This window comes from Orycteropus afer, unplaced genomic scaffold, assembly GCF_000298275.1.
Source record: "Orycteropus afer afer isolate SDZICR_OR568_19922 unplaced genomic scaffold, OryAfe1.0 scaffold00456, whole genome shotgun sequence".
Lineage (NCBI taxonomy): Eukaryota > Metazoa > Chordata > Mammalia > Tubulidentata > Orycteropodidae > Orycteropus > Orycteropus afer.
In genome coordinates, this window is record NW_006922043.1 from 1957228 (window position 1) to 2026386 (window position 69159).

Consider the following 69159-nt stretch of genomic DNA (forward strand, 5'->3'; position numbering starts at 1 on the left):
AGCACCCCTCGCCTTGGGTTGGGCCTGCCCCTGGCTTCCACTGCATGCTGGGGGCTCTGGAGGGCTCCAGGCATACCCATTTTGTTGGCCTTGCCCACCTAGTGCCAGGTACAGGACCTGACACACACCAGCTCTCCAGAAAGGTCTGCTGGAGCCTGCTCTGCATGCAGACCTACCTAGGGTGCTCCAGTGAGTGCTGGAAGCCCATGCTCTCTGCAAAGGGTCTCCCAGCACATTGGGCTGCCCTGTCCCTTGCATTGGGCCTGGTGTAAAGTGATGGGTGGGATGCTCTGAGAGGATCTTCCTGTGGGAGGTGCCACTCATGGGCCCTGGCCCCATGAGGGCCACCTATGTCCCCAGCATCCATCATGTTTGCTGCCAACCTGACGCTGGGACTATACATCCACTTGGGCCCGAGGCCGCTGACCCCTAATGGCACCATGGGCCTTGAAAGCATGCCCCTGGCGGGTACCGAGCAGCCCCTGGCTTCCACCACCAACTACCTCACCCTGGTGCCACTACTAGCCACCATGTTCTTCATCATGGGTAGGTGTGGCAGCGACTCCCCTGGATGGGGGCAGGTCAGTGAGGGGGCTGGTCTGTGTCCTGCTGGGGAGTGGAGGTGCACACAGAATCTGTATAGGCCTGGTGGGTGGGGTATGGTCCCCCTGGGGTATATCCATTGTTAAGGCTGAGGGTCTCTTCAGAGCTCAGCTGTGCCAGAGGCACCACCTCTGAAGGCCCCAGCCTCACTGTCCCTCTCTGCAGGATATGCCATGGGCTGGGGGCCCATCACTTGGCTCCTCATGTCAGAGATCCTGCCTCTGCGTGCACGTGGCGTGGCCTCGGGACTATGTGTGCTGGCTAGCTGGCTCACAGCTTTCGCCCTCACCAAGTCCTTCCTGCCTGTGGTGGTGAGTGCTCACCATGATCCTCCATCTCATTTGGTCCCCACACTGTCTATGACACATCAGCCCCACCCCTACCTAAGGCTGAGCAGTTAAGATAGCCAGCCTAGCACGGGTGCCTCGTTACAAGAATTGACCAGAACAACTGTCCCCAGAAGTCACATCACTGCCCAGGGCTGGGAGGGAGGGGTGACCCAGAGGACCCCAACAGCCACCACCCTTTCCCTGGCAATGAGTGGGGTCTGCAGTGGGACCCTGTATCAGTGTCCACTGCTATACCAGCCCACAGTATGCTGGCATGAGTTCCTACGCACACACAGACACACATACACATACCTCCCTGTGGCTTAACTCCACTTCCAGGTTCAAACCCCTAATAGAAATCCTGAAATTGATTACAATCTTGGGAGTACCAATTCCAAATCCCCTAAGAATCCAGAGTGGCTTGGGTCCAGTCCCCACCACCAGTCAGTGTGTTGTGGCAGGAGAGCAGACATTCCATAAAGTGGGTAGGTCAGCTAGGAAGCAGGGAATGGGGTGGGTCAGCGGGTGGCCTCACATGAGTGAGCACCTAGCCAGGCTATGGCAGCTGGACCCCTGCAGGCAAGGTACTGGGTGGATGAGCATTGGGGCAAGGGGGGGGGGGGCTGAACTTGGAGCCCTTTGGCAGAAAGGAGACCCCAGCCCTTCACTGAGCAAGCTCTTGGATATGCTCCAGGAGACTGTGGGGAGCTCTAGGAGGTCTCTGACCTGGGGAGTGACCAGGCAAAGGCCCCATAAGGCTGGCCACTGTGAGCCAAGTCCACAGAACTTGACTGGGGCAGGGGCACCCCCAGGTTCACTGGGTGACCTGGCTTGTCCCCTGCCCCCAGAACGCCTTCGGCCTGCAGGTGCCTTTCTTCTTCTTTGCCGCCATCTGCCTGGTGAACCTGGTGTTCACAGGCTGCTGTGTGCCGGAGACAAAGGGCCGGTCGCTGGAACAGATCGAGTCCTTCTTCCACACCCGGAGGTGGTCCTTCCTTCGATAGATCAAGTGCCCACCTGGGAGGGGCAACAGTGGCCAGCCTCAGCATCGGCTGCAACCTGCACCCAGGACCAGGAAGCTGCAGCAGCACCTGCTACAGCTAGAACAAAGGAGGACCAGCAGGAATACCCAGGGTCCCCTCCGAACTACTTTCTGGCCAGGCAGGCAGAACCACTGTCCAGCCTCAGATCCCAGCATAGGTGGCCATGACAGACACCAGGCAAGACTGTGGAGAGGCAGCAGCCATGGACACAGATCACCTGCTGGTGCCCAGGGACAAGGCCCTCTGGTTGACTCTGGGCCTCTTCCTTCCTCCTCATGGAGACCACTCCCTCTCCCAGCCTCAAGTCCAGGCCGCTGAGGACTGAGGGAGCACAGGACTGGAGGAAATGTGGCTACAGTATCACATTGCCCTAGTTCTTGGCAGTTGCCACCACCAAGTATCTCAGCTGTGGGGAGGATAGCAAGGGTATATACCCATGAAGGGACACCACAGTAGTGCTCCGGTCTACCAAAGGCCAGCCTATATTCGACCCAGGCATAGCCACTTCCTCCTGCACCAGCCTGGCCTCTGGGCCCAAGGGCTCCTGTTTGCAAACTGTGTTCACCCCATTTGTACAAATAAAGAAGCTGAGCTCAAGGATAGCCCTCAGGAGGAAGGAGGGGTGTATCTTCCAGGTGACGGTGCTGCTGCAGCCTTGACAGCTGGGCTAGGTCCAGACACTCCCACCATGGTCACTAGGGCCTATGGCCCTTCCAGCAAGGCCCCTTTATGGGCTCAGTAAAGCAGAGAGGGAGGCTGCCTATGTTGGAAATATAGGGGGTCATACACAGGGTCAGAACCACCCTGGACTCTGGCTCTAGCTCACTCACTGTGTGGCCACTTTGTACCCAAGCCTGCTTCCTACAAGAGATGCCCAGAGCACACTGGGTTGGCATCTGCAGCATCACTACCATGTCCACTCAGAGGCAGGGCGTGGGGATCACATATGCTTGGAGGCAGGGGATGGTGTGTGTGTGCCAGGTGACAGCCCAAGCCAGCCATCAGCAGCATGGGGCAGCCCCTAGCCCTCTTTCTCACTCTGGGCACACAGGCAGCAGCAGTGCAGCAAGTGGACAGACTAGAGCCTCCTTTATTGCTCAGAACACGACCAGACACAGAGAGCATGGGAAGTAGACGAGTTCAGGGCGGAGTGCAGACACAGGCAGGCCTCATGGTGTTAAAGGCTGGGTGCTGCTGTGGAGGCCACCCGTGCTGAGAAGTAGGGGCTGTGGGCTCAGGGGTCCAGCTGCCCTGCATTAAACCTGGGGAAAGGGGCTGAACCATCTGGCCTGTGTCTTTGGCCTATGGGTCGTAGTGCTGAGGGCTCTTCCCCCTCAGTGCCCTACTCTGTGGTTTGCCTAGCACCCACCCACCTGCCCCACAGTGGAGAAGTACAATCTTCCTGATCTACCCTTTGGGCAAAGATGGGGGGCTGGAGAAGAGAGGGCAGACAGAAGGGTGGGCAGGGCCTGAGCACCTTCAGGAGGTAGACAGGTCTTATTCACTGCACACATGGGAGCAGACACACCACACACCACACCACACCACACCACACCACACACACACACACACACACACACACACACGGCCGAGAGCCCATAGCCCTTGAAGCCAGCACTGGCCTGAGGAAGGTGGACCCAGAGGACCCCAGAAGGCACGTGTCCTGCTAGGCCAATTGAATCTGCCCCCACCACCCTGGGGCTCAGCCTAGTTGGGCAGAGGGGGAGGGTGGTGAAGATGCTGACCCAGACACCCACTGGTGCTTCCCCAGCCCAACCATGCTGGGCAAGCCCCCAGTGAGGCACCACTTCCAACTGGACCTCAAATGCCAGCTTCCCCTCACCCCTTCTTGGAAACACAGCCTGGGGCACAGTCGGGCTTAGAGCCAGAGGACACGAGGGAGCTGGGCCCACTCTGTCTACTTGCCTGTGCTCCTCCAGGCTCCACAGACAGGCCCCTAACCGCAGACCAGTCTAGAACCTGAGCAGCCTGGGTCTGAGGTCAGGGTGGAGAGAGGAGACTGTGGCTGTGGAGGAAGGCAGGGATGCTGAGGTGCTGCTGGTGTCAGCCTGCCCAGCCTGCAGCACAGGCCCTGCTCCTGGTAGCTGGCACCAGGCAGTGAGCTCATCTCAGTGGGAGGCAGCTTAGTCTCTGCCTGGTTCCCAAGGCAAAGCCTCAAGAGAGGGCAGGGCTGACAGCAGGCTAAGACGGGTACCTGAGTAGGTCAGCCTGGCCCCGGCTGAGGGCTTGGATAGGTCATGCTGATGTGGGCATTCCAATGGGGGAGAGAGCCTACTCTCCCTGTGCCAAGCACCAAGGCCTGAGGTGGGGGGCAGAGCTAGGTCCAAGGTTCCAGGAACCCTGCTGTCAGGTCACTCTCCAGGCTGCTCATTGGTAGGGATGCATTTGTGGCCCCACAGATGGCTGGCAACCCAAGGCAGCAGGGAAGGGCAGCTGCAGAACCATACCTCCTGCCCATAAGATAGATGCCATTATCAGATGCCCAACAGGGCTGCTCCCGCTATGGGGGGTCTATAAGTCCACCCAGTGCCCACTCCAGGCTGAGCCAGACTGGCTGGGAAGAGGGCCCACCAGCTTTCCATGGCTGTGTGGCTTTCGCATCTTCCAGTCCTGTGGCCTGGGCCGCCCAAAGTCCATTCCACATGCTGCTGCCACCATGGTACCCTGGCTGCTCAGAGCCCTGCCTGGCTCCTTGACCTTTGGCAGAGTCATCACCAGAAGACATCCAGCTGGAGAAAGGGGCCACTGGAGGAGGACTCCAGGTGTGAGGGACGAGCACAGAGGGCTGTAGGGGGCACGGGAAGGCTCCTCTTTTAGGCTGTCCCCAGAGTCACCACTCCAGGCCCGTCCCTCTGGGATGTCACACAGAACCAGGGGGTAGCTGCAAGGGAGAAAGGTATCTGACTACATCATAGCTCCCCCTCCAGGGTCTCCGTGAGCTTCTCTTCATCTGCCTGCTGCTTCTGCTGCTGGATCCTGGCATAGGAGATGGCATCGCCCCTAGGAGAGAGCAAGGTGCCATCACACCAGGGTCAGGCTCCAGGCTCCAGCCCCCACCCAATTCCTGACAGTGACCCAAATGTGGCCTGCACTCAGGGCATATGAGGCCTCTGAGTCTCCCAGAGCTATATCACTCTGAAGGAGGGGCACTGGCTGCCTGGGTTGCTGTAGAAAGATTCAGAGTCACAGCTTGGGCTCTGCAGGAGAGAAGTGTGGCAGATGACTGTGACCTGGGGTGGGCCCTAAATGAGAGGCTCTCTAGTCCCAGCTATAGGATGTGATGGGGCAAGGCTGGGCCACCCAGGAAGCCTCGCGGAGCCTCCTGCTCTCGCTCCCCAGAGCTGGACCCCCTGGAGAGACTCCTGAGGGTCACTGACAGCCTTGGTGCCTCGGTTTCCGCATCTGTACAACAGCACCACTCTCAAACCCCCTTTGCCGAGAGCCTCGAGGTAGTGGGAAGCCAAGACCCCTTCTGAGGGCCGGGCCCACTGGACGCACTTTTTGCCCAGAGCAGAGAGTCCGTACAGCACTCCAGTGGCGAAGGCGACAGCGTTCCCCAGCAGGGTGGTCAGTGTCAGACTGATGATGATGGGAACAACAGCCATCCTGTGGAGAAAGGCAGGCCCCACTCTCACCCACAGCTGGCCCCTATGCCCAGTGCCCAGGCACCCCAGCCCCCATTCAGGTAGCCAAGGACAGGATGGATCCATCAAAATTAAAAGACACAAGTTCATAGCCAGGCTCAGAGAGCCCTTAAACACCCTGCACTGGTCTACAAGAGTCTGCATCTTCTGGGGAGGATGCAGAGCTTTCCTCTGGTTTCTGAAAGGGTCTGGGATCCAAAAAGGGAAACAGCACTGAGGCGGTCTAATGCCTGTCCCGTTCAAACAGGCTAAGCACCACCCAAAGAGAGGCTGTGACCAGAGAACCGAAGGTCTAATTGAACTTCTGGCTAGCTTTGTATTACTTCCCTGAGGTTCAGTGTCTCACTATAAAATGGAGATCAGACTTCATGGAGAGGTTGGGAGATTAAATGAGGGGAAGCATGTTAACGCTTCATACAATGCCTGCAACGTTACATGCGCTAAATAAATGTCAGCTCTTGTTAGGAGCCCTGGTGATACAATGGTTAAGCACTTGGCTGATAACCGAAAGGTCGGTGGTTTGAACCCACCAGATGCTCCACAGGAAAAAGATGAAGTCACCTGCTTCTAGAAGGATTATAGCCTGGAAACCCTATGGGGCATTTCTACTCTGCCCTATAGAGTGACTATGAGTCAGAATTGGACTCGACAGCAGTGGTTTTTGCTTTTGTTTTGTTAGGGACAGTAAAGCCAGTCGTACCTCAACAAGTAAACTCCCTAGAATTAAAGTACATAAAACATGGGGTCTTGTTACTGCAAGGTCATCTGTCTGGTCCTAATTACAGTTTGGTGCCACGTGGTGGCAGTGCCCATTCTGGCTTATATATCCATGGGGATGACTCTTGATCCCATAGCTGGCTGGGACTTCCAGGCCAGCAACAGCAATTCCTGGAGTTACTGAGTCAGAAAAATACTGGAGACTTGAGGACCAACAACAGTCTGTCTTGCTCTTCTCTAGAAGAGGTTGCCTGTGCTTTCCCTGCCAGGCCTCAGCAGAGCTGTGCACCCTCCTAACATCTGCATTTGTTAGCTAAGAGCTTAGCACACTAGGCAAGTGCTCTAGAACTGACCACACATCTTTGTGTTCTTACTGTCAGAACTGCTGGACCTCCATGAAGGGAAGGGACCCTTTGGTCTGTATTTACTTCTAAAGGTAATCTAGATAATAATGACTATAGCCTCTGCTGCTACCACCAGACAGCTGCCGAGGACCCCATGCACCAGGGACAGTTCTGAGGACTTTCATGCATTAAATCTGTCCTGAAATAGTTCAGTCTTCATGATGTGAAGCCTCTATATGGAATTCATTGTCAGGAATGTGAAAATGGAAAAAAAAGAGCCATTTGGAGGCAACAAGTTTCTGTTCTACAACCTGCTTTTGCCCTTTCATGAAGACACCTGTATTCACCAAGCTCTTCTGAACAACTGCACAGAAACACATCATATAGTTTGACTAAAGTCTGGCAAACCAGGCCACAGCTGACGGACCAACATTCCAGGTGTTTCCATTGTTCTCCATCACACCCTATGCTGCAGGGCACACATACCTCATGCGTCTTGAACTTGGGCATAACCATAGCAATAGGCTACGTTCTTGATGCCAAGCCGCTGCATCACGTTTGTAACAGCTATTCTCAGGTTGTTTGTGCCTGGTTTAAACCTCTCCCAGGAGGGTGTGAACATGCTTGTTCCCCACTCCTACCCACCCTCGCCAATACTATCTTTGCCCTTTGGGTCATTTCATAAGCAGAGTTTTGGGGAACTATGCCATGAGGCCCTGAAGGTTGAATACCCTAGGTATCCAAGGCCCTGCTCAGTGGCCACTCACCCACAGTAGAAGACAGCTTTCTGCCAGGAGCGCAGCCGGTCCATCTTCTCTGCCACCATGTTTGCAAACTCGACAAACTGGCAGCAGAAGGGTGCTTCACACAGCAACAGGATGAAGGCATTCATGCTGGAGGGGCAGGTGACAAAGCATGAGCGACTGAGGGAGTGAGAGGCACCTAGAAGGCCACCCACACTGAGGCCACAGTCCTTGGCCTCTGAAGTGTGTTGACTAGTGTACTCCCACAATGCATGTCTGCCTAGAGCCTGTGAACATGACCTCATTTGGAAATAGGGTCTTTGTAGATGTCACTAGTTAAGGATATCCAGATGATCACCCTGGATTTAGGGTGGCACTAAACAGTGACTAGTGTCCTTCTAAGAAGAGAGGACACAGAGCCAGACAAGAAGGTGATATGAAAGTGGAGGTAGAGCTTGGAGTGATGTGTCTAAAAGCCAGGGAACAGCAATGAATGCCAGCAAACACCAAAAGTTAGGACAGAGACTGGGGACAGCCTCTCCCTCAGAGCCACAAGAATGAATCTGCCGACACCTTGATTACAGTCATCCCAAGCCTGTACCCCTGCCTTCCAATGGGTCAGGGCTGCTGTGGCAGGAGGTGGCAAGGAGCCCACCTGCTGGTTCCTTGCTAGACTATGATGTGCCCCTCTGCAGCCTTCTCATCCTCTGGCTACAGCTCCCCTCCCTGTACAATTCATCCACCCCAACTCCAACCACCAGAAGGTCCCTCCCTCCACTCAGTCCTCAGTCAGGCTGACCTAGCACTGTCTACACTGTGGCCCTTGGACGCCCCAGAGGGCAAGGATCCACTTTAGAATCCAACTCAGAGGAAATACCCGAGAGCAGCTGGGGTGGGGTCCCCCAGCCCTGACCTCACTAGGAAAACCAGACACAGGGGTGTGAAGGAGGTGAGGACCCACACCACCAGGCACACCCCAGACCCCACCATGGCAGGATGGCCCCACAAGCTACTCACATCATCCACACTCCAGCTGCGATATTGAGGGGGTGGATGGTGATACAGTTGAAGAGACCAGAGATGACGCACGCTTGAAAGCAAGAGAGATGGGCAGGAATCAGCAGGGAGAGGGAGACCACAGCATGGCCACTGGGGGAGAGAGCCTCCCAGGAGATGCTGCCCAGGGAGCTACCACCCAGGGATACACCTGCCTGGGAAGCTGCCCACCCAGGGGCATGGCCTGGGGAGGGAGGGGAATCCACTTGAGTTGTCTCATGGCACCTAGCCTCCTCCCACTCTGGGCCACAAGCTCCCAGGCTGTGAGGGTATCTACCTGGCCCCGAGTCCCAGCTGTACCAAGGCTGCCCCACAAGGAGGTCAGCCTAAAAGCATGAAACAATGGCTCCAGGCAAGGGTTTGGTGTCCCCACCCCCAGGGCAGGTCATATCAGGATCCTCAAAATGCGGGTTTGGGTCGAGATGGGGCTGCTTCTCTTGGAACAGAAATCTGGTCCGGGTAAGACCTGGCCATCATTCCAGCTCTAACTTACATACAGTCCCATCATCCTTCTCTCCTACTTACAAGGCAGGTCCCCACAGCCAGCAGCCTACTGCTGAAACTCAGGGCAGGGAGGGGCAGGGAAGGCCAGGTTACCACCCTGGGAGTGATGTGTCCTTTTTTATCCTGAAAATGCCCCAAACATGGATGCTCCCGCTATGTCCACTCCCAACAGGCAGGGTCTGAAGTGCAGCCTCCACTCCCACCCACAGCCTGCAGCTGCTTCACCAAGAATGCAAAAGCAAAAGCAGACCAGAGCCCAGGAGCCCAGTGACAGTTCTCAGGAACAGGAAGCTGAATGCCAGGCAGGAACCAGCCTTGCCACACTGGAGCAGGCAGGGCAGGAAGCCGGGCCACCCAAGACTGCAATCAGCAAACTCATTAAACTTGCAGCAGGACTTCTGCACCTGATCCCACAGACACAGCCCTGGAATTCTCAGCCATTCTCCCATGTAACCCTATCTAGGGAGCAGGCAACAGTGGAGGAAACTGATGAAGAACCCTCAACTGCAAGGAGGCATGCCATCATGGGCCCCAGGTCTATTTCTAAAATGACTATACTTTCAGTCTTCCTGAAGGCAGCTTGCCCTTGGCACCTTTGAGTAACACGTACCTTCAGGCAGACAGCCACACAGTGTACAGGACTGTCTGCCCACCCAACGACAAGTGCCCCAGACAATAATACTCCTGCCTGGTTGTGGCCGTGCTGGGTCTAACCTGAGAGCCTGGCCAACAGGTCCTGCTGCCTCAGCATCTCCACCACCAGTTTCAATTCTCAAACAAGCAGGCTCCGGCGGGGAGCTCCCTGAACAAAGGGCTGAGAATGTCTATATAGTCTCTTCCATGTGAGAAAGAGGTCACTGTGCATTCCTCTCTCCTCCCAACGCTGCTACCTCCAGCTATGCTGCAGGACCAGGGTTGGTCAGCTTGACATCTCCCCAGGTCCTCCCCCAGACCCACTGCAGATGACAGAACCCTACCGCAAAGGGTAGGGTGGCCAGAAGCAAGTCTGTATTTCATCGCTAAACTCCTTCCCCTTGATTTGCATTCTCCTCTATTAGACATCCTGTGGTATTCACACCCGTAAGTCCATTTCTGCAAGTGAAACTGACAATGCCACTACTGTCTCCTGATGCTTTATCCATAGCCCCCAGCACTGTGAATTCCTGGGGCAGGCTCAGGCATCCCTGTCTGAGATGCATGAGATGCACAGAGCTGGGTGGGATCCAGGGTCAGCCTGGGAGCCAGCAGGGTCACCAGCGCCTAGATGGAAGGGCCTTTTCTTTCTCTATCACTGACCATTGTCACCATGGTCACCTCCCCCAGCCCCAGCTTGCCTACACTACTACAGCTTGCCACCACCATTCTAACCTACTGGGGAAACAGTGAACATGTTTACAGCCTAACCACAAGCTACCAGTCTCTCCACAAGTTCAAAAGTGCACTAGTTCTTAACAGCAGTGATAGGGACTCAGGCTTCTTTATGATTTAGGGGAAGACCTGCCCTTCACCATCTTTAGGGAGGTACTGGCATGATATCACCTGCCAGGGTAGCACTCCCCTAACTCTGTATCCCCTCACCTGGGTGTCCTTCCACCCTCTACTCCACCAGGCAGGACTGAGGACCCAGGAAGGGGACCCTGACGATGCGCCTTCTTGCAGACTCAGTCAGTGTCCGCCAGCCCAGGCCCCAGCCCTCTGTGCTGAGCAATCAGAGCAAGTTCTATGGACTCCTCCCAGACAGCCCCCTTCTAAGACTGGCCTGCTGTGTCCTCCCACTGCTAACCCATGGCAGGCAGAAGGACAGAACAGACATTCAGATCCATATTTGCTTCTGGAAGGCCTGCTAAACCAAAACCAAAAACACCAAATCCACTGCCGTCAAGTAGATTCTGACTCATAATGACCCGATAGGACAGAATAGAACTGCCCTATAGGATTTCACAGACGCAGATTACCACATCTTTCTCCCACAGAATGCAAAAACCAAAAAAAAAAAAAAAACCAAACAAACCAAATTCACTGCCATCAAGTCATTTCCAACTCATCCAACTCATGGTGACCCCCATTAGGTTTCCGAGGCTATTAATCTTTATGGAAGTAGATCCCCCTGTCTTCCTTCCACGAAGCAGCTGGTGGGTTTGAACTGCTGACTTTTTGGTTAGCAGTCAGGTGCCTTACCCACTACACCACCAGAGCTCCTTACAGAGTGCAAAGGTGGGTTCAAATCATTGACCTTTCAGTTAGCAACCAAGTGTTTAACCAATGCACCATCAGGGCTCCAGAAGGCCTGCAACACGGTCTTATTTTTACTTCTGTACCTATCTGCCTTATGTTCTTTTGGGGCTTCTGCTAAAAGAGCGTCACTGCTCAGGAACAGCTGGGCTGTGTGTCCATGATAAGGCCATAGGGACCAGGCAGGAATGGAGAAGTGGTGGGCAGCGGGAAGGGGAAAGCTAACAGGGAGAGTGCACCAGCCTCCAGAAGAGCAGAGAGGCCGCCACCCTCAGCTCGCTGCCCCGCCTCCCTAGAGTCACCTATTCCCTGGCACAGCCTGACCTCAGTCAAGTTCCCAGTCAGGACCTGCACTACCCCATTTGTAAACAATCTTGCCCCAGGGTTGGGAGCGCTGCTGCCACCACCCATCCCAAGTCCACAGATGACGTTTGCTAGATAGGATAGGGCCAGGCTGAGCTGGATGCGTTACCTGCACAGCGCAGGAAGAGCTCACAAAGCCGCTTCTGGAAGGCGCTGCCACCGTCCTTATGGACCACAGAGGCGAGGACAGGGGGCGTGCCTTAGCCAAGGGAACGGCACCCAGATCCAAATCCAGGTTCCCGTGGGAGTCGAAGTCCCCTGCTGCAGCGACCCAGAATCACCACCCTATCCCTGGGGGCCGAGGAGCTAAGGCCAGAATGGTAACCATGGGAAACCCAAGGGCACCCGATCCCGGCTGTCCCGCCATGCCTCCACCCCGGGAGGCACGCACAGCACAGCCCGGAAGGAGCAGCCCGCAAAGGCTGCGCCACCAGCCTGGGACCCCCCCCCACCGGCCCGCCCTTCTCAGGCCGAAGCCCCTTGGTGACGCGGGAGCCGCACAGATAGGGTGATGAGGAGCTGTCCAAAGCCCCAAGGGCCCTGCGCGCCCCCGGGTTACAAGCGCCCGGAGCCCTCACAGGACCCAGAACAAGCACTCGAGCCCGGGGCGGGGCCTGGCGCGCGCATGCGTGGCAGCGACAGGCGGCCCCTCCCCCGAACAGGGTACTTACAGATGGCCCCCAGCACCCCAGACAAGCGACATAGCCAGCGGTACCACCACGTCATGCCCTCCTCCTGCGCAGGCAACGCGGAGCCGGCGGATGCCGCCGCCGCCCCGCCTGCGCCGCTCATGGCACCGCTGTGCCGCGAATCCCGCGGCCAGCACAAAGGCTCGGAGCCGACCCGCCTCGCTGCGGCGCGTGGCCTTGTGGGAGAGGGGCCTCGTTAGCATAAGGGGCAGGGCTCTTCCGAGGGTATTGGCTTTAATTAGCATAAGAGGCGGGGCCCGCATGACAGCAAGGCGTGCCGAGTGGGCCGTGGTTATTAGCATAAGGGTCAGGGCTTTGCGGCGAACGGATACACCCACCCCTGGAAGTCTGAGCATCCAGCCCAGGAATAGCTTAGGGGCCGGCCTTGCCAGACTGAGAGGGGCACTTATTAGCATAAGGGATAGGGCTCTCAGGACATTAAACTGAAACGCTGAGTGGACCCTGCCTCATTAGTGTAGGGAACTGGACTGGAAGGCATAGGGATTCGTGCACCCCTAGAGTAGTCTGAGCATCCAGCCAAGTAATAGCATAGGGGCGGAGCTACGCGGAGAATTAACTGGTGCGCCAGCCTCTGGCCCAATCCTAACTCCACGTGTCCTTATCTTTTCTTCTCCCTGGATAGGAAGAACAGTGTGAGGAATGGCGAGGGCTTGCCCGGGTCGGGAATGGGTCTGGAATCCAGTCGAGGCCAGGGACCCCCCAGCTTGTGGTGGGATGAGTTCTGAGCCAGGTTTGGACCGGTTAGTGGGAGAAGACGTCACCCAGGCTGCAGCTCCTCACAAAGATCCTTTTATTGGTACCGGAGGGGCTAGGGGCTGCCTTCCACCCCTTAGCCTTTTATAGATTTGGAGGAGACCCCAAGGTGATGCCTGAGTTGAAGAGAGTTAGAACCAGAAGTCCTCCGAGAGCAGAATCCACCTCTCCAGGCTGACCAGGCACCACAGGTGTTCAGTAAGCTCAGAACCCTTCCTTTGCCGGCTCATATCCTTTCCAAGATGAGAAAGGCATTTCCTGTGCCATGCTCCGCTGAGACCCTGCACAGATGAACTTGGAGAGGAAGCTAGGGCAGGGCCAGGGCCCCCTCTTCCTGAGCACTACGGAGGGTCCAGTACTGGCCCCACAGGCTGAAGTGCGCCTCCAGGAAGCCCTTGCTGAACTCCACCTCAGCCTGGCTGCCCTCCGACTCCCAGTAAAACCACTGTTGTCCGTGGAATGTCGAGCTCCTCAGGCTGTGACTGTCGCGGACCTGGGAGGAAATGGGTAGCCCCATTGGGCGGCGCATAATTAGGTAGCTTTATGGAAGGTTGGGCAATCCTACTTCCGTAGTGATACTGCCTCGGAAACCCAAGGAGGGGTCGCTATGAGTCGGGGCCGACTCGACGGCACATAACAACAACAACAACATGGAGCCTTTAGTAAGCAAAGCTTCTATATCAGGATCGCATTGCCCAGGGACACAGGCTCCGAAGTTCTAGCACTTCCCCAAGGACACACAGGAGGGCCATGGGTGGCCAAGCTGCGATCTGAGGCCGGTCATCCCAGGGCCCAGGCCTCCTCCCAGGGGAGCTAATTCTTTGCAGGGAACAGTTCTTCCAGGACACACAAAATCTCATGGAGGGTTGGCCCGCTCTCTGGCAAGTTATATCATGGTTTAAAATTATGCTTCAATCCTGGCTTAACTAGCAGTCTACATCAGAAAAGGTCTTTCTATTTCCACCCAGAGGCACATCAGAAGAAAGGCCTGGCAATCTACTTCCCAAAAATCAGCCATTGACAACCCTCTGGAGCACACAGTTCTACTCTTACACACAAGGTTGCCATGACTCAGAGGTGACTGGGTGGCAGCTGGTTTAGGGCACTCAATAAACCTGTTGGGTAAAGAATTGGAGGAGGCTCTTTCTCGCATTCTTTCATTAACGACTTTGAGGTCTACCCTGAAAAAGACTCAAAGGGTCCTGTAGCTCAGCACCCCCTGTCCCTGTCCCCAGGGTCACCTGTCCCAGAATCATAGCAAAGTCACCCCACTTCTGTCCCCACCCTGGTGGCCTCACCAAGATGTAGCCAGCATCAGTCCCCTTGGTCCCTGTGCCTACATCAACGGTGACCAAGGCGTGGATGGCCATCCGGGCCTGTGGAGCCACACTGATGAAGACCCGGCAGCTTCCCATATTCCTCCCATCTGGACTCAGCAGTGGGCTTGTGATTTCACCCTGGGGTCCAAAGAGCTGCATGTCGCATTCTGCAGGGATGGCAGGTGGGTGCAACTGGGAGTGAGCCACCTCAGGGACATAGGAGCCCTGACTGACTGTGGTGCCAGAGGCCAGGGCAGTTCACAGCCAGGAAGCCCCTGCTGAGCTCCATCCAGCTCTACTGATTTCAACCCTGCGAATTGCCACAAAAGTCCTAAGTGCTACCTGTGCTCAGTCCTCTCCTCTATAAAGGGAAGGTGGCACATACCAGGGATAGGCATTTTTAGGGGCATTCGATGAAATCATGCACATAAAAGTGCTTAACATTGCACCAGACACAAAGGGATGCTATCCTCTCACAATCACTAGGAGTCTGCTAGTCTGTGCCTCCTAGGCCCCATGCAAGGTGGGTGCCTACACATGATCAGGAGGAAGGGAGTAGGGGCGACAAGAATGATGACTGGGACATTTCTGAATGACTCAGCCTGTGCTCTTGGCACCAGCACAGCTGCTGCTAAGGGGTGGTGGCTGGCGAGAGCAGCTGTGTTCCATCTCTGCAGAGGTTGCCCCCTTGTACCCTAGTCCTGGGGAGACTGGAAACCTCAGCACACTCTTGGGAAGCCAATTCCAGCCCGCTGAGGCTGCTTGGAGCAGGCAGGTCCTTGGCAACACAGAGCTGAATACAAAGCAGGCATGGTGGGCCAGGTGTGCATGGTGATGGGATGCATATGTGTGCACACACACACGTGTGCACGTATGTGCAAGCATGCACACTCAGCTCTTCAAGGGAGGAGTGAAGAAGTCAGAACAAGGCTGAAGGAAAGTGGCTTGCTTTGCACTGGAGGAGGCAGCAAGCCCAGACGCTGCCCAGCCTCGTCCTCGGTCTATTGTAGAGGCCTGCATGCTAGGGACAGGCTGCAGTCTGAAGGCTGAGGTGAGGATGTGACAGAGACCTGAGACTGGAAGGTACACGGCACACACCCGGCAGTCTCACCCTAACTGCTTTCCTGCTCTAAATCAGCTCCTCCCTCCTTGCCTACCATCCCTCAGGGCCAGCCCTCTATGGCAGCAGCCCCTACCCAGCCTCCTGCCTGACAGAATGGTGGCAGGAAGGCCTGGTAACTGGCCATACCTCGGTGGGATGTGTGCAAGGAAGGCTGGCCCCTGTACCGAAGCACCACGCCACCATCCAGCTGCACTAGGTGCTGCCTCACCACCAGCGTGTTGGTTTTGGAGCTGAAGACAGTGCCAGCCAGCTTCCTGCATGTCTTCTTCCATGTGAGCCTGCCCCACAGCAGCAGCATCTCCCCTAGGAAGCAGCCATGTGTGAGAACCCAGTACCTTCCACCCAGCGGACAGCACAGTGGCCTAGGTAGGACTAAGCCAAATTCAAATCCCCGCTCTCCTGCTTCCAGGTCATAGGACTTTAAGTTTCCTCCCAACCTCAGTTTCCTCATCTATAAAATGAGTGTAATCACATCCCAGTCAGAAGACAGCTATAGTGATAAAATGTGAGAGTTTTCATAGAGCAGCCGCCCACAGGGCCCTGGACATACCAGCACTGCAGTTGAGGGAACTCTCAAGCACCTGGAGCGTGACCACCTCCCCCAGAGGCCGCCCAATGGCCACCATGCAGTCTGCCTGCCCTGGGCCTCGAAGATCAATGATTCCTGCTGGCTCCAGGAGCTGCTGTCCACAGACACCTGAAGGGGGAGGTGGGCATGATAAGCTGAGCCTCCAGGGATCAGGGTAGACCCAGGGTGACTGGGTCTGGGCAGGGGACTGCACAATGCCCACAGAAGGGTTGGAGCGCCTCCCAGGGCCCCAGTGAGAGGAGCCATGTGACAACAGTGCACAGGGCAGTGGATTACACAGACCTGGGTCAAACCCTGACACTGTGAGGCCTTAGGCAGGTTACTTGCCCTTGATCCTAACAGAAGGAAGGAGAGGCCTGCCCTGAGCCTGTCTTCAAGCCCAGCCCTTTACCCACCTGCTGTGATCATGGAAGGGTCCCAGGGAATCCCCATGAGGACCTCACCTCAGCCCTCCCAGGGCAGCTGTCTTTGCCCACACCCCCTGCTGCCAGTGCCCCAACTGAAAGGAGGGAGGAACGTAACTGGACTCTGAAGGGCTTTCCCAGGGCCTGAGCAGGAAGGTTGGAGGCTGGGAAGCTGGAGAGGGGAGGTGGGTCTGGGCCCTCGGCTGCTCCAGGGCAGCTCTAGTTGTGGCAGCTGTGGTCTGGCCTGCAGCAGTAACTTCCTGGTGGGGTGCTGGGCTGAGCGTTCCCTGCCCTCCACAGGGCCCCGCCCAGCAGCCCCGCACTGTCACCGGCTTGGGCAAATGCTGGCAGAAGTCAGCTGGCATGGACACCTGGGCCTGGGAGCCAAGGCAGGCATCCTGCCGGCGCTGGACCCCATTCCCGCAGGAGACAGAACACTGGTGGGACAGGAGAATCATAGCTAACCCCGGGGGGTGATGAGGACAGTGTTGATCTATCTCTACTACTATGCACCCACTACAGGCCAGGTGTGAGTGGACATATACTTTAAGCAACCTGGGAGGTAGACAGGTTGTCTCTGTGCCACATATGAGGAGACAGGCTCAGAGGGCTCACTTGGGGCAGGCCACATACATACGTATATAGAAGAGAGGATAAGTTTCAAGCCCGGTTTCTAACCACCACACTCACAGCCTCCCTGCCTCTCCAACCCCAGAGCAGCGAGCAGAGCTCCTCGTGGGGCCAGGCCCCTCTCACTCATCCCTGCCATTGGGCTCCTCTCATCTGTCTTTGCAACCTGACTCCCTCTCATCCAACTCCTCTCAATGGTCCCTGTGGCCAGGCCCCCTCTGCACCATCCCCAAAGCTAGGCTCTTCTCCCCACCCATCCCCCTGCTCCCCTCTCATCTCTGCCCCAGCCAGGTGCCTGGGCAGCTCTGATGAGATAAGACGTGGGAGGAGCTGCAGGGCCGGTCTCTAAACCAGACCTCCCTGCATCTGCTCTGCCTCCTCTGCCCTCTCCACACCGGGAACAAGCCCCTAAAGGGACTGAGCCCATGTATCTTGTCTTCCCAGGGCCTGCAAGGGGCCAATGCCTGATGTTGCTCACTCGTCCATCATGGATTGAGGTGTCTACTTCTTGGGATGCCCTTAGACCCTGCCCCCTCAGCAGACCCAGCACATCACAAGGCTGTAGACTGGGTAAAGCCCCAACACCCCCACAGAACCTCTAAACACAGAGCTGCCCAGGCCCCACCTAGAGGTTCTAGCTCAGCTTTGGGGTAGTGGGAGGTGATGTGCAGCCTCACAAGTGATGTGAGGGGAGTGAGGGAAGAGAACTCACCATTCTTAGGTGTACCATGAATCAAAGCCAGTGGGGCCCCATTGAGATGACCTTGGACACCCCCAGCCCCAGCTGCTGGCTCACCTCTGTCCAGGTGCTGACATGCCACCGGTAGGCACAATCAGCAAGCAGGCAGGGGACAGTGGTCTTTGGCCGCTCCAGACTCACACAGGCCACCTCGTCCAGCTCAGTCTCATGGCCTTGGTCCAGCTGAACACAGGCCACAGAGCGCAAGGCAGTGCCAAGGCCGCAGCTGGCTGAGCACGGGCCTGGGGGCAGCACTCTCCACCTGTAGGGAGAGGAGGCCTCAGGGCGCCCCACCTTGCCCAGCCCTCAGTTGTCTGCCCAGGGACCTCCACACAGCTAGGCCCTGGGCTGAATGTTTCATGAGCAGTACAGGTTTTATCCAACCCATTTCCCAGATTCCCAGGGGCTTCCACACAGCTAGGTCCTGGGCTGAAAGTTTCATGAGCAGTACAGGTTTTATCAAACCCATTTCCCAGATTCCAGAAGGAAAAATTGCCTCTTGAAATAAGAAGTGGCTGAGGAGAGAGCACCTGGCGGGGCAGGGCTCCGGGCTGCAGTCTTCAAGAGGGCCAGGCCGGGGCAGCTGCCAGCACCTGGCGTGGGGCAGGGGAATGGTTCGGCCACCATCTGACCTCACGCAGCGCACAGCCAGTGGCACCTGGCCCCCTCCACAAGTCACTGGACATGGTGCCAAGGCTCGGGTTTCCCACCTGGAGAAGGCAGGCTGGTGATTGAGGGGCCACTGAGGCCAAATGCCTTCCAGCCCCATCCTCCTTCCTACTCACCGTGCTGGGCACGGAGCAGCCTGGCAGGCCTCCCATGAGCTTCCGGGTCTGCTTTCCAGGTCACACAGCTCTTCTGGGACCACTGTGCTGTGGGCAGAATCCATGCACACAGAGCGCAGCTCCCTCAGGCCTACAGGAGGAAGCAGGGACCCCACACCCAAGAAGGGGTCTCAGCAAGGCCTGCTGCCTGGCTGAGAGCTTCAGTAGCTAGAGTCACGTGGTTCCAAGGCCTGGCCCCACCACTTACCCATGTGCTTCCCTGGACAAGGGACTTAACCTCTTTGGCCTGGGGTGGGGCCTGCCTTATAGGGTCATTTGTAAAGATTCAAGAGGGATATGTGAAGGGCCTGGCACACAGTAGGTACTGGACAAACGGTAGTGGTTATTGTCGACTGGGAGGCATTGTAAGAATTGCAATATGAAAATCTCCTACCGTGTTGGTCATAAAGTTGTCATTAGAGCAGTTTCCTCTCTATTAGGAGCACTCTTAACAGAAAGCTCTGGTTTCAGTTCAGTGCTGAGGTTTTACTGAGCACAACGTTAGGCTTTAAGAATGCTGTATCTCTAACTGTTATGGGTTGGATTGTGTCCCCCAAAATCTATGTCAGGATCCTAGCCCCTATGCCTGGGGATGTGATCCCATTTGGGAATAGTCTCCTTTGTTGCCAAAGAAACCAAACCCACTGCCAGTTGATTCTGACTCATAGTGACCCGTATTTGGTTTCCAAGGTGGTACATCTCTACAGAAATAGATGTTCCAGTCTTCTTTCTGCAGAGTGGCTGGTGGACTTGAACCACCAACCTTCTGCCTAGCCTTAGGCACTGTGCTACCAGAGCTCCTTTTTCTTTGTAGCATGTGTCCTAAACCTCACTTCTGAGTTATAATGAGCAACAGAGACACACAGAGAAGCAAGCACAAAACTGGAGAAAGACAGATGCCACGTGAAGATCATCAAGGCACTGAGAAACACTGGTGCTACGGAAACTGAAACAGAGACAAGGACCTTCCCCCAGAGCCGACAAAGAGCAAGCCCTCCCCTTGAGCTGGTACCCTAAATTTGGACGTCTAGCCTCCTGATCTGTGAGAAAATAAATTTGTTTTTTAAAGCCGCCCACTTGTGGTATTTCTGTTACTGCAGCTCTAGGGAACTATGACAATTTAATTTTGGCTGCCCAGCTCAGAGCTAAGTTTGGAGCTTAAGGGATACTCTTGGGTACAGTATTATCTGGCTTTATTATCTTTTTCTATCCTCCATTCTGGTAGCATAGTGCCTAAGGCACTTGACTGCTAACCAGAAGGCTGGTGGTTCAAACCCACCAGCCACTCCTCGGAAGGAAGGTTGGGCAATCCTACTTCAGTAGTGATGCTGCCTTGGAAACCCAAGGAGGGGTCGCTATGAGTCAGGGCTGACTGGATGGCAAATAACAACAACAACATCCTCCATTCAATCAACTGACACATTTCAAGTGGCTGCCAGATATTTTACCCCTGTCTCATTGTATATGATGTTTTGTTTTTGTGTAGTTTGCATTTACTATTGTTTTCAGTTGCTGTCAAGTTGATCCTGACTCCTGGCAACCCCACACGTAAAGAGTAGAACTGCTCCATAGGGTTTTCAAGGCTGTGACCTTTCAGCAGCAGATTGCCAGGGCTGTTTTTTAAGGCATCTGCATGGGTTCAAACCACCAATCTTCTGGTTAGTAGTCAAGTACTTAAATATTTATGCCATCCAGGGACCTATAGACTTACTGTATGGCACCACAAATCCTTTCTAGAACTAGGTAAGCAGACAAGAGTGTTCACTGAGTCTGGTTCTGGGAAGAGTCCTGGAGGCCCCTCACCTTGGCCACAGGAGACGGAGCAGGGCCCACCCAGAGGAATCCACACGTGTACAGCAAGAGTCCCTGGCCTGGGACTGTCTAGTGGGGATGGAGCTTCCTCTCCTGGAGCCATGGCATCTAGCTGCAGGGGAAGTAACAAGCTGGGGACCTCCAAGTCCCCAAGAACCCAGCCTTCCACCCCTCACTTGCCCCAGTCTTTCTGAGATGGAGCAGAGTTCGGTAAGCGGTCCCTAGCACACCAGGGGCTGCCGATACACTCTCTTTCTGAAAGCCCCCTGCCCACCCAGCACACCTACCCTGGCCTTGGCAGGCTTCTCATGGCAGGAGTGCCTACAACCAACCTCGAGGGGCAAGGGCGCCCTGCGCCTGGCCTGAGAACAAACCCCACCAGTCTCAAACTTTGTATACCAAGTGAGAAGGACTAAATTAAGCTCCTGCTTATCCAGTTCTAATGGGGTCTAGATTCTCTCAGGCTGGTTTTCAAGCAGGAAGGTCACTGTTCCTAAGTGGATCATTGATAGGGGTACCCTCAGAGGTTTTTCTCTCTGGCATGGGAGGAGAATGGGAACCGAGTCCTCCTTCTGGCCAGATAGGGACCCAAGAGACTCAGCCACCCTCTCCCCAGGGCACTCACATGACCCCAGCCCTGATGACATGACATCCCGAAGCAGGGTGCAAGTGTAGATGGCTTTTCATCTGTGGAACACGGCCCAGCAGGCGACAGAGCCTCCTGGCCTTCTACTCCTGACCCACATGTCCTGTTCCACACAGTTGGACCAGGGGCCAACGTCTCCTTCCTGCAGACAGCACAGGATGGTCAGCGGGTCCTGCTGCAGCCATTGGCTATAAGTGCAGCCCAACCCCTGGGGGGCAGAGTGAATCTACTCGCCAACATGCAGGAGCCCACAGAGGGCCTCAACAGGAAGAAACACCCAGGGGTCTTTCTCTCAGAGTTCGGGGTTAACAGAGTCACCTGTCAGAAGATCACATTTCCCCTTGACAGGTAACCTCATTGGTGCCTGATGCAGGGAGACAAAGACCCCTCCTCCCCTGCCCCCCATGTCACAACAGTGCATAGCAGGCACCCAAGAAACATGTGCCAGATGGAATTGAGTCACCAATCTCAGGCGTGACAGAGGGGTTTGACTTTGTGGCCTACTCAAGAGGCCAGTCTGCCTGGAGTGCTATGTTGAGAGGATTCTAAGTCTGTGTTGAGGAGGGGTCTGAGGCTGTGTTGAAGAAGTATATGAGGCTGCTTTGAAGAGAGGTCTAAGGCTGGATTGTGCTTCACTGGGGAGGAGTGGTAAGTCAATATCTGCTATGGATGCAAGAGGGGAAAGGGAGCCCAGATCCTTGTTGGGCCCCCAATGGTATAGTCAAGCCCCCTCCCCACTGGGCAGATAAAGCAACCAAACCCTAAAGAAGGAGAGGACTTGCCCAGTCACCCAGCCAGTTAGTGGCAGAGTAGAATGATATGTCAGTCTGGACGCTGCAGAACAAGAAGCAGCCTATGGGCACCATGGAAATAGCAGTGTTAGTTATGAAGTGGTGTTCACTCTTCACATTCATGTTCCATGCTGTGCTCCCAGCTCCCTGTGAGTGATTCCTCTGCCCATTTCAGAGCAGGAATTTCAGAGAGGGAATGACTGGCCCAGGGCCACTCAATGGCAGTTTTAAAATTGGCACTCTTAACCTCTAAGCCACCACGGCCTCTTGCAACCTGAGGCCTTAAGGAAAGGAGACAGTCCGAGGGAGCAGGGCTCAGCACAGGAGACAGCTCACAAGAGAGACAGACTAGCCAAGCCTAGCCCGGCCTAGTGCTCACCCTGGCTGGTTTCTGCCCTGGCCAGGAGCTGAGTCACCTCTCTGCAGTGGCAGCATCCTAGGGAGACCACCCCAGGCCTCCATACAGTGTCCTGCTGGTCACCCCTAGGAGACTCTGTGTGGGCAGAAGTTTCCCACTGCCCTGTGGCAGAGGGCAGAGCCAGCATCAGGCACTGGCCAGGTCCCCAGGGTGGCTCAGGGGAGGGGTTGGGAGCAGGTAGATTTGTCCAGCCAAAAGCTGACAGTCCTTTCCCCGGTCTGAGTCCAGCAGCTGAGCACTGCGCAGGTATAGCCCACCTTGACCACTGGCTCTCCCAGGGTCTTCAGGACAGCCATTCCCAGAGGGCCAGTGTGGTACAGTGAATTACTTGCTATGGCTTTTCTAGCCATAGTCTTTGTAACTCTCACCAGATTACTGGGTGGGACCTTGCAAATAAGATGTGTAGAACTCTGGTGTTGGGCTTAGTCACTAATTAACTAGTTGGGGTTAGTTTTGTCACTCTGCCAGGCTTAAAATGAGCCATCCTAGAAGCAGAAAGAAGAATCTCACTGCCATCAAGACAGAAGAGCTGGAGCTGAAGCAGAGCGCATTCTTGAACCTGAGATCCCTGCCCTGGAGCTCCTTGGCTGAGAGATGCCCAGCTGAGAGAGAGAAGCCTGGCTGAGAGACAGTGCCAATGGAGCCAAGAGGCAGGAGATGGAGCAGTGGGCTTTCTGGCCCACAGAACAAGAAAGCTGTGTGCCCTTGCACAGGAGGCTTCCTGGCAGAATGGGGTGCACGTAGTTATGTACCTATCATCAGAGCTCAAAGAGCTTGGTAACACTTGCCTGAGCAGGGCAAAGGCCAGGCTGAGAACCCAAGGGCCAGAGAGGCAAGCCTGAGGGCATATGTGATAGTTGGAGCTCTGTGTCAACTTGGCTAGAACACAATTCTGAGTGGTTTAAGCAGTTGTAATGTGGGTTATTCCCATGATGAGATCAGATGTATATGCTTTGAGCAGTCAATCTGTTGAAAGGGCGTTTCTTTAGGGGTGTGGCCTGCTTCCAATATATTCATGGACATTCTGGGCAAAGAGACATTCTTCTGTGGATCGGGAACCTGTTGTGCTGCCTACAACTGTCTGTGAGTGAACAATCCACCATTTGTCCTGGTGATCTTGGATTTGTCATTCTTTGGAGTCAACAGCTGGTATACTGCCTGTCAACCTTGAGCTCGTCAGCCCCTGCAGCTGCCTGAGTCAGGAAAAGCCTCCAGCATGTTTAGTCCAAGAACTTGAGACTTGCCAGCTTCTGTGAGTGTGTGAGCCATTTTCCTAAGATAAATTTTTCTCTCTCTTTATATAAGCTTTACTGATCTTGCTTCTCTAGAGAACCCAGCCTAACACAGCACAGCAAAGGGGAGACTGTCCTGACTGAAGAACTGTATCCTGAGTGAGTTCCTGAACCTGAATTGTAACCTGTTACTTCCCCAATAAACCCATAATCATGAGTATTGTCTGTGAGTTCTGTGTGGCCATTGCAATGAATTACTGAACCTAGCAGAGAAGTAGTAAGTGCAGTGGGAGAGATGGCTGGTGTTAGAATTAGTAAAAAGGTTGGAGGATGGCGGTATGTTGGGCCTTGTAGGAATAAGACTTGGGCTATTGATGGTGATTCTGCTTCCCCCTCATGAGATCTCAGGAGGTCAGAAGATGCCGACCCTAAACCCCTTTTGCAGCCAGTCTTGTAGGACTGCCCCACATACCCAACCCCTGTGTACAAGTGCAGCTGGGAGCCACCCCAGCCTGTGTCCCAGCAGGGACAGCCTGGCTCTGCTCTCAGGACCCTGCTGATTACACCTGCATGGCCAGCAATGTCCAGGTAGCCCATCCCTTCCTCCCTCCGAGGTGGCATCACCACCTCCATCTTACACTGAGAAGCTCAGCTCAGAGAGGGTGGAACACCTATAGACAGTGTAGTGGTTAGCACAGGCCACCAGCTGACACTGTCTCTGTCTGCCTTGAGTCTCAGTGTCCTCATTGTAAAATGGGGATATGGACAGAGCCGACCTCATGGTGCAATCTCCAGGATGTGATGATATCACAGGCAGAAGCTGCCTAGCACAGCCCTTGCACCTGGACCTGCCACCCACTAAGAGCCCTCAGCCACACTCAGAACTTACTGTGGGGGACAGGGCAAAAGGGTGCAGGACTCTGACCAAGCTGGCGGCTTCGGGCTCCCTCTGCACCAGATGGCCTCTACCCACTCATTCTGGGCCTGATCTAGACAGCCATAGGACACCCAGCGATGCCCTGGAAGGAGAGAAGAAGGCTAGGCCACGTCCAGGCAGCAGGCACCAGTGCTGTGGGTCAGCCCTTCCCCAGGCCTCACCTGCCCCACAGCTCACCGAACAGGACCCCCGAGTGGCAACCCATGTCCCCGCCTGTGGCTGCTTAGGCTGGAAATAGCTGAAGGTGATGTTTGGGCATGCAAGGCTGCCATACTCCTCACCATAGCGCCTGTAAACCTGCACCAAGACAGACAAAAGAGCTCAGGCCTGTGCCCCATGGGCCCCATGGTCACTGCTCACAGCCACCTCCTCTAGAAAGCCTCAGTCCCTGCATTCTTACATTCACCAAGCAATCACCAATGGTGATCCCATGCCAGGCTCTGGATAGCACAGGACACAGTCCCAGCCTCAAGGAGACCTGGGCAGGTTGGTCAGCTGTCTCTGTCTTTTTGACACCAGCTGCACATGCAGCTCCTCTTCTTCTGACCCTAAGCACCCAGAGCTGGGTCAGCTCTCACAAGTTAAAGGGCCAGCTTTATGCATGACCTTAGACAACAGCTGCAAGGTCCCCACACCTCTTCACATCTGACCTGCTGGCTACTTATCTTGAGGTTCTTACTATCCCTTCAGTTATGATAATTTACTAGATCAACTCATAGAATTCAGTAAAGCACTATACATATAATGCATCTTTAATATAAAAGAAGAGACACATAGGGAGAGCTCTGGGAGGGTCCCCATTGTGGAGCTTCCATGTCCTCAAGGAGACATCACCCTCCAAAGCACTGATGTCTATCAGCAACCAGGGAGCTCTTGAAACTTGTGTCCAGAGCTTCTCCTGGGGTCTCATTAATAGGCATAATGGATTGACTCACTACCCATGCGGTTGAACTCAACCTCCAGCCCTGTTCCCTCTCCAGCTTAGTTCCAGCTGATATCACATGGGGGTATGTGGGCCATTCTGTCCTAACCAATCTCACCCAACATGAATCACCTCATTAGCACAAATTCTCAGGTGTGTCCCCTCGGATGACAGGCACTCCGATCTGTCCAGAAATTCCAGGAGCCAAGGACAAAGACTAAATTCTTTGGGTGAAGTAACAGATAAGTGCAGAGTAGCCGATAGATGCAGTTTAGAGATATGCACAGGGTACTATGGGAGCACAGAGGAGACTTCCTACATTGATGGGGGTGGGGATCACAGTGGAGGACAGGAGAGATTTCAGGAGACAAAGAGCAGGAACAAGATGTAGAGGGGCCATCCTACACAGTGTAGCTTGAGCAAGGACCTGGAGGCAAAATGAGGCTCAAAAAGTTGGCAGGAAAGGACTGGACTACGGGAGACTAGTGGCCAGGGCTTGACCAAGAGAGTGCTGGGAGTCAGGGAAGATTTTTATCGAGGTAGCCTGGGCCTGCTTGCTTTTCTTCCAAGGTGCCTCTAGGTGGACTTGAACTGCCAACCTTTCAGTTAGCAGCTTAGTGTGCTGGCCATTTTCACCACCCCAGGATTCCTCCACACATAGTAGTCCCCCAAATGACTGCCTAGTGAATGGGTGAGTGAGTGAGGAACAAATGAACCAACAGCAGAACCACCAGGAAGACCCTACCCATCTACTCCCATCAGGTTGATTCTGACTCCTAGTGACCCTACAGGGAGCTCTGGTAGCATAGTGCCTAAGGCACTTGACTGCTAACCAGAAGGCTGGAGGTTCAAACACACCAGCCACTCCTCAGAAGGAAGGTTGGGCAATCTATGTCTATAGTGATACTACCTCAGAAACCCAAGGAGAGGTCACTATGTGTTGGATCCGACTCAATGGCACATAACAACAACAAAACAGTGACCCTACAGGACAGAGTAGAGCTGCTCCATACCAAAAAACCAAAAATCAAACTCACTGCCCTCGAGTTGGATCTGACTCATAGCAACACCTCCTTGGGTTTCCAAGGCAGTATCACTACAGAAGTAGATTGCCCAATCTTCCTTCTGAGGAGTGGCTGGTGGATTTGAACCACCAGACTTCTGATTAGCAGTCAAATGCCTTAGGCACTACACCATCAGAGCTCCCGAGCTACTCCATAGAGTTTCCAAAACCCAAACTAAACCCACTGCCATAGAGTGGATTCTGACTCATAGCAACTCCCATTGGGTTTCCAAGGAAGTACATTGCCTCATGTTCCTTCTGTGGAGCAGCTGGTGGGTTTGAACTGCCAACCTTCTGGTTAGCAGTCAAATGTTAGGCACTGCAACACCAGAGCTCCTATAGGGTTTCCAAGGTAAATCTTTATAGAAGCAGACTGTCTCATCTATCTCCTACAGAGCAGCTGGTGGGTTCAAACCACTAACCTTCTGGTTAACAACCAAATGCTTTAACCACTGTGTCACCAGAGCTCCCACCAGGAGCACAGTCACCTGGATCTCGATGTCTTCCTGGGCAGGTCCTTGGATGTGGAGCTCCTCCCTGTGGGGCAGCTGGTCCTCAGTGAGGAGCACCCTGTACTCAATGCGGCAGTCCTCCAGCAGTGAGGGGTAGGTGGTATTGGGAGAGATGCTTGAATTCCCAGCCACGATGTACTGTCCTCGAATTCTCACTGCTGTGGGGGGATCAAGGGCCCTGAGGATCCTTACAAGGGAGTATTTTCTTTAAACTCTCCACCTTAGGTGGTGGGCCCCAGAAGGACCCCCTTTCCAGACAAGATCCTGGGTAAAAGGCTGGGGCGGAGAAGGCCACAGAGCCAGCAGAGTAAGGAGGGCCTTCTGCCTTCACTCTCCCGCCTGAGTCCCCTCCTTCCCTGAGAGCAGGACTTCCTGGCATCTCAGTCTGGTGGTCTTTCCCTCCAGGCATGCCCTCTACCGTGTGCATGCACCTCTGACCATGACAGGTTCTTTCCAGAACCTGAGAAACATGCAGGTCCTGCTTCTCTCACCAAGTGTGCATATAGGACTTTACAGGCAGTTTAGTGGCTCAAGGACCTCTGGGTGAGCCCCACACCTCACCGATTCCAAGATCTAGTGCAGACAGCTTTCTGGAAAGAAAGACTGACCATACATCTGTCAACTCACCCAAGTGCGTGAAGAGAGGACTGTGGTTGGTGACATAGACACTGGTTAGGTTAGGGGTAACCGTGAGGAATGTCACATATTCTGGAAGGAAGCAGGAAAGGGATGCATGGGGCTTGTGGGTCCCATCACAATCAAAAGGGAGATTTCAGTTGCACAGAGAAAAGGTCTTTTTAACACTGAAAGCTAGCAATGCAAAGGGTTGCCTCAGAAGTGGTGAGTCCACTGTCACCAAAGGCAATCAAGCCAGGAGGGCCACACTCAAGTTCTCAAACACAGAAAGGGGCACCCAAAGGGGATGGGCCTCAAGTCCCCCATTAGTCACCAAAGTTCCAAAGTTTGCAAATGCTTTAGTTCTTTAATGAGTCTACAAAACTCAAGGGTTTCTGGTGACAACACACCTCTTGCTAATTGCATTCTTCTCCATATGATTTCTGGAAAGGAGAGAAGAAGCTGGCCTGCCAGAAACCCACAACACTGTATCTGCATTCTTCCAGCATCACAGTTTCAGTGTGCTATGAACCCAATCAGAGCACACTGTGGGAGGGGGCAGGATGGAGGAAGGGAAGGCTGCAGGCTCAGGCAGGACATCTGAGGTCTCTGCTAGCTCCTGGAGTCTCAGGTGAGGTGAGCAGGTGAGCTCCAAGGCTGGGGCCACTTGGTCCTTCAGAGGCTGGAAGAGCAGCCCCTATACCTTGAGGGAGTCCCCTACCTCTGGCTTTTCCAGCCGAGAAAGAGCCGCTCTGTTGCCTGCAGGTGCTGTTGTCTCCTCCACACACCTGGCACATGTCATATACCTGCTGGGAGTCCATCCTGCCATCACAGCCCAGTATCTGTGCAAAGGTAAGGTAGTATGGCTCAAGGTAACTGGAGGGCATGGCTTTGCTGACAGCCAGCCACTCTGGAGCTATGAGGTGACTAAAGGACTCAAGTTGGTGCATTTCTATAGCAGTTTCCATCTACCAAGTAGGTGTTCGCAGGGCTGGAATGACCCATCTCAGCTGTGTCCAGGATCTCAGCCCCACTCCTGGGCAGACCTTACTGTCTTTGGTCAAGGCAGTACCCACAAACCTGCCCAAAGGTAACGCCCTCTGCACTTAGGCTTCCAAGGGGACAGGCAGACACCCCCTCATACACCTACCCTGCAGCTGCCCGACAGGCACAGGCTGATGGTCCCATCTGCCCTCGGACCACTTGGTACACAGCGAGTTCCGTCTACAAAGCTGTCTCCACGCCTCATGATGAAGTTCTCACCAACTGCCCGGCACATGTGCCTGCACAGAGCATCACCTGGGGAGGAGAGAGAAGGGACCCTGATGGGGGCAGGGAGGGCAGTGACTGGTCTGGAACCCCCTCTGGGACCCAGCTATCCCTGCCAAGCATGGTCCAAATGGGCCCTCACCCATCAGCCCCTTCTGTCTAGCTTCATTCTTTGCATTTGGGAGATGGTGTTCTGTTTTCTACCTCCTGCCTCTTACAGCAATAATCATAATCATAATATAGTAGCTGTTGTTGTTGTTAGTTGTTATTGAGTCAATTTCAACTCATGACAACCTCATGTGTGCAGAATAGAACTGCTCCACAGGGTTTTCAAATGTATGAGTTTTCAGAGAGCAGATCATCAGGCCCATCTTCTAAGTGCCTGTCGGTAATTTTGAACCACCAATCTTCCAGCTGGTAGTCAAGTGCTTAACTGTGCCACCAGAGATATTAACATAGTAGCTACTGAGTTATAAGCCAAGGGCCACGCTCAGGCTACACCTCCATTATCTCATGGAATCCTTCCAACAACCCTAGGAAGGAGATACTACTATCATCCCTGTTTTGCAAATGGGAAAACCAAGACTCAGAAATGGGAAGGACTTGGCCTGACCAGGTAGAAAGGGGCAGAGCCAGGATTTGAGCCAAGGTCTGCCAGAGCAGCCGTACTTCAGCATTGGAGTGGTGGGCCAGACCCCTGACCCCAAGAGTCTCTGACTTGGCTCCCACCCTCAGCCCAACCTTGGCTGTACTGCGAAGCTGAGCTCCATCGGTAGAAGGCAGTACCGCCATCAGGGAGGAGCAGTGGCTGCCCGTTGGTCTGGGCACATTGTTCTGACATGAACTCCAGCTGGCTGGTCTCACAGGCCTGCAGAGGGGTAGGGAGAATGGGAGAACAGGCATAAGGGGTCCTGAAGGAGGAGCTGCTGGTACAGCGGCATGCATTGAAGGGTCCAGAGTGGGTTGAGCCCTGCTCCTGGCTGAGCCTCAGTTCCCTGCTCTGTAAAATGGGGTGACCAAGGCACCTGCCTATTACGACAGAGGAAATAATTGATGGAGAAATTATGAAGACCACAGTGCAGGCCCACCCCCAGCAATAAAGAAGAAAGAAGGGGAAGGGCTCTGTCTTGGGGCCAGAGGCTTGAACTTCAGAAAATGGGGCCAGGATGCTACTCATAATAAAAACCAGCTGCCAGACCAGTCAATGCATGGTGACCCTATACACATCAGTGTAGAGCTGGGTTCTATAAGGTTTTCAATGGCTGATTTTTTGAAGTAGATCATCAGATCTTTTTCCAAGTCACCTCTGGGTGGACTTGAACCTCCAGTCTTTGGGTTAGCAGTAGAGAGCTTAACGTTTGCACCACTCAAAGAGGCAGGGAGTTAGGAGAATGGTAAGCATGCTGAGGCAGGCAGCCTGGCATGTTATGCTGAGTCTCAGAGAAGATTCTGAGTAGACACCTGATGGGGGCCCCTCCACACAGATGCCACCCTCTCCTCGTTACTCATCCTCTGACTCTGTGCCCCAGGCTAAGACTCTCCCCCTAGGTAGGGGAAAGACTCAGCTCCCTGGCACCCAGGTGTCAGGCCAGGAAAAGGGGAGGTGTTGGGGCAGGGAGGTGGGGCAGTCAAGGGCCAAGGCTGCAAGCATTGGTCTATGCAAAGGGAGTGGTGAAGGTGCTGTGGATGGAAATGTGTCCCCCAAAAAAAATCTGTGTTGTAAATCCTAACCCCTCTGGTGGCCCAGTGCCTAGGGCATTTGACTGCCAGCCAGAAGGCTGGCAGTTCAAGCCCACCAGCCTCTCTGCAGAAGGAAGATGGAACAATCTATTTCTGTAAAGATTTGCCACCTCAGAAACCCAATGGAGGTCTCTATGAGTCAGAATCTACTCTATGGCAGTGGGTTTGGTTTTCGTTTTATACCAGTGTTTAGAATCCCATTTGTGAATGGATTTTGTTATGTTAATGAGGCAGTGTCTGCATAGGGTGTGTCTTGAGTCAGTGTCTTTTGAGATATAAAAGAGCAGATTAGGCAAGCAGAGATAAGGGAAGATAGATGCCATGCCACATGAAGATCACCAAGGAGCAAGGAATAGAAGCCAAAGAGACAAGGATCTTCCTTCCCCCAGAGCCCACAAAGAGAAAGAGGGCCCTCCTCTACAGCCGGGGCCCTGAATTCAGACTTCTAGCCTCCTGGGCTGTAAGAAAATACCTTTCTGTTGCTCAAGTCATCCATTTGTGGTGTTTCAGTTATAGCAGCACTAGATAACTAAGACAGGGGAAGGCAGATTTTAACTCTATGTGAAAGGAATCCTTCACGGTGTCGCCAGAAAGGACTCTATGGGGTGGGGCATGAGCAGCTCTTTACAGAACAGCCAGAGCTGCTCACCGCTTTGGGCGCTCAGGGGGCAGAAGCATGGAGGGGAGAGGGGGAAGATGCCAATCCAGTTTGTGCTGTGTACTGTGGTCCCAGGATCAGTATTAACAGAGCCCCCTGCACTCTGGGAACGGTCAAGTGTGAGCCACAAGTTAGTCTCCCAGGTCCTCGGTCTCTCCAGGGCCCAGGCTGCCCCACCCACCCCAGAAGCAAGCCTACCTGGGTGTTGCACAGGTCAGCCTGGAGGTCAGCGCCTGCGCATGCACGCCCCCCAAAGGCGGGTCTGAAAATGCCCATGAGGGGTGAGAGGAGCCCCAAATACCAACCTAGGTGTCTGAGGCTGCCACCTTCCCTCTGTATCCCCTGTCAGTACCTGGGGTTGTTACATTGCCGCCTTCTGGTGAGCACACCTCCTCCACAGGAGCGGGAGCAAGGACTAGGGGGTCCCCAGTTGGACCAATGCCCATGCACTGCAGCCATGGAGGGCAGCTCCGCCAGCGAACGACAGCGCCCCCTGGAGCACCACTGCAAGGCAAATAGCCTGGGCTTGGCACCCACAGGCCCCAACACACACACCCCACCAGGCTGCCTCACACTAACCCCAGAGGCAAGCAGACCACGCACATTCACGTGGGCTGAGGGCTGCGCTGAAAGGGGGACTGGGCAGGGAAAGCTTGGGCAGCACTGCCACTCAGAGTTTCCTTCTATATAAAGACATGAACCCTTTCTCCAGGGTTGGGGGAGCAGCACACACCTGGTGCCAGCTGGGAGGAGGGTGGTCAGTGATGGCCCACTCTCTGTGCTGCGGTGGGTGTCAGGAGCGGGGGCTCTGGATTCTGAAATGGGATACAATCCCCCACCCTCCCGAGGGGAGTCACAGAGCAGAAAAATCATATGTGCTTCAGGACCTATCACAGGGGGTAAGCTCTTGGGGAATTGGCCTTCAATGATGAGGCTGGTCACATATCCCAAACATCTCTCAAGTAGATGGTGACCAGGTGAGACAATTACCAACCTCCTCCTGCCCTCCCCACCTCCAGGAATGAGGACCATTAGTCCTGAAGTACCCTGTGCAAACGCACACATACATGTGCACATCCACACACATGCACACATACACATAGGTACACATACACACATATATACACATGTGTACATATGCATGCACACACATGCTCATTCACTCCCAGCCTCCAACCTTGTCCATGCCACATTCTGTGCCATCCAGGAGGGGAATGAGGAGACGGCTACAGCTGCTGGGGTCCAGGGGGTCTGTGTGGCAGGAGAGAGCTTGGCACATGTCCTAAGAGGAGACAGGTGCCAGCTGAGGGCCCACCTCTTTGGCATGGCCTTAACTGTCCCTTCGAGACCAAGGGACACCCTAACACAGCTATACACTACTCTGTGGGCACTGGGGAACGGGGAGGAGGAGGCAGGGTCATTCCCAGGGACAGAGACAGTGTTGAAGGACACATACTTTCATGAGTCCACAAAAATATTTTCATTTCTTTTAAGTCAGAAGAAAAAAAATGTCAAAGAAAATGTTCTACTATATATTAAAGTATTTATATTTATCCCAGTGAACGTAAAATTGTATATAGTTTATAAAAATACTGAAAAAGGGTTTTAAATATTTTTTATGGTAGAAGAGGTCCACAAGGCAAAATGTCTGGGGCCCATGAGACTCATATGCAGCCCTGGGAGGAAGCCTGACTTTGGGATGCCCTTTCACTTCCCTTGGCCCTGCCACTCACACTCCCTCTGTAAGGTTCAGCTTCCTCCAGGAAACCCTCCAGGTTGAACGGCAACCCCAGGCTCACTCCTATAGTCCTGCGTCCCCCTTACAGCATGTGTCACAGTGGGCAGCGCCACTGCGTGCTCCGAAGTGTTCCCTCTATGCCCAGGTAAGTGCCAATGGGGGAGTTGCATCTGTGCTCTGGCAGGAGGACTCACCAGGTTCTCCTTGGAGAAGGTGCAGGCGATGGCAGTGCGACCAAAGGCCACGCGGCACTGCTCGTCTGCGCCGTAGTAGAGGCCGGGCTGCACGTTTGGCGGGCGCCCGGCGAGTTCAGGTTGTGGCGGGGGCGGGTCCCACAAGCAGCGCACCCGCCCTGCGCTACTGCACAATCCAGACCCAGATCAGGTCCCGGGTTGTTGGGGTCCGGATAGAGGATAGGCGCGGGGTGGGGTGTGGGCGGATGTGGGGGTGAGGGGAAGAGGTGGGCAGTAGAGTAGACGGCCAGATGTGCTCGGGGGCGAGGGAGAGCAGCGGATAGAGCTTGGGAAGGGGAGGGAGCTTGAGGTTGCCTATGACGCGATTCTCCCACATTGCCCATGGAAACCTCCGAGGCCAGAAGACATTAAGTGGCTCCTCCAGGACGGGGTTCCGATGGGATGGAGGGTGCGCTTGGAGAGGGAATGGGGGACTGGAGGGGTGCGGGCGTAGGATGGGGCGGATAGAGAGGTGCGCGATGGGGCGAGGAGGATGCACCGGTGGGAAAGGGAGCCCCCGCCAAGCCCCCGTCCCGGGCTAGCTGGAGACCTGCGGCTTGTCTGGGCGGGCGGCGCGGGATGACGCGTGGAGCAGGGTGGGTGGGATGATTGGTAAAGCCCTTCCCGATACCTGAGCAGGTGCTGCAGCTGCCGGCGGCTGCAGGCTGACCAGGCGGGCCCCCCGCGGGCCGGCGCTGAGCCATCGGCCGCCATGACTTGGCCGCTGGACCCACAGCCGCTGTCAGGCGCGCCGTCGTGCACTAGGCCGAGACTGCGGACCAGTAGCGCTGAGGATGGCAGCGGGCCATATCGGCCCGGGGGCCACCTCTCGCCTTTTCAGACCCCGGTGCGGTGTAGCTAGCCCACAGCGGACCTCTAATCAGTTTCCCGCCCAGAGAGAGGGCCGGCAGGGAGGATCCTATCTCATTTGTCTTGTTGTTATGCACCGTGGAGTCAGAACCGACTCATAGCAACCCCTCCTTGGGTTTCCGAGGCAGTATCACTACTGAAGTAGATTGCCCCATCTTCCTTCCGAGGAGTGCTGGCAGGTTTGAACCGCCAGCCTTCTGGTTAGCAGTCAAATGCCTTAGGCACTATGCCACCCAGAGCTCCCGAATTCTTTACAATAGCCAGGTATTATTTTCATAATTGAAAAACTAAAAACCAAAACAAAAAGAGCCCCTGCATACATGATGGTGGATATAGGCAAAGGTTCACCCACAAGAATGCATGATGTTCATAACTGGAAAAACCTGGAAACAGCCTGAATGTCCTAGCAGTAGGGGATTAGACTGTGGCACATACCAAAAAAAAAAAAAAAATGTATAAGGCTTGGGGTATATTGTTATATCAAAACCAGGTAACAAAGTGATGTGTACATAATCCCAAATGTGCAAATAAAAAATTGCCTGTGTGTGTATGTGACCAAAAACCAAAACCAAACTCACTACCTTGGAGTCGGATCTGACTTATGGTGGCCCCTCCTTGGGTTTCTGAGATGGTATCACTATGAAAGTAGATTGCCCAACCTTCCTTCTGAGGAGTGGATGGTGGGTATGAACCATCAGCCTTCTGGTTAGCAATCAAATGCCTTAGGCACTACGCTACCAGAGCTCCTTTTGTGAAGGCTGGCTTTAAATATAAAATGTAAACAGATGTTCTAAGTGGTGGGACTTGGGATAATTTTCACAGCCTGGTTTTTCTTTCACTAAATTTCCTACAAAACTCATTTTCTAATTGCTAAATTTATTTTTTGTTTTGTGCATGTCCTCTTCTTTTTGAAGAAATAAAGTTTCTTCGAATCAGTCTGTAATAAAGAAATATCAGTGTTCCCTGCCCTCTCGCCCACCCTTCCACTGGGGTCAATGTTTCCTTCTGGCAGGTTCTGCCAGGGCCCACTGCCTGTCATAGCCTCACCCTGGTGAGGGCCTGGGTCAGCTCCTTTGCCAGAGCTTGAGGACAGCAGGTGGGGTCACATACCTGTGCCCAATCTCATGGGCGATGGTGACCCCCAGGTCAAAGCCTGTGTCCTCGGTGATGAGACAGCTCCAGGAGGAGGAGCAGATACCTCCAAGCTGGGTGACCCCTCGAACCTGCCGGTTGCCATTAGGCAACTCCAGGTCAAATCTTAGGGAGAGAGAAGAGACATGTGGGTGGCACTGAGGGTCTTTCCCACTGCTGTGTCCCCACAGCCAATGGCAGGTTAGCTACCTGGTGATGTAGAGGACCAGGTCAGCGTGCCCAGGGTCTGTGTCATCTGTGGGGTTGAAGGTCCTGCTCCAGTCACAGACACTCAGCAGTGACGAGGTGATGTTGGCTGTGATGTTTGGAGAATCCTGGGGGGTCAGTAACAGAACCTTGTTTTGCAGGATCCCAAGCAAGTACAGGGCTGACTCAAAAGAGTCCTGTTACTATCCCACTCTTGCTATCTCCAGCAAGTCTTGGCTGGAGTGCAGTCCAGGTCTGTCTGACTAACCTTGCTTTGAGGGTTAATTTTATTTGTCAATTTGGCAAGGTGATGAGGCCTAGTGGTTTGGCCAAGCACTAGATTAGCTGTTGTTTCATAACATGATCTAATGTAATGTGATGTCTATACCTTCCATAATGTCATGTGATCAATCAATGAGCAAAAAGGGAGATTTTCCTAAAAGGTTTCCTTTAGGTTTCCGTAAAAGGTGTGGTCTGTCTCCAGACTTTAAATAGACACATTGACAGAATTCCACCTCTGTCTGGATTCTGCACTCTTTCCATCTCCTGGCCTATGGATCTTGGGAAGAGAGCCAACAGGACTCTCCAGCTTGCTGCATGAACTACAGATTTTGGACTTGCAGTTCCATAAGCATGAGAACCAATCCTATGAAGTCAATCTCTCTATACATACACATACATGTCTCACTGGCTCTGTTTCTCTAGAGACACCTGCTATTAACCATGCTGTCCCACAGGAAGACGAGAGAGGAGAAACACTGGCTTCTGGTGACTGGGTCCCAAAATCCAGGTGGGAGCCTACCTTGGGCTCTGTCAGGATGATCATCTTCACCAGGTGTATATGGACCTGAACCCCCAGGGATGGGTCCCTCAGCAATTCTGACCCCTGGAAAAGGACAGATGGAGGGAGGTGACTTCCAAGGGTATGAGGAGGCAGCATCTAGAGAGGGTGCTCCACTCAACGTGAGTGGGTGGGACCCCCAGAACACTAGTCCCCAGACATGCCCATAGCTCGAGAAGGCAGACCAATACAAAGAGAAGAAACTCTGAAATGGCACATGTGATGATCAGTAATGTGGAATGTTCCATTAAAAAGGCTGATCCTCTCGGCCATGTAGTCACCTTTTCCTTCCTCAGCTCTATCCCTCTGTCTGAAACACCTTTCCACTACCTCTGCTGGTTTAATCCCACATACCCTAGGGCTGCCTGCTCCCACCATGAGTCCTTTCCAGGCCAGCAAGGAAGGTTTTCTCTCATTTACAGCTCCCACAGGACATCTGTTGAGAGGCTGGTCATGGTCTGCTTGTGTTCACTGTCTGTGCCAGTTTATCCTCTAAATCAGACACAGTGCCCATGCCTGCAAGAAACTGCCTTATTCCTGGCCTTTACAGACCCAAGTTTGAACCCAAGCTCTGCTGTTTCCTAGCTATATGTTCAGAGCCAGCTTGCTAACTAACGGTTATCTGGGTCTCATTTTCCTCCTCTGTGAAATTAAAAGAAACCCTCTATGCTGTTGGCCAGCTTAGGGACAATGAGCTATAATGTACATGACATGAGGTGGCTGTTCAGTGATGACAATGGCCTTTACCACCACCAGCACCGAACAGGCAGGGGTAGGTCTTCTAAATACCACCAAGTACCTAGCCCTCCTAAAACAGACTGAAGGGCCAGAGGGAGCATGGGCTTGGTTACCAAATTTCAGAACATTAGAAGGGGGAAGGACCCTAAAGCTTGAAACAGTATTTTTACTGAAAAAAGAAGACATCACACCCTGGGCTTGCTGCCTGAAACCCTAAGCAGGCTTACTCTGGACTTGGGCCAAGTCCATATGCAGAAAGGACCAGTGGGTGGTCAGAAAACCAATGACCTAACCAGTAGGAGGCATAGAGAGCCCTTGGGGATGGTGAGGTAGCCTTCAGCTCCCAGACTGGCGAGGTGATGGGGAGAGGAACAGGGGACAAAGTATTACTAAGGACCACCCTTTCTGGTGAGAGCTGCCCACTGCTGGGACCAGCTCTGCCCCCAGGGCCATGCCCACATCACCTCCTCTATTACCTCCCCATCTCAGAAGCAGACAGGGTTATCAGTCATCAGCCATTCCTTTTCCAAAATGTTCCCTAAGTGCCATTTCTATTTATTTGGGATTTACATTTTCTTCAGTGCAAAATTTTTATGTTTCTTCTCTTATATCTAACTTTGCTGGCCCGTGGTTGGTGAATGCCATCTCAGTGACATGACTCCCTTGATGTTTCTGGATGCTTCCCTGAGAGCCCAGAGCAGCCACCTCTGTAGGTGCCCCACATGTGTGTCTCTGGGCGTTGGATGCAGGGTTTAATAAGACCGTTAGGCTAAATTTGATGATAGACTGCAAAATCACCTATTTCTCGGCTGACTTTTTTGGTTTCTTGGGACATAAATCAGCGGAGTGCTGCCCCCTGAACCCCCTTTACTCCTGTGAGGGGGCACAGGGATGGGACACTGCAAGAAGCCAGGGTGTATGTTGAGGCTTCCCACGGGGATGGGAGAATTGGAGAGAAGGTGGGGCTGGGGGCAGAGGGCAGTGGACATCCTGCACCCCAAGCTCCTACAGATCAAATGGCCTTTGTGACGAAGATAGGCTGGGGGGCAAAGGGACCCAAGTGGCAAGAGGCTGTGGGTAAACTATGGAGCTGAGAGGGGGTCCCAGTGAGGGAGGGAAGGAAGAAAAGAAAAATAGCTCACTTCTCTCCCCACTCCAGGGGTCTGAGTTTCAGCTGGACCCCAACATCAGGTTCTTACCCATGTTCAACCTACCGAGGTCAGCCCACCAGATAGAGTGGCTCACTAGTATTTCATCATGAGCCCAGGTGTGGGCACTGCATGCAGAGAGACCATAGGATGAGAGTGGCAGGGCATGGTTCTTGTGGACTGCCCAATGCCCCTGGAGGCCTGAATTTACCTCCCCAGGGACATCAGCCTCCCCCAAGCCCCTTTGTAAGAGCACTCACAATGTTGAGGTTGGTGAGCACATAGCGCCCCGTGTCCTCCTGGTGGGCCTGGTGGACGTCAGGACCCACAGCCACCAGCAGCTCTAGGTGCAGGATACTCCCTGCAGCCCGTATCCATCTCCGGAGATGAGGGGAAGGAAGATAGGCTGTCGGGGGAGGAGGAAAAGCTGGGAGCACAGTTCCAGGAAGCCAGGTCAGCTGGCCAGGACCCAGCAGCCAGCCTTTCTGTCACCCTGTACTCCTGGCCTAGAGGCAAACATATAGGGTAGGAGTCCTGCCTTTGTACTTGACCCTGAGGGACTTAGGGAGTTGGATGGCCTGCTCCTCAGCTTTATTACAGGGAATGGGGAGTGTGAGAAATCTTGCTTTACATGGCAGTGTGGGTTAAAGTATATTCCCCCCAAAAAATATACTAAAGTCCTAATGTGTGGTACCTGTGAGTGTGGCTTTATTTGGATATAGGGTCTTAGTTAAGTTAGCATGAGGTCAGGCTAGTGTAGGGTGGGCTCAAATCGAATATGACTAGTGTCCTATAAAAAGAGGAGAAGACACACGGAGACACAGGGAGCAGGCCATGTGATGATGGAGCCAGAGAGTGGAGGAAGGCTGCCACAAGCCAATGAATGCCAGGGATCACAGGCAGCCCCAGAAAGTAAGAGAAAGACATAAAACATGTGCTGCCCTTGGGCCTCTGAGAGAGTGCAGCCCTACTGACACCTTGAGTTCCGACTTCAGATCCCTAGAACCGTAAGGCAACACATTTCTATGTCTTAGGCTACGCCATGTGTGGTGCTGTGTTGTGACAATCTCAGGACACTCATTCACATGTGACACAGAGCACTGTATGAGGTGGCTCTGTCCTTGAGCCTTGGTGTTCAGTGGCTCTGTGGACTCTTCACCCCCCTCCCACAGCCCCAGACCACAGGAAGCCTGGTCACAAGTGGGGCACCTTCTCATTCTCTCTGCCTGACTGCTCGCATATCTGCCTCTGGTCCCAATATCACCAATGGCCCTACTCTGATAAAGGGAGCCAGTATTTGGAGAAGTCTATAGACAGACTGATAAACAGTGAGGAAAGGCCTTTGCCACAGGAAATCCTGAGGCAAGGGCTGGGGGACAACTCCACTCAGATCTTGTTTCTCACAGAAAGAATAAATATTTATATCTACTTCCAGAGCCTAAAAACCAGCCAGCTCAACCCAGGGCTGGAGGGGTTGACTAATTAGTGGCAATCCCTGGAGACATTTCACAGGGTGCTGGGGCAGGACCCCCCTCAATCAAGATACCAGAACAGCCTTTATCAACTTGGCAGGAAGTAACTGACTTAATGAACAGAGTTCCCACCAGGTCCTTGGAGCCCGGCCTAGGCTCAGTCCTCCAACAGAAGTCACGAGCTAGCCCCCCAGGCTAAGAAGATATCAGGAAAGTACCTTTTGTGGTAGAAGCTGGGCCTAAGCACGAAGCCACCTCCCCTGGCTCTGAAGCATGAAGAAACCTCTGCAAGACACCAAACAACAAATGAGGAGAGGTAGGGAGCAGTGGGAGTGGGAGTGGGGTGGGGGAGATGAGGACAGGGTGAGAACTAAGAGAGGGAGAGAATCTGTCAGAATAGAGAGGCAGAGCGAGCCCCTCACACATTTAGGACAGATGTGTTCGTCTCCAGCCTGATGCACCAACGTGACCGACAAGCAAGCTGCTTGATTCCCCCAGTTCAGCCCCTGAAGCTGCTGGGGTTTGCTGAAAGACCACACTCACCCTCCAGAGTGCTGGTGGACACCACCCTTTGGACCCACCTTTGGACCCCTGGGCTCCTGACCCTGTCGCTCCTGCAAACACACCCACCTGCTGCACATCGGAGAGCATACCCCAACCCAGGAGAAAGACAGCCACTGTAAGAAGGCCTGCCAGGCAGAGACGAGCGTGTCGCCCCCAGCACAGCAGCTCCTGCATCTCAGCAAAGTCCTTTGTCGGAGATGTGCTAGGAGTGACTGGGCCCCTGGACCAAGACAGAGCCTGCTGGGCGGGGCCTTCAGCTGCCTATATTCTCTGGTGGCAACTTGGTCCTGGCTCTGGAATGTTCCTCAGCTCAGCACTCCAACATGGCCTGAGGTTTATAAGGGACAACTCCACCCCTTCGCCCTGGACAGCCCTTCCCTGCACACATTGGCCAGACCCAAACCCATGAAATCAAGTTGATTCCAACTCATAGCAACCTTATAGTGACCCTATATGCATATATATACATACAGTTTATATGTGTATGTGTATATACATACACACACTCACTTGTACACACATATTTACACGTGAAAAATGTATGTATTATATATATATATATTATTAGAGCGAGAAAGAGAGAGAGAGAGAGATTTATCTTAAGGAATTGGCTTACATGATAATATAAAAAACCCGTTGCTGTTGAGTTAATTCCTAACAACTGAGCACTTCACCACTGCGCTATCAGGGCTCCTTCCATGTGATAATCCAAACTAAACCAAACTCACTGCCATCCTGTCAATTCTGACTCAGAGCTACCTGCATTGGATTTCCAAAGCTGTAAACCTTTACGGAAGTAGATTGCCTCATCTACCTCCTGAGGAGCAACTGGTAGGTTTGAACTGCTGACCTTCTGGTTAACAGCCAAATGCCTTATCCACTATCCAGATCTCCTTTGCACGTGATAATAGGGGCTGGCAAATCTAAAATCAGGAGGTCAGGCTGGAAACTCAAGCAAGTTGTCTCTATTACGGTCTTGTAGCAGAATTGCTCTCCCTTGGGAAACCTTTGATTTGACTCTTAAGGTCTCCCACTGATTGGGTCAGGCCCGCTCACATTGTGGAGGGTCACCTGCTTACTTAAGACTGATTTCATCACACATGATGACTTCATAACAGTGTCAAAACTAGCGTGTGCCATTTCCCTTCACACTTTCTAAACTATTGTTTATATCTTCTCATATCGCTAGGCCCACCCCCAGCCTTGCTCTCATCTGATGCCAAGCAGGGGGATCACCTACCTGCCTCACCCCTCCTCCTCTTCCTGTGTTACCAGGAGGGGCAGAGCTGTCTTAACTCACGCAGCTTGGAATCCCCTCCTCTTCTCTCCCCTTCCCAGACTTTCTCCTGCACCACTAGTCTCCATCCTCCACTGGATTCATTCATTCTTTCCTTCACCCCACAAATATTGGGTTGAGCCCTACAGTGTGCCAGGTGCTGTGCCAGGCATGAGGCATGCAACGTGAACAAGTAGACAACAGCCTTTGCCTCCTCGGTACTAACATTCCAGTGCAGAGTGTTGGATAATTAACTGATGAAATGCGTAAATCACATAGTATTATGGATTGAAGATAGGAGCCTTAGTGACACAGTGGTTAAAGCACGCAGCTACCAATCAAAAGGTCAGTGGTTCAAACCCATCAGCCACTCCACAAGAGAAAGAAACTGCAAACTCTTTCCATGAAGATTACAGCCTTGAAAACCCTATGAGATCTATGTAGGAGATCCTGGATAGAATGGAAGAACAATGTGGAACAAAACTCAAAACCATTAAAAAAAAAAAAAAAAAGGGACCAGGTTTGCTGGTCTGATAGAGTCTTGTGGAACCACTGAGACTATGGCCCCTAGCTGCCCTTCAGGTATGGAATTGAACCCACTCCTGTGGCTTCTAGCCAAATACATTCAGGCATGTGAGCTGAACATTTACATTAGGTAGAGCTCTGGTAGCCTAGTGCCTAAGGCACTTGACTGCTAACCAGAAGGTTGGTGGTTCAAACCCACCAGCCACTCCTCGGAAGGAAGATGGGGCAATCTACTTCCGTAGTGATACTGCCTTGGAAATCCAAGGAGGGATCGCTATGAGTCGGGTCAGACTTTACGGCACATAACGATAACAACAACAATAACAACAGATACACTCCTTGGAGAGAGCACTCATGGGAGAATAGAAGGGCTGTGTATGCACAGGGAGACAGGTCAGGGAGCAGGAGTGAATGGGAGGGAAGTACACAGGGAGGAGGTGGTTACAGGAAGGAAGTGGGAGGAGAGCTATTGCATCGTGGAAGACTGCAGTCAATGTCATGAGACAAAGTGTATGGGAACTGCTGTATGGAAGATGAATTTGCACTGTAAACTTTCACCCAAATCACAATAAAATTTTAAAAACAAAAAACCCTATGAGGCAGTTCTACTCTGTCCTACAGGGTCACTGTGAGTCAGAATTGACTCTCAGCAGTAAGTTTGGTTCTGATATGGGTTGGAGATGTTCCCAAAAAAAGACAATGCTTTAGTTTCAACCCTGTACCTGTGACTGCAACCTTATTTGGAGATAGGGTTTTTGCAGACGTTATCTATTCAGTTAATATGAGGTCATACTGGTGTAGAGTGGGACTTAATATAATATTGCATTGTCCTTGTCCTTACAAGAAGATGAGACACAAAGATACACAGAGGGAAGGTGGCCACAAGAATATGAACACACACATTGACTGAAGTGATGCTACCAGAAATCAAGGCTCACTGGCCGTCAGCAGGAGCTGGGAGAGAGGCAGGGACAGATTCTCCCCAGAGCCTCAGAAGGAACCAACACAGCCAAAACCCTGATTAGGACTCCAGCCTCCAGAATAGTAAGACAGTACATTTCTGTGATACTTTGTTACCATAGCCCTGGGAAACTCAGACATATAAGTATGTTTGAGGGAAAAGCATGCAATGGAGAAAATAAGGCAAGATAAAGATATAGGGGACAGGTGGGGAGGAACAATTTTATGTAGGAAGATCAAGAAGGCTCTTGGAGAAGATAGTGTGCTTGGATGCCCAGACACAAGTTACTGGATGTCCATATACACAAACTCTGGTGTCTCTTGATTAAAACCAACAAGGAGAAGCCACATCTATGTTGTTACCAGGCCTGGCCTTGTGCCCTGAGCACAGCAAGTGCTTCATTATCATCATCCTCATCAGTGGATATTGCTGAAATTCCTTTGCAGCCCTATGGACCTTGGGTAAACTAACTTGTTGTGGGACATGGGGTAAATGAACTCCTTCCCATCCCTGGGCCTCAGTTTCCCCCTTTTATGATGAAGATGAGGGTCCCTCACTTCAGACTTGCTGAAAGGTAAGCTTGTGTCAAAATAAACAACTCAGAATATCATTAACAGACTGCATATGCATTTCAGGAGGTAGCATATGACCAAGAACCAATAGTATTGAAGGAAGAAGTCCAAGCTGCACTGAAGGAATTGGTGAAAAACAAAGCTCCAGGAATTGAAGGAATATCCATCAAGATGTTACAACAAATGAATGCAACACTGGAAGTGCTTAGTCATTTATGCCAAGAAATTTGGAAGACAGCTACCTGGCTAAGCAATGGGCATATACCCATTCCAAAGGAAGGTGATCCAACAGAATGTGGAAATTATTGAACAATATCATTAATATCACATGTCAGTAAAATTATGCTGAAGATAATTCAAAATTGGTTGCAGCAGTATATCAACAGGGAACAGCCAGAAATTCAAGCTGGATTCAGAAGAGGATGTAGAACAAGGGATGACATTGTTGTCAGATGTCAGATGGATCTTGGCTGAAAGCAAAGAATACCAGAAAGACGTTTACTTGTGTTTTATTGACTATGCAAAGGCATTTGACCTTATGTATCATAACAAATTATGGATAACATTGTGAAGAATTGTAATTCCAGAACACTTAATTGTGCTCATGAGGAACCGGTATAGAACAAGAGGCAGTCATTCAGACAGAACAAAGCTCATGGTTTAAAATCAGGAAAGGTATGCATCAGGGTTTATCTTTTCACCATACTTATTCAATCTGTATGCTGAGCAAATACTTCGAGAAGCTGGACTGTATGGCTATATGAAGAACACTGAAGGAAGACTCATTAACAACCTATAAATGCAGATGATACAACCTTACTTGCTGAAAGTGAAGAAGACTTGAAGCACTTACTGATGAAGATCAAAGACTAGGCTTCAGTATGGATTACACCTCAACATAAAGCAAACAAAAATCCTTACAAATGGACCAATAAGCAGCATCATGATAATGGAGAAAAACTGAAGTTGTAAAGGATATCATTTTACTTGGATCCACAATCAACACCCACGGAAGTGAAATCGGACCAAACATGGGTCCCTGCCCAGTGCGCAGTCAGGCCAAAACAGTTTACACACCAAGTGATTAAGAGGAGAGAAAATTATTTATTGCAAAGTGGCAATGCAAGGAGATGGGGGTCTTCACCCAAAATTGACTCCCCAAATCTAAATTGAATTATAGTTTTTATAAGTTTCAGGAGAGAAGGTCATGCATATTCATAAAAATTTCAGGAATTTGGGCATGAAATAGTTGATGATTGGACGAAGTTTCTTTCACCTCGGTTTAAAGGGACAGTCCTTTTTAATGCAGTGCGCTTGCGCACCTGATGAGTCACACCGGCTTCCTGATGATTGGGGCTTAGCAGAGGTGAGAATGTCAGTTCCCAGCAACTATGTTCCTGTTTGCCTCAATGCACATGTCCATGGGCCAAAGTTAATTTTCAAGTTGTCTTCTGAGACATATTAACATGCTTATCACCTGTTTCTAGGGGAATAGCAGGAAAGAATGTCCAAATTGGCTTTTTGTTCCATTCAATTCTTAAGGGACTGAGTTATTGTGTTTATTCATTTGTCTCCAACTGAGGTCCTATTTGTTTTAACCAGGGTGGGGAAACAATTGAGCTTTGACTACTCGGTTTCAGAAGCAGCAGTCAAGAAATCAAACAACATATTGCATTGGGCAAATCTGCTGCAAAAGACCTCTTTGAAGTGTTAAAGAGCAAAGATGTCATTTTGAAGACTAAGGTGCACCTGACCCAAGCCACGGTCTTTTCAATAGCTTCATATGCATGTGAAAGCTGGGCAACGAGTAAGGACGACTGCAGAATTGATACATTTGAATTATGATGTTGGAGAATATTGAATGTACCATGGATTGCTAGAAGAATGAACAAATCTGTCTTGGAGGAAGTATAGCCAGAGTGCTCCTTAGAAGCAAGGATGGCAAGACTTCACCTCTTGCACTTTGGATGTTATCGAGAGGGACCAGTTCCTGGAGAAGGAAGGACATCTGGCTTGGTAGAGTAGATGGGTCCGTGAAAAAGAGAATGACCCTCAACAAATGTATTGACACAGTGGCTGCAATAATGGGCTCAAGCATATTGTGTGGATGGCACAGGACCAGGCAGTGTTTCATTCTTTTGTGCGTGAGATTTCTGAGTCAAATCTGATTCAATGACACCTAACAATGTAGGTTTAATATGTTTGTCAGTCTGTTGTGCTGTGGTGGCTTGCATGTTGTTGTGATGCTGGAAGCTATGCTACTGGTATTTCACACACCAGCAGGGTCACCCATGTGGACAGGTTTCAGCAGAGTTTCCAGGCTACAACAAACTAGGAAGAAGGATCTGGCAGTCTACTTCAGAAAAATCTTGGCCAGTGAAAACCTTACGAATAACAGCAGAACTTTGTCTGATATAGCGTTGCAAGATGAGCCCCATGGATGGAAGACACTCAAAATATGACTATGGATTGACACAGTAGTTGCAGCAATGGGCTCAAGCATAGCAACAATTGTGAGGATGGGGCAGGACCAGGCAGGGTTTCATTCTGTTGTATATGGGGTCATTATGAGTTTGAGCTGACTCCAGAACACTAAACAACAACAACTTGCATAATTTTAAAGTTGGGCTGAACATCCTTATCAAATCAATAAGTGGTCCAGTTAATTAAGATTTTTCAGGGTACATATATGGCATAGTGCCTAAGGCATTTGACTGCTAACCAGTTCAAACCCACCAGCCATTCCTCAGAAGGAAGACTGGGCAATCTACTTCCATAGAGATGTTGCCTCAGAAACCCAAGGAGGGGTCGCTGTAAGTTGGAATTGACTCAATGGCAGTGAGTTTGTTTTTTATTTGTTTGTTTGTTTGTCTATATATACACATAATTTCTTCAGGGACTTTAAACAAAAAATTTTGACTGGTTGATAATTACATCAGAAAAAGCTAAATCTTATAACCTATTGTCATCAGTAGACTCTGACTGCTACTGACCCTAAAGGATGGAGTAGAACTGTTCCCATAGGGTTTCCAAAACTGTAAATCTTTACGGAAGCACATTGCATCATCTTTCTCCCACAGAGTGGCTGGTGGGTTCAAACCGCCAACTTTTGTTAACAGCTGAATGCTTTAATCACTGTACTACCAGAATTCCTTAGGCATAACTATGTTGTTGTTGTTAGGTGCCACTGAGTTGATTTTGACTCATAGCGACCCTATGTACAACAGAACAAAACACTACCTGGTTCTGCACCATCCTCACAATCCTTGCTATGCTTGAGACCACTGTCACAGCCACTGTGTCAATCCATCTAGTTGAGGGTCTTCTCCTTTTTTGCTGACCCTCCATTTTACAAGCATATTCTTCTCCAGGGACTGGTCCCTTTTGACAATGAAACTGAGTGGAGTCAAAGTTCAGCCTGCATCCCTGGTTGAAGACAGATAAGTAAACATGATAACTCAGTTCCTTAAGAACTGAATAGGATGAAAGCTCAACTATTCCCCCACCCTGATTAAGAAGGGTAGGACCCCAGTTGGAGGCAGATAAATAAACATGATAACTTAGTTCCTTAACAACTGAACGAAATGAAAGATCAATTTACACATTCTCCCCATGTTATCCCCTAGAAACAGGTGATAAGTATGTTAATATGTTTCAGGAGACAACTTGAAAATTAACCTTGGCCTGCGGACATGCACAAAAGACAAACAGGAACAAAGTTGCTGGGAACTGACATTCTCCCTTCTGCCTAAGCATCGATCAGCTGATGACAGGAAGCCGGTGTGACTCAACCGGTGCACAAGCGCACTACACTAAAAATCGACTGTCCCTTTAAACTGAGGTAAAGGAAGCCTCAGCCAATCCCTAGTTAATTCACGCCCAAATTCCTGAAGTTTTTATGAATATCTATAACCCCCTCTCCTGAAGCTTACAAAACTGTATCCTGACCTGGATTTGGGGAGTCAGATTTGGGTACTGGCCCTTGTCTCCTTGCATTGCTGCTTTGCAATAAATAATTTTCTCTCCTTTTAATTACTTGGTGTGTTAACTGTTTTGGCTTGACTGCGCACCAGGCAGGGACCTATGTTTGCTCTGACTTCAACAACATGATCAAAGTAGGTGAGAGGAAGTCTAGCCATTCTCACTTCTAAGGAGCATTCAGCTACACTTCTTCCAAGACAGAGATTTATTTGTTCTTCTGATAGTCCACAGTATTTTCATTCAGTGTTCTTCACCAACACCACAGTTCAAAGGCATCAATTCTTCTTTGGTCTTCCTTATTCATTGTCCACCTTTCACACATATGAAGCAATTGAAAACACTATGGCTTGGAAAAAAAAAAAAAGAGAAAATACTATGGCTTGGATTAGGCACACCTTAGTCTTCAAAGTGACATCTTTGCTCTTTAACGCTTTAAAGAAGCCCCTTGTAGCAGATTTGCCCAGTGCAATATAATGTCTGATTTCTTGACTATTGCTTCCATAGATGTTGGTTGTGGATCCAAGTAAAACGAAATCTTTGACAACTTCGATCTTTTCTCCATTTATTGTGATGCTTATAGGTCCAGTTGTGAGGATTTTCGTTTTCTTTATGTTGAGGTAGAATCCATACTAAAGTCCGCAGTCTTTGATTTTCATCAGTAAGTGCTTCAAATCATCTTCCATTCCCAGGAAGCAAGGCTGTGTCATCTACATATTGCAGGTTGTTAACAAGTCTTCCTCCCATCCTGATGCAGTATTCTTCTTCCTATAGTCCAGCTTCTCAAATTATTTGTTCAGCATACAGACTGAACAAGTATAGTGAAAAGATACATACTTTTCCTGATACACACTTTTCCTGATTTTAAATCATGTAGTATCCCCTTGTTCTTTTCAAATGACAGCGTCCCAGTCTATGTACACATTCCTCATAAGCACAATTAAGTATTCTAGAATTTCCATTCTTCTCAATGTTATCCATAATTTGTCATGACCCATACAGTCTAATGCTTTTACATAGTCAATAAAACACAAGTAAACATCTTTGTGGTATTCTTTGCTTTCAGCCAAGGTCCATCTGACATCAGCAATGATATCCCTTATTCTATGTCCTCTTCTAAATCCAGCTTGAATTTCTGGCAATTCCCTGTAAATGTACAGCTGCAAGTGTTTTGAAATGATTTCCAGCATAATTTTACTTGCATGTAATCTTAATAATATTGTTCTATAAATTCCACATTCTGTTGGATCACCTTTCTTTGGAATGGACACAAATATGTATCTCTTCCAGTCAATTGGCCAGGTAGCTGTATCCCAAATTTCTTGGCATAAACAAGTAAGCACCTCAAAGTGCTACACCCATTTGTTGAAACATGTCTGTGGGTATTCCATCAATTCCTGAAGTCTTGTTTTTCACCAATTCCTTCAGTGCAGCTTGGACTTCTTCCTTCAATACCATTTTTTTTTCCTCTTCAATTTTATTGTGATTTGGGTGCAAATTTAGAAAGTAGATTTGTTTTACCCTCAACAGTTCATCCACATTTGGTTTCATGGCCCCGATTACAACAATCCCAACAATAAAAGGTTCTCCTCCCCTCTCTTCCCTGTGACTGCCCCTTCCCTGTGTCTTTCTAATCTATGTATTCCTGTCTGTCCAGCTTTCCCTCTATGCAAATGCTGCCCTTCTGGTCTCTCATGGTTGATTGATCTAAGGGGTGCATCTCCCTGGGGTAGGTGTTCTACTTGTAGGCCTTTCTACTGTTTGACTGAGAGCTAATCCATGGAAATGAGTCCAATACCATTGGTTCTTGATCATTCGTTACCATCTGAAACAGACGAACATCAACCACTTCTTTTTGGTATATTGACTCTGCATATTCATTACATCTTCTTTTGATTCTTCCCACATCATCCAGTATTTTGCCCATAGAATCCTTCAGTCTTGCAATTCAAGGTTTGAATTTGAATTTTTTCTTCAGTTCTTTCAGCTTGAGAAATGTCAAGCATGTTGTTCCTTATTGGTTTTCTAATTTCAGGCCTTTGCACATTTCATAATACTTTACTTTGTCTTCTTTAGCCACCCTTTGAAATAATCTGCCAGCTCTTTTCTTTCATCATTTCTTCTATTTCCTTTAGCTACTCTATGTTCAAGAGCAAGTTTCAGGGTCTCTTCTGACATCCATTTTGGTCTCTTCTTCCTTTCCTGTCTTTTTAATGACCTTTTGCTTTCTTCATGTATGATGTTCCTGATGTCATCCCTCCCACAATTTATCTGGTCTTTGGTCATCAGTGTTCAATGCATCAAATCTATTCTTCAGATGGTCTCTAAATACAGGTAGGATATAATCAAGGTCATATTTTGGCTCTTATGTACTTGTTTTCATTTTCTTCAGCTTCAGTTTGAACTTGCATATAAGCAATTGATGGTCTGTTCCAGAGTCAGCTTCTGGCCTTGTTTTGACTGATGATATTGAGTTTCTCCATCTCCTCTTTCCACAGATGTCATCCACTTGATTTCTGTGTATTCCATCAGGCAGGGTCTACATGTATAGTCACCACTTACGTTGTTAAAAAAGAAGTATTTGCAATGAATAAGTCATTGGACTTGTGAAATTCTATCATGTGGTCTCTGGTATCATTTCCATCATCAAAGCAGTATTTTTCAACTACCGATGCTGCTTCTTTATTTCCAACTTTCACATTCCAATCACCAGTAATTACTAACATATCTTGATTGCATGTTTGGTCAATTTCAGACTGCAGAAGTTGATAAAAATCTGCAGTTTCTTCATCTTTGGCTCTAATGGTTGGTGTGTAAATTTAAAAAATAGTAGCATTAACTGGTCTTCTTTGTAGGTGTATGGATATTATGCTATCATAACAGAATTATAGTTCAGGATAGATCTTGAAATGTTCTTTTTGACGATGAATGTGGCATTGTTCCTCTTCAATTTGTCATTTCTGGCATAGTAAACCATATTATCTATCGTTTGATTCAAAATGGCCAATACCAGTCCCTTTCAGCTCACTAATGCCTAAGATATTGACCTTCATGTGTTCATTTTTGACAACTTCCAATTTTCCTAGATTTAAACTCTGTACATTCCATATTCTGATTATTAATGAATGTTTGCAGCTGTTTCTTCCCATGTTAAGACGTGCCCCTTCAGCAAATGAAGGACCTGAAAGCTTTACTCCATCCATGTCATTAAGGCCAAGTCTACTTTAAGGAGGCAGATCATCCCCAATGGTACTTTGAGTGCCTTCCAATCTGAGGGCTCATCTTCTGACACTACATCAGACAACATTTCACTGCTATTCATAAAGTTTTTAGTAATATATCAGACAGTGTTTCAAAGCTATTCATAAGGCTTTCAGTGGCCAATTTTTTCAGACTTGAGTAGCCCTGTCCTTCTTCCCAGTCTATCTTATTCTGGAAGCTCTACTGAAATCTGTCCACTGTGGGTGACCTGCTGGTATTCGAAACACCGGTGGCATAGCCACCCTCACAGCAACACACAACCCATCACAGTACTACAAACTGGCAGACAAGTGGTGGACCCATAGCTTTAGGCATTAAAAATTATGAGTATATAGCACATGATGTTGTTGTTATGTGCCATCCAGTCGGACCCAACTCATAGCGACCCCTCCATGGGTTTCCGAGGCAGTATCACTACGGAAGTGGATTGCCCCATCTTCCTTCCGAGGAGTGGCTGGTGGGCTTGAACAGCCAGCTTTCTGGTTAGCAGTCAAGTGCCTTTAGGCACTACGCTACCAGAGCTCCTATACAGCACGTCGGTTTCTAATACGTGATAAGATTACCTTTAGTATCATGGGAAAGAGAACTCTCCGTTTTCATAAAACAAAACTTTATTTCACTTCACACTTGTCACAACACAGCCCGTTACAGGGCGAAGAAAAGGTAAACCTGAGCCCAGGGCTCAGGACTGGACCGCCCAGCGCCCCCTGCCGGCCGCCGGCTTCCCAGGCCCTGCCGACCCAGAAGTAGAGCTACACCGGCAGCCGCTCCGCCCCGCCCGCCGGCCGGCCGGCCGGCCGGCCGCTTCTCTTCCCGTGCCCGAGTTTCTCGTCCCCACGCCGGATCTCGTGGGATTTCGGACGAGGATCACTTCCGGGGACTGGAGCGCTCCAGTTCGAGGCGCTTGGGGCGCTTCCGGGGCCGGGAAGCGTGTTTCCTTCCGGCGGCTGAGTGAGTGTAGGGCGGACCCGGCTAGGAGTTGTTCCTTAAGGGGAGAGGGAGCGCAGGGGCTGAGTTTGTTCCGACAGGACACGTCGGGGCCGAGGCGAGGAGAGACATTATTCGAAGGTGCGCAAGGACCCAGGCAGTCCGGGGGCGGGGAGATCTGGGCGGCCGATAGTCCTCGCGTTGTCACGGGCCAAAGCGCTGGACGCAGCCCTTTAGGGTCAGCTGTAGAGACCGCGGGCAATGTGAGGATGGTGAAAGCGAAGGTCCCAGCACCCACACTCTCCTCGAGCAGCCCCGCAGCCAAACCAGGCCTTGTCAAGAAGCTAAATAAGAAAAACAAGAAGGGACAATTGTGGAAAAACAAAGCGAAAGAAGTCAACAAGAAACCGGAGAGCGGTCCCAAATTTGTCGTGGTGCGACCTCCAAAGGCACCCGAAGAATTTTCTCAGAACTGGAAAACGCTGCAAGAGGTAAGACTTGGTGGAAGAGCGCAGGTTGAGAACCCACCACGCGGGTCACTTCCCCAGGCTTTTGACTGGTCGCAAAAAACACAACGCAAAAATGGATGAGACCTGGGTGACCCCGGAAGCGATCTGTGGAGGCAGATTTCAGCAACAATTTTATAAACAGGCATTGGGAGAAGTGGCTCCTTGAGGGAGCTTTAGGGTAAGCAATTTAGGGTTTTTAAGTAGATAGTAATTAACTTATCCCCATTTGTTGAGCTGTCAGAACACGTGGATACTCTGCTATGTGACTCACATACTCATTTTCTCATTTAATTCTCATTAACACTGAGACGGGTGTCTTCATCATATTTATTTCACAAGTGAGGAAATGGCCCTAGAAAAGTTAAATAAATTTTTCAGGATTGTAGCGGAAGGCAGCAGTTCTGAGGCTCACACCTAGATGGCTGACCCTGGAACATGCCCATGTTCTAGACACTTGCACCTAGGCAGCAGTGGTCATCACTTACATAGTGGTTAAGCTCTGCCAGACACTGCTCCTTGTGCTTCACTCCCCATCCTGTGAGTAGCTATTGCTCTGATCCTCATCTCCTGGATAAGGAGACTGAGACACAGACTGTGGGGAACTTGGCCCAAGTCACAGAACTGAGGTATATTTCCATGCATTCTGGCTTGATTTTGTGTCCCACTACACTAGGTTGACCAACCAAGTTTCTTCTACAGTTTTTTGGAATTTACTGTGGGGCCTCAAGAGTAAACGAGAGAGAGTGAATGGGTGAAAACTTCTTGGGCCACTTAACACTGAGCAGTAACCTAGGATGGCAATTTCTAATGACTTTCCTGCCCTTACACACAGGACCAGGAGAACATTCCTTTGGAGAGCCCCAGGGGTCTCCATAATTTCTTGAGGATTAGCTGTACCTCTTCCTCTTTTTTCTTTCTCCAGGAAGGTAAATCAAAATTGAGTGAGAAGCATGAGTACTATAGTGCAGCCTTATATTTCTCTAATTTATGGTAGAAAGTAAATCTTTTAAATCTTTATTAACTCTTTTATGACCCATGGGACATATAGTACCCATGTACATTTTCCACCTCTAGGTTAGTGGGAAGCTCCTGTCCCACTTTTAATGTGGGCTGCCATCCAGTTGGGATCTGAATTTGAAGAAATGGATCTCATCCTACCAACCTCAACACCAGAGACACTTGAGATACACATGTCCCACTAATTGTGTCAAAATCCATGTTAAAAAAATTTTTTTTATCCATTTCATTCCAGATACTTCCATTACTGAAAACATGGCTTCAACAAAAATTTCAAAACAGAAAATAATTTGGTCTTGAAATGGTTAAGGAGACGGATAGGAGGAAACCCCCACCTCATTGTCTCTTGGTTGCCACAGGCAGGAATCTCCACTATAGTTGGGAGCTGGGGATTTAGGATGAAGGGGGTGGGGCTCAAAGACTTCAGAGAGCCCCTCCTCGGATGAGAACAGCTAGAGCTGCTAGCAGGTCACCTCCAGTTTGACAAAAGCTATTTTACTTGAACGTACCCTCTTTTTCCGGAGACCCTCACAGCAAATGCAGACCAAGAAATCTTTAAAGAAAGTGGCTTTTGTGCACCATCCTGGTCTGACCCATGACAGAAGTAACTATGGAATGAGTCAAATATATTCTTGGAGATCCTGGGTGGTGCATAAGGTTAACATAGTCGACTACTAAGCCAAAGGTTAGAGGTTCACGTCCCCCCAGAAGCATCTCGGAAGAAAGGCCTGGCAGTCTGCTTCTAAGAAATCATCCATTGTAAAAAAGTGAAAACAAGTTGCTCCTCATGCTCTCAGTGTAAAGTAGCCCGTGGAGTGCACTCAGTCAGCAGTATTTTAGCTGTGGGATGTTGGTCAGTTGGTGGTCCTTTAGGTGTGGGATATTGGTTGGTGATACTCTAGGTGTGGGGTAGTAGTCAGTTGGTGGTACTTTAGGTATGGCATATTTGCAGTTTTGCGCAAAATGAGGGAACAGATTTTAAATGATGTGCAGCTGTGGGGAAAGCAAAGAAAAGGCACTTTATCATGAGTGATTTTCCAAACCGTGTGAAAATGAATTTCAGTGATGCTAGTAGGAAGTGTACATAAATGTGATTGGGTGTGTGTTCATTTTTTTAACCTGTGCTTGATTTCTGAACTAATTGTGGCATTTACTTTCTTTTGCATCCCACTAGCTGTTGAAACAAAAAACACAGACTCCAGAAAAGCCTCTGGTTATCTCTCAAATGAGATCCAAAAAGCAATGCAAAATTACCTGGCAGAGCAGAAGCATGGCCTCAGATCCAGGGAGGGGAGGTGAGGCAGAGCAGCCCAGGCTGGCGGGGAGCTGGTGCCAGGAGGCCGGCAGGGGCTCTGAGCCTGCAGGAGCCCTGATGGTTAGGAAGGTGCCAGCACCTCCTGCAAAGGCCACCAGAGCAGAGCATGATGAGAAAGGAACCACGAAAAGGACAAATGGTGACATGCTCCCAACACAAGGGGACATCAAGCATAAGAAGCGGAAAGCTGAGGCAGTGGCTCCAGCCCTGCCCACTGAGTAAGTGTCAGTGCCTGGGTCAAGGCTGTGGTGGCTGGCATAGTCCTCTCTGCTGTGCCAGCTCAGGCAGACCTCATCACTGAGCACAAAATCACCAAGGGAAGCATTGGCTGGCTGGGTGCCCCACCCAAGTCTCTGTCACCTTGCCCTGGGGTCTTTTTGTCTGTTTTCTCACAGTCTGTCATGGGTTTTCCTCTAGAATGTAGGTGTAGTGGGGCAGAGCGTGTGTCATGTTATGCATGCTGTGTCTTTGGGGCCTAGAACAGAGCTCACCTTCCGTTTGCCCCAGTCAAGCTTTGTGGAATGAATGAGTGCTGAGGCCAGGAGCCTCACACCTATTCCTGCTGCTTGCCAGCTGGGCACTTCAAGGCAGGAAGTCCTTGGAACCCCAGGTGGTCATCTGTAACATGCTAAGAAGAGATAGAGGGTGGGTGTGAGATGCTGGGCACAGTGCCACACTGGGAGGTGCTTACTGAATACCTGCTTGTCATTTGTGGGGACCAACAGTCATGCTGTCTCCAGATGGCTCAGCTGGAGGTGGCACATAGGTGAGTCAGAGACTGGCTGCACGCACTCTGAGTGAGGCAGGCTGCCCATCACAAATGCGCTGTAAACGAGGCAGGCTGTCCTGCATGCATGTTTAGTGAGGCAGGGTACCTGTCCTGTACATGTTCTCAGACAGGCAGGGTGTCCCTCCCCATGAGGCTCACAATCAAGGTGGGGGGTGTCCCCATGAGGCTCACAGTCAAGGTGGGGAGTTGGATGACACAATGAAATGACTTCTATCACGATGTCAGTGTGGTCAGGGTAATGCCACCTCAGAAGGCCTGATGGAGCAAGTGGCAAAGGGAGAGTGTCCACCTCACAGGGGCAGAAGGGACTCTGTGGACATGACATTTCACCTGAACCCAAATGACAATTCACCAGGAAGATGAGATATTTATGCCTGTGTGGGCATCCGAGCATGGGGCCCATCTGGAAGCAGCAACAGTTGTTACACTCGGCAGTGGCTCACATGCCTCTGCTTATAGTGTGTTTCTGCCTTTTATATAATTCTGTGTTTTCAGTGAAGATTTACACAGAATTTAGGTTCCCATTCAACAGTTTGTACTGTACAAGTTGTTCAGTGACATTGGTTCCATTCTTCACAACATGGGAACTTTCTTGTTACGGCCATTCTGGTTTTCTGTTTCTAATAACCTAGTTTCCCTGTTCCCTGACATTCTCAACTTTGTTGTAATTGTTGACCATTTGGTCTCATAGAGGTGATTTTTAAGAAGCATAGCCTTCATGAATGACTCTCTTACACACTTCTGTCTTGCAGCCTGTGTATATGTTTCCTAAATGTCTGATAATGAACGTACTGTTTCTGTGACTGCAGAGACACTACTAGCGGTTATTGTGCCTGAGTGGTGTGTTAAGTGTTGCTGTTTAATATAGTTTGTCTTCACTCCACTCCCTGAACCTATGATGACAAGTGAACTCCTTTTGTGATTAGAAAGAAACACATTTGAGGAAAGGAGAGTGCTGGAATGGTCATGGTCCAAGAGTACCTGGGCCTGTGGAGCCAGTCATCAGGACACTAGTTCCTAGGAGACGACCCTTGTCATCACCTCTGCTGGCAGGCACCGTCTGCTGTCAGCAGCCGTAAAGTCAGAAATCAGAATGTGTTTTTGTCTGCCTTTTAGGGATGACATCTGGTTTGACGATGTTGACCCAGAGGATATCGAGGCTGCCATAGGCCCAGAGGCAGCCAACATAGCAAGGAAGAGGCTGGGTCAGCATGAAAGCAACATCACCCTGGTGAAGGAGCAGGGCTTCAGCGGGTATATATGGGTGCTGGTGGAGTTTAGGGTGCTGGGTGGGCTTAGCCTTACAGAATGGGGATTCCTTCATGCCTCTAGCTGAACTGGGCAAGCTCCTCCCCGGTCTTCTGGCACGTTGGGATCAGTGATGGGTGAGTGTTCTATGTGGGCTGGGTCCTGGGTCCTGCAGGGCTTACTGACAGAGCCTTTGGTCCCTGCAGCCTGACCAGAGCCCTGGCCCTGGACTGTGAGATGGTAGGCGTGGGCCCCAATGGGGAGGAGAGCATCGCTGCCCGAGTGTCCATTGTAAACCAGCATGGGAAGTGTGTTTATGACAAGTACATCCAGCCGACAGAGCCTGTGACGGACTACAGGACAGCAGTCAGTGGGATCCGGCCGGCGGACCTCAAGCAGGGTATGTCCCAGCAGCTGATGGACCAGGATGGAAGCCTCACCGTGCAGCTTCTCCTCCTTTGGTTCCTGTATATGTTTAGAAGCAATCATGTAGGACACCTGACACAGCTCACCTCCTGGAATGATTAGTGTCCAGATGGCAGTTAGGCCCACTACTGTGCTCTCAAGTTACTTTGTATTGGTTGGGAATAGGGACAAGAGGGGGCATCAGAGGACCAGCTAAGGGGCTGGTGTGGGCTAAGGGGTAGGCAGGAGGGGAGGATTTATGTGTTGGGAGAGAGTGAAGTCCTGTAGGTCCTTGCAGGGCTCTGGTTCTTAGGTGATTTGGGCACTGAAGGAAGGCTTAGTTTAGTTGGCTTGGTGTTAAAAGGTTCCCTTGGTTGTAGTGTTGAGCATAGAATAGGGCATGAGTTAGGTTCATTTAGCTGTGGCATTGAGCGTAGACTGAGAGTGCAAGGTGGCTTCCCTCAGCTGTGGTGTTGAGAATAGACAGGGAACATGAGGTTAGTTCCCTTGATTGTGGTGTTGAGCATAGACAGGGAGTGTGAGGTGAGAGCAGGGAGACATGTGGAGAGGCTTCTGCAGTCATGGAGGTGATAAGGTTGGGGAGGTAGCAGGAAAGAATGGTAGGGTGACCCACCTCAGGGACTTTGTGATGGCTGAGCCCAGAGGCTTTACTGATGGACCAGGTGTGTGGGCTGAAAGGTGAGGGATGAAGGATGGCTTGGAGGTCTGGAACTCAGGAAAAACCCCTCTGGGCCATACGTTTGCCCTGTCCTCTGTGTGTCTTCATGCTTTCTCTGCAGACTGTCTCTCTCTGCTTATTTTTCATTTTCTTTTTCTAATCCATGATGCCCAGTAAGACAGCTCTCCTTAGCATCTCTTGGTCCCAATTTCAAAATCTGGGAGGGTGGCTCTCATGGATCTTGCCTGGGTTAGGGGCCACCCTTGGTCTAGTTAGCTGTGGGCAGGAGTGACTAAGTGGTATGGGGGTAGGGTGGGAACCACCCACAGGGGGTCTACTCTGAGAAAGCAGGCAGAGCTGCTCAAATTCTGTGGCAGTGGGGCTGTTTGGAATTTCCAGTTGGAAAAAGATAAAGCCCAAGCCCTGGTTTTGTCACAGGTTCAGCAACAATTACTGTCAGATGGTCACAGAGTTTCTAAACACTGGCCTCAGCCTAGGTACCAGTGTGTGCCTGGGACAAGCATTTACAGCAAGCCCTGGCCCATGAGCAGGGCTGGAAGTGGGGGGATTGGGAACACCTTCCTGTCCACTAGCCACATGCCCTCTATCCCAGTCAGGAGGGACTGACCCCTGGACAGCACACTCTTGCTGGTGTCCTTGAAGCCCTCCCTACATCCCCTCCCCTCTCGTAGGGGTGACCTGTGGTACCCCATGGCACCCTCATATGTGGCCTCACAGGTGAACAGGGTATTTCTAGAGTGGCATCTCCACCTCTGCCAGCAGTGCTGCTCTAGCGCTGCTCCTTTGGTTTCAGGGGAAGAGTTTGCTGTCATCCAGAAGGAAGTGGCAGGAATGCTGAAGGGCAGGATTCTGGTTGGACACGCGCTGCACAACGACTTAAAGGTCCTGCCCTGGGAACGTGGGGTTGCCATCTTTCCCATGCGTGTTGCATATCCTTGCAGCCATCAGGGCCCAGGGACATGGGGTGCTGTCTCCCATGTGTGCCACACATGCTCCTGTCAGGCCCAGGGACATGGGGTTGCTGGCTCTCCCGTGCATGCTGCACACATCCTCTTGCCATCTCTGCATAAGCATCATCATGGGGCCTTTTTGTCATACTGAATTTGTACTTAAAATTGAAATACCTTTAGTAACAAAAGTGAATGCCACAGATGGTGAAACAGCACAGTGATGCTGAGTGGCAAACCCGAGGTATCAAAGTGGCTTGAGGTGGGATGGAGATCTTGACCATTGCAGTCCCCCTCTCTGCTTCTCTGATTCACTCGGCTACTCCTTTGAGGCCCCTGTGTCTGGAGGCCACCACTTCACAGCACCATCTCAGCCTCATTTTCTCTATTTTCATGGGTTGACCAGTGTTGGCCAGCTCAGCGGGTGAGTGAGCATGGAGGGTCCACTCAGTGCCCCAGTAGGTATGTATGATGGCTGCTAGCCATACTGCTTTCAGGGTTTCTGGCCACCTATTCTGGCCAGAACTGCATGTGCGGAGGGGGAGACTGCCCTTCACTACGTGGCTGCCTGCTGCCGGGGTTTCTAGACAGCACCCCATGAGCCTTCAGAGGTGCCTCAGTGTCTGTACATGTTGGCTTTAAATCTTTTTAAAATCTCTCCAACCTTTAGATTAGCAAAAGGCCATCTGCATGTTCAGATGTGTCACATCACAAACATAGCACCGTAGAGTCCTGTGGCAACTTATCCCTCAGCAGGCTGTGGCCCTGTTGACATGTGTTGACTCATATTCATGGCCAGCTTCACTTTTCAGTTTCGCTTGAAGCCTGTCCTGAGGTTCCAAGATAGGCTGTTGAAACTTTGATCACTTCTAACTTTTTCCATGTAGGAAACTAGATAAAAGTGCAGGACTACGTTGTCACTGGTTGATTCTCTCTTCCCAGTTTCAAGATTTTGTTTTTATTCTTGTAGCTCTTGCTGTCGGGCATCATTTGAAGTCAGTGTGACAACTTTTCTTTAAAAATTCCTATCTGGGTCAATACCTTATCTGTTCTTGTAGGTATGTGTGCGCGCATGTGCGTGCCACTCTCTGATATCATTTGTTAAAAAGAAGTTACGTTGCTGGAAACTAGCACTTGAAGTCGCTGCCCCTGTTGTTTCCCTTCTAGGTGCTGTTTCTTGATCACCCAAAAAAGATGATCCGGGACACACAGAAATATAAGCCTTTCAAGCGTCAAGTCCAGGTAGTTCATGTGGTCAGTTCACATAATTGCTCATGTGGTCCCTGGTGGCTGACATCTTGGGTAGGGCTTTGTTGTTTCATTTTTGGTTTTCTTTTTAACCTTTAAAACTAAAAGCAAGCTTGAGAGATGGCAGAGCTCTGCTAACTGACAGCCGTAGGGTTTGTGTGGCTTCATGCTCCAACCTCTGACAGGATCGCTCAGTGGGGCAGGAGCCACCACTAGCTCTCCTATGGGTGGGGCCGAAGGCATACTTCCCCCTTGAGCAAGATGACTGAAGCAGGTAGAGAGGTCCTGTTTGTCACTACCCATCATGGCTGCTGGCTGGGGCCTGAAGTGCCGTGGGTGCTTCCATTGAAAGGCAAACTGGAGGTCAGTGGCTGGGGCTCGGTGGCCGGCTCCTCCCTTTTCGCTGCAGCCGCCTGCCCCCCGCCACACACAGCCCCAGCCCTGTGCTGCCCTTGCTCCCTTGCAGAGTGGAAGGCCAGCTCTGAAGCTGCTCTCAGAGAAGATTCTGGGCATCAGAGTGCAGCAGTCAGAACACTGTTCGGTGAGTATGTCCTTGGTGCCAGTAATTAATGCTTAGCACAAAAAACTCTCATGATTTGGGCCACCCAGCCAGCCCCTTGTCCTCTGATGGGCCTGGGGACCCACTTCCCACCACGCTAGCCTGTGTTTAGACTAGCTCTTGGGCTCTCTTTGGCCATTGGGCCAAGCCCATCGAGCTCAACACACCCACCTTGGTGTCTGTGCTCAGTAAGTGCCTCATGTACCTGAACAGGCAACATAACTGCTCTGGCCTGTTCAGGTTTTTCTTTCCTCCTGTTGTGCAGAGGAGCCTGTGTCAGAATCACAATGGGACAGGCTGTCATGCAGGCTGCTAGATGCTTTCCACTGCCCATTGCACTGTGGATGGCTTGGGGCCATCTTGGGAAGGCCAATACCTCACTGCCTGTGCACCCTAGAACAGTGTCTAGCATCGGGGGCTCAGTAATTGTGGCGTTAGCTCCATGTGGCCTGTGGCCAAGCTTTGTCACTTACGGGCCTTGTACTGTGTCTCTAGATTCAAGATGCCCAGGCAGCAATGAGACTCTATGTCATGGTGAAGAAGGAGTGGGAAAGGACCTTCAAAGACAAGCACAAGACTGCCACTGTGCCCGACAACAGCCTCATGTGACAGACACCACCCTGGTGTTGTGGCAGCACCTCAACCCAGTGGCACTGTGACCATTATCACTGGGCCATATGGGCCAATGTGCTCAACAAGATGGCTCTGAAATGCTTTCAGTTGTGGCAGCTGGGCCTGGCATGTGTGCTCAGAGAAGAATGGCTTCCCTCTTGGTTTCACCCTGTGGCCCTGTCTTGTTGACACCTGTGTGTCTGCTGGCAGGATGGGCAGGGAGACCTGGGGAGTAGTCAGCTGTTAGCACTGGGTGCTGCAGGAGACATAGGTGGGACTGATGGGGGTACTGGGGCCTCAGCCATCACCACCCATTCAAGGGGTTCCTCAGGCCATTGACCCCAGGTTCCCCAGGACCAGGAAGCGCTGGTGGTCTGCTGGTGATGTCAGGTACTCTGCCTGCACTTGGGATGTCAAGTCATGTGCGCATCATTCTACTAAGGCGTGCTAGACACAAAGCCATTACCACCGAGGCAAGCTTTCTGAGGGCAAGTTTCCTTCCCCACCTCCTCCTCCTTTCCATCTTCTTAAATAAATTGGCTCAGGTGCACTGTAGGTTAGCACGCGGCAAAGGCACCTCCGGAACACGGGCAGCCTGCATTTGGATGATGGGAGGTGCTAGGCTTCCCCAACCACGATAGTGACTGTACCTGGAGCTGCTCTCGTCTGCTTCCCAGTTGGTTGCAAAGGCCAAGCATGCCCCCACCATGGCCTGCAAGCCCCAGCCTGGCCAAGCCCATCCCCACAGCTGGCCTGTAAAGCCCCAGCCTGCCTGACGGCCTGGCCTAGAAACAAGTTAGGGCAGGTAGTTGTGCTGGAGTAAGTGAAATTAGAGGCATACAAGTGGTCCAGACCCACAGGGAATCTTAATTGAAAATAAATGTTTATGCTTTTACTATAAAGTATGTGTGATCTAAGGCCCACTGTCCTCTCTCTTGAGAAGGTCTTTTGAAAGGAACTGGGCGTCCAGGGGGTAGGGTGTGTGCAGAGATATAGGAACACAGGCCTTTATTAGTGATCCGAGCAGAACATGCTGGGTGCCCCCCAGCTGGCAGTGCAGGGAAGGAAGACAGAAACTCAAGGCAGGTAGGTCATCCGCCTGGGAAGGGAAGGTGCATTTGGGAGGTGGCCCTATTTGGCATCATTGTCCAATGGACAGCTCTCTGGGAAGCTGGGCAATATGGCTTGCAGTCGTAGGAACACCTGCTCTGCGTAGGAAACCAGCTCCTGGAAGAGGACATGCAGGTCAGAAAGTAGGTTCATGCGACAGCTCAGTTGTCTGCGGGTGGGAGACTTAGAAAAGCTGTGGTTGACGCATTGTGATCCTATGGGTGCCAGAGTAGAACTGTGCTGTGTGGAGTTTTCAGTGGCTGATTTTTCAGAAGTAAATCACCAGGCCTTTCTTCTGAGGAATCTCTAGTTGGACTTTAGCCCCCAACCTTTTTGGTTAGCAGCCAAGCACTTGTTTGTACCACCCGGAGACAGGTCTGGTTACTCCTCCCCTACCAGACTTTCTGGTCCAGTTGTAGACCTGGAATCAGGCAGCCTGGAAATAGTCACTTAGCGCTACATGCCAGGACCAAGGTCCAAACAAAATAAACCAAACTCACTGCCATTGAGTTGGATCCGACCCAGTCACCCCTCCTTGGGTTTCCGAGGCAGTGTCACTACGGAAGTAGATTGCCCAACCTTCTTGAGGAGTGGCTGGTGGGTCTGAAGCACCAGGCTTCTGGTTAGCAGTCAAATGCCTGTGCCACCAGAGCTCCTAAGACCAAGGTCAGTTCCATATAAACCTTGTCCAGGCCCTGAACTTAGGGCCACTTGGGGCCTGGATTCCCAGGAGCCCACTGGGCAAGGCCCTTACCAAGCTGGATGTGAAGCGTCCCTTAATCTCCTGGACTAGGGATGTGATGTCGTTGGACACCAACTCTGGCAGGATGTCCTCTGTGGGCAGAGAGGGAGGTGCTTTGAGGCTAGGCCCTGTCTCTTCCACCCCCATCATAGAGGTCCTAGGCTCAGATGGAGACCCCAGGGGCTCAGAAGCAGACTGGGTAGAAGCAGGTGGTCCTAGGGGGTGGTAGTCCAACAGGAAGCTAGTGGAGGGTGGGGCTAACTGTCAAGGTAGTGGAGACCCCGCTCTGCTCAGTGTCCCATGCTGTTGCCTCAGCTGGGACAGTATCTGGCACATGGTGGGCAATGGGCAGATGAATACTGACGTTGTGGAGGGTGGGCCGCACCCTGGGAGGTGAGGTGGGAGAAGGGGCTCACTATAGGAGGCGAGGTGGAACAGCAGCATGCATAGGCTCTCTACCACCTGGGGGTCATCCTTGTACAGCTGGTATGTCTCATGCAGGAACCTGAGGCCACTGCCACTCTCTGAAGGCATCACCACCTGGAAGGCTGCCAGCTCTGGTGGGGGGATGGGCAATGATGGCACCCCAAGTGATGGGGACAGATCTCTCCCAAGGCTTTTCCACCTGAGCTGCAAGACATTTTTAAGAAGGGACCTCCTGCCTTATTCCAGTGGGAATCAGTATGGTTTGGCTTTGGCTTCAGGAGTGACCCTGCTTGTGGAGTCCCCAGCACTACCTGGAGTGTGCCTGCTGGAGGTGGGCTTCAGCACTCTGGGCTTAGACTCCTGCTGGACTTCTTGAGCATGTGCTATGCTCCTGGGAGCCAGGTGCTGCCTGTACCCTTCTACCCAAGTGGATGCTGACCTGGGACAGCATAGGTGGGACTTGGGCCAGGCCTTCACCCAGGACTGGTTCTATCTTGGGAACTGCCACAAGCTGCAAGCCTCCCAGATTGAAGACCACCTTGCCCCCAGGTCCAGCTGTGCCTGAGGAGGTACCCGGGCCTGGCTGCTCATCTTCCCCATGTGGCAGGGCCTTGGGCTCCCCCAGCCCAGCCTGCCACCTGGAACCACCCCCACAGGGGCCACCCACCATGCCCTGGACCTCATTTCCCTTCAAGGGAGATTATATATATATGTATATATGTGTATATGTGTGTGTGTGTAATTATTGTGAAGAGTCATAGGCTTGAAGCTGTGCTGTGGTGGGAATTTGAAGACACCAATTCTTTAGCAGTCAGGTCTGTTTTAATAGGCGATCTCTGGGCATTGGGAAACAATGCATGTGCATGTGTTTATGAACAGAGAGAGAAGTGCACGATGTAGTGTTGACTGAAAAAGGACAGTTTGTCACACATGTATGGAAAGGTCCTGGCCATTTCTGGAGGAGGAATTGGATGTCTGTGATGGTCCTGTCTTGTGTCTGCCTCATAGTCTGTGTGTAGCTTCCACCCCCCGACACCCCTGCCCCTAGATGCAGCCCTCACCAGACATCTTGACGAGGCTAGCTAGCCCACGGTAGGCATTGTTCACCAGCAGGACCCTGTCCTGGCATAGCTGGATGCTCTGCAGGAACAGCCCTGTCATCTGCTCCAGCTGGTGCTCCTGGATGCAGCCTGCAGCAGGGGCCAGCACTTCATTGTTATGGGTCCCTGCAGCCAACATTGGCTCTGCCCCCCAACCCAGTTCCTGGCCCAGGCCACACACCCAGTAATGACAGCAGCCAGAGGACCGCACAGCCAGCTTCTGCCATTTCGCCATCCGTGGAGTAGGTGGTCATCACGTGGGCAACAAGCAAGGGAGCCTTCTTTAAGGGAGCCTTGTCCACAAGAACAGCTGGAGCCATTGGGGGCGGGAGGATGCTCGTGCAGTGCCTGCTGTATATGCTACCTAATGTATCCCTTGCCTCCCACCAAGGACAGCTTAGAAGGCTCCCAGAGAGCAGCCAGAGTCCTCAGGTGGATGCCCTGGGCTTCCTGCCCCACCAGCAAGTCTGAGGCCAGGGCTTATCCTCTCCAGCAGGGGTCAGGACTTTTGCATTTGGTGTCGGCAAGGCTCTCTCGGGTTTTCTAGGGCTCCTGATTGCTTGGGAACCCTCTCTCACTTGGGCACAAAAGTAACAAGATGGGGCTTGGTGGAAGGCAGGCAGCACGGACCTGGAGCCCCTTTTCTGAATTAATAAGGCTAACTCTGAACCCAGGGGCTCCCAGGGTACAAGGGACCCATCGTTTCCCTGGGCAGCATGGTCATATCCCTAGTGCAGGAGATGGGGGTTCTGCCTGGCAGTGCCTCTTTCTGTCTCGTTTCTACTGCTGTGCGCCAGCATAAACTCCGAAGAGAACCTGTCCTGGCTGGCTCATCCTGAAGTGTTCAGTGACAGGAGGGGAGGACCCCAAGCCTCTCAAGAGGTGATAGGGGATATGGGGGGTGGTCTTGACCACCAGAAGGAACCAGAGCAGGCCCAGGCTGGTGATGGGGAAGGGGAGTGGTGGGCTCTCACCATCCACCAGGAGGGACCAGAGCAAGCCTAGGCCAGTGACGCAGATGTCCCTGCTGTCCAGGAACCTGTTCAGGTGCTCCAGGATGTGCTCAAACAGCTCAGCCTTCTGCAGCTCCCTTGCAGTCGTTTCTGTGGATGGCTAGGATGAGAACACCTCCTCCAGAAAGTCTTCCCAGAGCCTCCCTCCCTCTGATGTCTGCTGGGGGCTCAGTGCCTGCACCTGGCCTCTTGCATCCCCACTGTTGTGCCAGGGACAGAATGATAGGGCATGTGAAGGTGCCAGGGAGCACAGGGCCATGGCCTTCTTCCCTATAGCCCCAGGCTGCCTGGTGCTCTGGTAGTTTGCCCTGACCTCCCAGATGGGAGAAGTTTGACCATGCGTTGGTGGTGCATGCCCCGCCAGTGCCCATGTGCACTGGTGGAAGGGTGCACACCTGTAGAAATGGAGGCTGGGCATCCAGACAGAAGGCAGCCTGACTGCATCTAGAACAGCATGGCTGTCAGCACTACCCCAAATCACCTGTACCCAGGACCAACTCTTCCAACTCTTGCCCTGAGTGCCCCCAAGGGACAGTCCAGCATGTGGCAACCCACCCTGGCTTGAGACAATGGTGAGCAGGCTGTAGACTGTGATGATGAGCTCCTCTGAGTTGGGGTGGCACTGCATGATGCCCAGCAGGGTGGCGATCACAGCATTGTTGCATGGTGCCTCGGCATCTGGGTCCTGTGCCAGTGCTGCATGGCCGTGGGGAAGCAGGGTAGGTCAGAACCATAGGGGTGTGGGGAAGCAGGGTCCCCTGGACCCACAGGGGGCCAGATGCACTCAGCATCCTCCCTCTGGCTGAACTTGTGTCTGCACTGGGGGGGGAGGGGCCAGGTCCACCCTGACCCTAGGTGCTCCTGGAGAAGAGCAGTGAGGCTCTGCCCACATAGGTAAGGCATATCTAGGATAGGCAGGCATGGCACATGCCCTGGGAGCACTTGGGGATGCCACTGAGCGGTTTCTATTGGCCATCGCAGTTTCCATGCCAGCTGAGGGAGCATTCAGCAAGTTAAAACTAATGGCCCTAGCATTGACCCATGTCACTTTAATTTAGTGTATTTCACTATATATAAATTCTATTTCAATAAATTAAAAAAAAAAAAAAAAAACCCTAACGGCCCTAGACGCTGTTTCTGTGCTTTCAGCACATTTCGTTTAAAGCAGTGCCTGGGATGTAAAGCAAGGAGCTCTGGTGACATAGTGCCTAAAGCATTTGACTGCTAACGAGAAGGTTGGTGCTTCAAACCCACCAGTCACTCTACAGAATGAAGACTGGGAAATCTACTTGGAAACCCAAAGGGGGTTGCTATGAGTTGGAATCGACTTGATGGCAGTGAGTTTTGTTTTGTTTTGGGGAGTAAACCTTCAATACTAAAGAGCCAAAGACAGTGGATCGCTGACTTTGCTCCTGCTCCTCCCTGCTCCCTCAGCCTTTCCCTTCTCCAAGTCCCCCTTCCATGTGGGTAACCCCAGAAGACACTGAGGTGTGTCTAGCACCTGGGTTCATAGGGGACTCCAGCTGGAGGACAGGTCCACCTCCCATAGCCTGTGTCCTACTCTATCCATCCTCCTGATATGAGTTGGATGGGCAGGACTGGACACAGGCCCAGGGCGCAGGGCTGCAGAAGAGTGGTGTGGGCAGGGCATTGGCCCGGGCTGGAGGGTGAGTGGTGCAGAGACCCAGTACCCACCTTGGCCAAGGAGTCGCAGCAGCAGGGAGCATCCAGACAGCTGCATGTCCAGGATCCAATCATGCTGCTTCATAATCTTGAGCACCAGCTCCACCAGTTCCATTGGCCACGGCACACCTGGCAGGCAAAGTGCAGAGGCCAGACTTGGGAAGGGACCAACCAGGAGTAGGCAGAGGAGCCCAGATGCAGCTGGGAACCTACAGGGCACCAAGCATAGGACCCAACAATTACAAGAGCCAAGGAAATTGCTTATTGGGTGCTTGCTGTGTGTCTGCCACAGGCATCTTATGCAATGCTTCCCACAGCTTGGCGAGGTAGGACACTCTTGTTAATAACCCCACAGTACAGATGAGAAAACTGAGTGTCCAAGGTGACGGTACTTGCTCTTGAGCAGTGACCAGGCCTGTTTGGCTGTGTAGCCCTTGCTGTAGCTGTCCTGATGGTGGAGACCTGGGTTTCTACCCAGTCCTCTGAACAGGAACAGAGGGTAAGAGCAGCAGACAGGCAGCCCAAGTCTGGTCCCAGCTCTACCCTGTGCCACTGCTGCTCTCCTCCCCCAGCCCCAGTTTTCTCATCTGAAGAGATAATGGTCCCCACATCACAGGGCTGTGGTGAGAACGAGACAAGAGTGCTGGTACCTAGGAAGCTGAGCCCCAGCAAACTCATCCCAAACTAGGCTGTCTGAGCAGGCCTGGCTCTAGGGTGGGTGGAAAGGGACCCAGTAGCCTCTCCTCAGCTTTCCCAGGAAGGTGTTATCTCCTTTCCCATGGACTCTGTCCTGGCCAGACTTTGGCTCCAGAAGGATCCAGGGGAAGGAAGGAAAGACAAATGGCCCAGATAAGGCCTCTACTGATCCACAAGAGTGGAATCTATAATCATTGATGCCCCAGCCACCAAGACAGACCCTGCCCACAGCAATACATATTTCATGGATGGGTGTGTGGATGGATGAAAAGATGTACAAATGGATGGATAAGTAGATGAACAAGTGGGTGGATGAGTGGGTGGGTGGATGGATGGATAAATAGATACAATGGGTAGGTGGATGAATGGGTGGGTAGTCAGAAGGATGGCAGGTTGGGTGGGTGGGTGAAAAGGTGACTGAGTAAAATAATATTCACACTAGTGAGAGAGATTGAGTGGATATTATGAAACCATGCCTGGGCAAAATTAAGAAAGGCACTCATACGCTCTCTCAATCAGTGGATAATGTGGTGTATCCATGGAGGGTAATTTGCAGGATCTATGAAAATATGAAGTATTCACCCCCTTGACATTTAGAAACTTATCCCACAGACTGTCACAAGTGCAATGATACTCATGCACCAGCTGCTTGCTATAGTGTTGTCTGGCATCACAGAAAATTACAAACAACCCCACTATCCACCCATAGGCAAACTGTAGAATAGATGCATCCATTATAATCACATCAAGGGAGACCCCTGTTAATGAAACCAGTACTCACCATCCCACACCCCTGCCTGCTCTGCTGGGCACAGGGAAAATTTCAGGTGCCCACATTTTAAGCCAGTGATGAAGACATGGATCTTAGGGAATGGAAGCAGGCCCCAGATGTATAAGAAATCCCCGCTGAGAGCACTCCTCAGAGGTCTGGTATAGGGTCTGCCTGAGGGGAGGAATTTAGGAGGGGTGTGGGGTCTCTACCTAGCTCATCATCAGACATTATTAGAAGCCTCCTGATGGCCTTGAGCTGGATTTCAGGCTGGCTGGAGAAGTTCTGCATGACATCTGCATGAAACACGGGGGTGGAGGTTCTTGCAAGGGCCAGAGGCATCTGTGGCACTATTAGCAGCCACCCACCACTGGTCTGGACACATGGCACTCATCCCCTCTTCAAATCCTCATCAGGCTGTGGGTGCTTTATCATCCTGTTAGGGATTGAATTGTGTTCCCCAAAGGTATGTTATACTCAGAAAGGGATCAGTGAGGAGATCCTAGATAGAGTGGGAGAATAA

At 51.6% G+C, this 69159-nt stretch overlaps 5 protein-coding genes across 5 annotated transcripts in view; 2 read left to right on the forward strand and 3 right to left on the reverse strand.

Annotated features, from left to right (window-relative positions):
• The window catches only part of SLC2A6 (solute carrier family 2 member 6), a 7671-nt gene extending 5735 nt beyond the window's left edge, over positions 1–1936 (forward strand). The window contains exons 8-10 of the mRNA XM_007954307.1: positions 361–546; positions 769–914; positions 1781–1936. Of these exons, the coding sequence (XP_007952498.1) occupies positions 361–546; positions 769–914; positions 1781–1936 (488 nt within the window). The remainder of the gene's footprint in view (positions 1–360; positions 547–768; positions 915–1780) is intronic.
• A 2969-nt stretch (positions 1937–4905) lies between these two features.
• On the reverse strand, positions 4906–12391 carry CACFD1 (calcium channel flower domain containing 1). Its single transcript, XM_007954310.1, has 5 exons — positions 12271–12391; positions 8462–8534; positions 7469–7594; positions 5495–5602; positions 4906–4996 (listed from the first exon to the last, which is right to left on the reverse strand). Exons 1-5 carry the CDS (start codon positions 12389–12391, stop codon positions 4906–4908), a joined length of 519 nt encoding a protein of 172 aa, XP_007952501.1.
• Positions 12392–13369: 978 nt separating this feature from the next.
• On the reverse strand, positions 13370–40334 carry ADAMTS13 (ADAM metallopeptidase with thrombospondin type 1 motif 13). The gene is made up of 27 exons (XM_007954323.1): positions 40265–40334; positions 38472–38617; positions 36287–36370; positions 35488–35612; positions 35257–35403; positions 33908–34048; positions 33238–33400; positions 32483–32587; positions 31658–31809; positions 31504–31567; positions 29649–29775; positions 28789–28937; positions 28360–28480; positions 27651–27731; positions 27000–27181; positions 24688–24823; positions 24479–24608; positions 21128–21290; positions 20494–20614; positions 18652–18781; positions 18397–18576; positions 17924–18128; positions 16616–16934; positions 16055–16201; positions 15631–15807; positions 14361–14548; positions 13370–13555 (listed from the first exon to the last, which is right to left on the reverse strand). The coding sequence occupies exons 1-27, from the start codon at positions 40332–40334 to the stop codon at positions 13370–13372; spliced, it is 3939 nt and encodes a 1312-aa protein (XP_007952514.1).
• An 11682-nt stretch (positions 40335–52016) lies between these two features.
• On the forward strand, positions 52017–61094 carry REXO4 (REX4 homolog, 3'-5' exonuclease). Its single transcript, XM_007954324.1, has 8 exons — positions 52017–52238; positions 54448–54806; positions 56495–56632; positions 56833–57026; positions 58525–58613; positions 59846–59920; positions 60393–60467; positions 60981–61094. Exons 1-8 carry the CDS (start codon positions 52017–52019, stop codon positions 61092–61094), a joined length of 1266 nt encoding a protein of 421 aa, XP_007952515.1.
• A 1134-nt stretch (positions 61095–62228) lies between these two features.
• Positions 62229–69159, reverse strand: part of STKLD1 (serine/threonine kinase like domain containing 1) — a 24997-nt gene continuing 18066 nt past the window's right edge. Inside the window, exons 11-19 of the mRNA XM_007954325.1 lie at positions 68849–68932; positions 67184–67300; positions 66044–66184; positions 65450–65578; positions 64657–64785; positions 64437–64565; positions 63366–63506; positions 62962–63041; positions 62229–62324 (exon numbers count right to left, since the gene is read on the reverse strand). Of these exons, the coding sequence (XP_007952516.1) occupies positions 62229–62324; positions 62962–63041; positions 63366–63506; positions 64437–64565; positions 64657–64785; positions 65450–65578; positions 66044–66184; positions 67184–67300; positions 68849–68932 (1046 nt within the window). The remainder of the gene's footprint in view (positions 62325–62961; positions 63042–63365; positions 63507–64436; positions 64566–64656; positions 64786–65449; positions 65579–66043; positions 66185–67183; positions 67301–68848; positions 68933–69159) is intronic.

Bases quoted from the DNA above. Each gene is read 5' to 3' on its own strand.
- CACFD1 (XM_007954310.1), bottom strand. From the start codon at position 12,391: ATGAGCGGCGCAGGCGGGGCGGCGGCGGCATCCGCCGGCTCCGCGTTG. The intron at 5,603-7,468 runs GTGAGTGGCCAC...CTTTCTCCACAG, and splicing joins AAAGCTGTCTTCTACTGTGG to GATGGCTGTTGTTCCCATCA. The intron at 4,997-5,494 runs GTGCGTCCAGTG...GCTCTCTCCTAG, and splicing joins CTCTCTGCTCTGGGCAAAAA to GGGCGATGCCATCTCCTATG.
- ADAMTS13 (XM_007954323.1), bottom strand. From the start codon at position 40,334: ATGCTCTCCGATGTGCAGCAGGTGGGTGTGTTTGCAGGAGCGACAGGG. The intron at 27,732-28,359 runs GTAGGGGACTCC...GCTTCCTTCCAG, and splicing joins CTCGGCTGGAAAAGCCAGAG to AATATGTGACATTCCTCACG. The intron at 14,549-15,630 runs GTATGGCCAGTT...CCATCCCTGCAG, and splicing joins CTTGCACACATCCCACCGAG to AATGCGACATGCAGCTCTTT.
- REXO4 (XM_007954324.1), top strand. From the start codon at position 52,017: ATGGTGAAAGCGAAGGTCCCAGCACCCACACTCTCCTCGAGCAGCCCC. The intron at 52,239-54,447 runs GTAAGACTTGGT...GCATCCCACTAG, and splicing joins ACTGGAAAACGCTGCAAGAG to CTGTTGAAACAAAAAACACA. The intron at 60,468-60,980 runs GTGAGTATGTCC...CTGTGTCTCTAG, and splicing joins AGCAGTCAGAACACTGTTCG to ATTCAAGATGCCCAGGCAGC.